Source organism: Gastrolobium bilobum, unplaced genomic scaffold (genome assembly GCF_033153095.1).
Source record: "Gastrolobium bilobum isolate Gb01-03AN ecotype WA unplaced genomic scaffold, APGP_CSIRO_Gbil_v1 utg8217, whole genome shotgun sequence".
In the NCBI taxonomy this organism is placed as follows: Eukaryota; Viridiplantae; Streptophyta; class Magnoliopsida; order Fabales; family Fabaceae; genus Gastrolobium; species Gastrolobium bilobum.
In genome coordinates this window covers 42090-114178 of record NW_026895814.1, presented here as the reverse complement: position 1 = coordinate 114178, position 72089 = coordinate 42090, and the positions used below count along the sequence as shown (strand labels likewise).

General features: G+C 34.9%; 4 protein-coding genes and 1 pseudogene across 4 annotated transcripts; 2 read left to right on the top strand and 3 right to left on the bottom strand.

Moving 5' to 3' along the window:
* Positions 1-700: 700 nt before the first annotated feature.
* On the bottom strand, positions 701-813 carry LOC133296161 (small nucleolar RNA R71; annotated as a pseudogene).
* Positions 814-14277: 13464 nt separating this feature from the next.
* On the bottom strand, positions 14278-16347 carry LOC133296159 (uncharacterized). The gene is made up of 4 exons (XM_061495108.1): positions 16243-16347; positions 15918-16130; positions 14743-14901; positions 14278-14590 (listed from the first exon to the last, which is right to left on the bottom strand). Exons 1-4 carry the CDS (start codon positions 16246-16248, stop codon positions 14537-14539), a joined length of 432 nt encoding a protein of 143 aa, XP_061351092.1. The 5' UTR covers positions 16249-16347; the 3' UTR covers positions 14278-14536.
* A 7690-nt stretch (positions 16348-24037) lies between these two features.
* LOC133296157 (gamma-tubulin complex component 2) lies at positions 24038-42944 on the bottom strand. The gene is made up of 19 exons (XM_061495105.1): positions 42755-42944; positions 42006-42140; positions 41432-41563; positions 39480-39563; positions 39301-39399; positions 39049-39140; positions 29868-29940; positions 29627-29779; positions 29369-29488; positions 29209-29262; positions 28635-28718; positions 28404-28478; positions 28189-28320; positions 27792-27917; positions 27603-27710; positions 27121-27183; positions 26935-27009; positions 24445-24629; positions 24038-24345 (listed from the first exon to the last, which is right to left on the bottom strand). The coding sequence occupies exons 1-19, from the start codon at positions 42812-42814 to the stop codon at positions 24210-24212; spliced, it is 1986 nt and encodes a 661-aa protein (XP_061351089.1). The 5' UTR covers positions 42815-42944; the 3' UTR covers positions 24038-24209.
* Positions 42945-57764: 14820 nt separating this feature from the next.
* LOC133296151 (G-type lectin S-receptor-like serine/threonine-protein kinase LECRK3) lies at positions 57765-60401 on the top strand. The gene has a single exon (XM_061495100.1). It carries the CDS (start codon positions 57765-57767, stop codon positions 60183-60185), a length of 2421 nt encoding a protein of 806 aa, XP_061351084.1. The 3' UTR covers positions 60186-60401.
* Positions 60402-66372: 5971 nt separating this feature from the next.
* On the top strand, positions 66373-69638 carry LOC133296154 (uncharacterized). Its single transcript, XM_061495103.1, has 2 exons — positions 66373-66829; positions 69271-69638. Exons 1-2 carry the CDS (start codon positions 66373-66375, stop codon positions 69636-69638), a joined length of 825 nt encoding a protein of 274 aa, XP_061351087.1.
* The last annotated feature ends 2451 nt before the right edge of the window (positions 69639-72089 follow it).

Sequence of the window (72089 nt, the reverse complement as noted above, 5' to 3'; positions counted from 1 at the left end):
TCGTGTTCATTAAGGGCAGATTCGGAAAGACGAGATGGGGATAAAAAAAAAACCTTTGTTGACAGAAAGAGGATACTTTTCGACGGCAGAAAGAAAGAAAAACAAGGATTGCAGAAGGAGGAGAGGAACTGAGGATTGTTCTTAGTCTTCTTCTTATAATTACACTATTTATCTTTATCTTATATAATTTTATGTCAGCCATGACCATGGTTGGCTAGTTTCTTTTTATTGTAGTTAGGGTCACAAACCCTATGTGAACACTTTTTACGCTGGATTGATTATTTTCGCTCGTTTATTTTAATATATTTTATTTTTACCCTGTGCGTATTGATATTATTTCTGTTAGACTTGATCAACCTAATAGGAGATAATAATTTGAGAATTAGGGCTCGCAATAGGAATATTAGGGTTTTTAATTCTGAAATGGGGTAAGATAACAATTTATGCATGCTCTAGGGATAGACTTGTGTGAGTTGCAGTCGTTTGATTTATCATAATTAATGCTTAATTTCATGCAGGGTTGCTAAGGGATTAGGATTCCAATTGAATTAAAGGGTTAAATTGCCAAGGGATTAAGATTTAACTAGTTATTTTAGATGATAATTTGTCTGAGTTATTAAATTGAATGAACGTTGTCAATCAATCCAAAGTTTAAAGTGGGGATCATATGGTGCGTGTACCTTAGCTGCAATGTTTTTTCATATTTCACAAAATCAATTTCTGTTTTATTTCTCATAAACACAAAGTCAAAACTATGTGTGCAGCATGGAACCGATTCAAGGATTTAATGAGGAGGTGCCCTCATTATAACTTGACAGCTGGTAATCAAGTGAGAATTTTCTTCAATGGTTGTAAGCCTGAAGTGCGGATGGTGTTGAGTGGTGCAGCAGGTGGCAGTATTAAATCCTTGAGAGAAAATGAGACTTTTGAGCTGATTGAAAGAATGGCTGCAAATGAGAATGAAGGTTTGTCATCCAAGCCTAAGAGAGGTATCCTTCAGCTAGAAGGTAATGATGTGGTGCTAGCTGAAAACAAATTATTATCTCAGCAAATAGCAAACTTGACTTCAAGGCTTGACAAGATGCAACTTTCTAGTGTTCAGACTAAAGCTGTTACGGTGGTATGTGAATATTGTAAGGACAATCATGAGTCTAATGAATGTCCTTCTTTGCTGACTTATGATCCTCCTCGACGGGTGCATGTGAATGGCATTTGGTATGATCAGAGACCTCGGCCGCAAAATGTTCAACGAGGTCAGAATTTTTCTGCTTGAGGTAGTAATTATCAACGGAGGATTCAAGGCACTGGTCTTGATTTCACATCAAACAACTATCTGCAGCCTCCACCAATCCAAACCAAGGAACCTTCTGATTTGGAGAGGTTAGTTGGACAAATGACTCAACACTCTAGTGCTTTCATGGAGGAAACCAGAGCAAATACGAAGAACACAAATGCTTCTATCAGAAATTTGGAGAATCAAATTGGCCAACTGGCTAAACAATTTGCTGAGAAAACTCCAGGTACCTTCCCTAGCAATACAGTTACTAATCTCAAGGAGGATTGTATAGCTATCACAACTAGAAGTGGTAAAGTGGTAGCAGCTCCAGAAAAGCCAAACACAAATATGGAAGCTGATGAGAAGATTAAGGAGGTTAAGGAGCCAGAAAAAGAAGTGGTAATTCCTTCTGATGTTGAGAAACCTGTTCAGAAAGGTGAAGAAGAAGAGCCACCTATTGTTGCTGAAAAGAAGAAATTTGAGTTGAATCCTGAATATGTGAGAGCCATGGCACCTTATCCAGAAAGATTCAAGAAGATTCTCAGAAGCAGCAATATGCAAGATTTCTTGATATCTTCAAGAAGTTGCATGTAAATATACCTTTTGCTGAAGCTTTGGCTAATATGCCCAATTATGCCAAGTTTATGAAGGACTTGTTATCAAGAAAACACAAGCTACATGAATGTCAGACGGTAACACTCACTGAGGAGTGTAGTGCGATAATACAAAAGAAGTTTCCTCCTAAGCATCATGATCCAAGGAGTTTTAATATTCCTATTTCCATTGGTAACACAAATGTTGGAAAGACTTTGTGTGACCTTGGGGCAAGTATAAATTTGATGTCCTTGTCTGTGTATAAATCTTTGGGGATATCTGAGCTCAAACCTACTATGGTTTCCTTGCAACTTGCTGACAAATCTTTAAGGAAACCTAGTGGTATAATTGAAGATGTCCTTGTGAAAGTGGACAAGTTCATTTTCCCAGCAGATTTTGTGGTATTGGACATGGAAGAGGGAACTGAGATGCCTCTTTTGCTGGGTAGACCTTTCTTGGCCACTGCTCGGGCCATGATTGATGTTCAAAATGGAAAGCTTGAGTTAAGGATGAATGATGAGACAATTACTATCAACGTCTTTGACTCTATGAAACAAACTTCTGACAAAGGTGATTGTTTTAAACTTGATGTTTTAGAGCAAGTGGGGAAAGAAGATGGTGCCCCAAAAATAGAGTTGAAGGAGCTTCCTGAAACTCCGCAATATACCTTCTTGGGTAATAAGGAGGCGATGATTAAAGTATTGAAGGAACGTGGGACTGACATAGGGTGGTCTATTTCTGATTTGAAAGATAAAGATCCCTCTTCCCGTACCCACAAAATTCTTAATAAGGATGATGACAAAAATGTGAGGAAACCTCAAGGGAGGCATCATCCTACAATGAAGAAGGTAATGAGAAAGGAAGTGGTGAAACTCTTTGATACTAGTTGGAAGATGCATGTGGATTACCGGAGGATGAAGGCTGCCAAAAGGAGAATCTGTGAGAAGAGGCATCGAGACTCTGTCTCTCAGAGAAAACAATACTTCAAAGAGTTCTACACATGGATTCACGATTGGAATCAAATCTGGGAATAGTGGTCTCATGCACTGATGCACCCGGAACCACCAGATCCTCCATTTGCTGAGTCATCCCACGCTGCTGAGGGGGATGACATGGAGGATTGATTAAATCTCCTTGTTGTCGGAGATTTATTGTGTATTAGTTTATTTTTCTTTAGTACTTTGCTGTTTTAAGTTGGTATATTTCCCAAACATTCTGATGCTTTATTGTGCGCATTATAGTTTATCCTATATGCCACAGTTTGTTCCATGGTGCAGGTTTATCATCCATCTTTGGTTTGATTATTGCTGGGGATAACAATTCTTTAAATCTGGGAATGGTAGGCTTTAGGAAAGCATTTTGGAACTGCAGTTCTTTTATCAGGGGAGATATTCTAAACTCTTTTAATTTTTCTTAATTATTTTAGTTAGTTATTTTGTGTTGCTCTTTAATATATATATATATATATATATATATATATATATATATATATATATATATTGATCTGTTTCTCAAGCAATTCTCAGGTTTAAATGTGCTTATCTAGTTAATGTGCTTGACTGAATTTCTGAAAATATGTTGTACGACATTCTGGCATGACATTGCATAGGTATAATTGGATTACATGATTGCTCGTTTGTCTGAACTGATGTTGTGAAATTCTGATAATGTTTGAGGTCAATTTTCTTGAGTCTATATTGATACCATAGTTGTGAGGTTTGAGCACAAACACTGAATTTTCTTGTTGAGAGACCTCACTGTTGTGACACTCTAGAACTTGATATGTTTCTCTGTTATGCATGCATTGGTTGATATGATAAAGGCATTTTGTTCTTGTTAGCTCATGGCCAAAAATAGCCCACCTGTATGAAATTTTTCCATTGCTAGCCCCTTGAACCTGAACTTAATTTGTTGATAAATGACATGTGGCCTGATTGATGGCTTGGCCTATATCCATGTGACTTACCTTGATTGAGATTGAATTACTGATGTGTTGAAAATAAAACAAAGAAATTGAGGTAAGCTCCACAAAGGTCAAGTAAGTAGGGGATGTAGATGTCATTTGTACCCTTATAAAAGTTGGAAAAAAAAGAAAAAGAATAATTGTGCATAAAAGGTGGCTAAAAGGAATTAATTCTCGAAATTCTGTGGGAATGTTAGTGGAGGAAAACCATTGAGTTGAATGTATTAAAATGAAATAATATCAGTTTTTTAATCTCATTGTTGTTTGAGCTACTATCCATATATTCATACCCTTTAACCTGACCAAGTTACAACCTGTAAAGTCCTTTTGATCAATTGCTGCATGTGTTTGATTCTCCATTTTTAAGAATTTTTTAGAATATGATCAAGCCTATGGTAGTGTTAAACTGTGATTGATTGAGTGATCATGATACCCTTAAACACTGAGTGTGAGTGGACATTATTTATCTGTGTGAGGGATAATCAATGTAGACTTGTATCTTTAAGAAACTGATGGCATTGTTGGGAGTTTATGATATTGGGTCAGTCATGCATGGCATATAGTGTCTGAGAGTGTCTATGAATTGTTATGTTGGATTAATTGAATGTTTCCTGGATTGAGTCTTGTACATTGCTCGGGACAGCAACGTTTAAATCTGGGAATGATTTGATGTGCCTCTGGCAGATGTAGTTTTCTAAGCTGAAATTGATATGGATTAAGTCATAAAAAAGCAATTTATATACATATTTGCTTACTATATTGACTTTTCCATGTCAATGATACTTCTCACCTTTTTGTTGTGTTTATATAGGTAGAAGAAGTGAAAACTACAAAATTGTAAAAAGCTACTTGATGCAACTCCACACGGGTGATCCTCAGTACAAATTCCAGCAAGTTGGCGCAGATCGGCGCCATATTGGCGCAAACCAGCGCCGGATTGGAAAGCACAGTACAATGGGCAGAGACTTGGCGTAAGTTGGCGCCACACCAGCGCCAACCCGCGCCGGTTTGCGAGGTTTGGAAGATGTATTTTATAAAAGTCACAAAATTGGCGCAGAGTGGCGGCACAATGGCGCCAACTCGCGCCGTTTTCTGAGTTACTCAGGTCCGTGTTTTGCAAGCATCCAGAAACTTGGCGGAAAGTGGCGCCTACTTGCGCTGTTTTGCGAGAAAAAAATACCGTGTTCATTAAGGGCAGTTTCAGAACGACGAGATGGGGATATAAAAACAACCTTTGTTGACAGAAATAGGATACTTTTCGACGGCAGAAGTAAAGAAAAACAAGGATTGCAAAAGGAGGAGAGGAACAAATGATTGTTCTTAGTCTTCTTCTTGTAATTACACTCTTTATCTTTATCTTATATAATTTTATGTCAGCCATGACCATGGTTGGCTAGTTTCTTTTTATTGTAGTTAGGGTCACAGACCCTATGTGAACCCTTTTTACGCTGGATTGATTATTTTCGCTCGTTTATTTTAATATATTTTATTTTTACCCTGTGCATATTGATATTATTTCTAGTAGACTTGATCAACCTAATAGGAGATAATAATTTGAGAATTAGGGCTCGCAATAGGAACATTGGGGTTTTTAATTCTGAAAGGGGGTAAGATAACAATTTATGCATACTCTAGGGATAGACTTATCTGAGTTGCATTCGTTTGATTTATCGTAATTAATGCTTAATTTCATGCGGGGTTGCTAAGGGATTATGATTCCAATTGAATTAAAGGGTTAAATTGTCAAGGGATTGGGATTTAACTAATTATTTTAGATGATAATTTGTTTGAGTTATTAAATTGATTGAACGTTGTCAATCAATCCAAAGTTTAAAGTGATGATCATATGGTGCGTGTACCTTAGCTGCAATGCTTTTTCATATTTCACAAAATCAATTTCTGTTTTATTTCTCATAAACACAAAGTCAAAAATAAGTCTTTACTTTTAGTTCTTATTTTTACTCAAATCAACAATATTTGCTACACCTATTCGAACTCTTTCCATCTTAAACGGACAATTATTTGATATTCGATTCTAATCCCTATGGAGACGATACTTTCTTATCACTGTATTACTTGTGCGATCAGTATACTTGCCGGTGAGCATCACGCGCTAAATTGGGGCTATTCACAAGTATGGGTGTAATTTTACTAAACTAACCCTTCAAGTCCCCAAAACTCACCACCAAAACACTCTGCTACGCTATGAGAGCCACCTCCTTCAACCTCGAACCCACAACATTACCGTCCAAATTCTCCATATCTTTCCCAATGCAAACCACACGTAATCCAAACAACTCCATAGGCAAAATCCCAACCTTCCGTTTCTCCATGGCTTCCATGAGCCTCCGCAAAGCATTGCTCGTGCATGAACCGAGAAGCAGGGATTGCCCCCCCTAACTCCGAACACGGATCTCCTTGATTCTCCTGAAGCTGTTGAATCCACCTCTTCTTCCTCCTCTTCCTCTTCCTTCTCGTCGAAGCCGGAGAAGAACAGGAAGCTGAAGCCCAGCGAGGCTGCTCCGGGAAGTTGCAAAGGAACAAGAGGAAAACAGGAAGCACAACTAGGGTTTTACAAGGGTATTTTAGACATGAAAATTTTGTAAAATTTTCTCATCAGATGGGAATCCAATAATACCATCCACTTGGTGGTATTCTTTGTTGGGATTTTGCTTCACAATTTTAAATCCTGGGAATCTGATTTTCTTAGGAAATTTTCATAATCCTTATACTAAACATGGGTAAGAATTCTCAATGTCAGGTTCTCAGAAATCTAAAATTTATCCTTTTACCAAATGTCCCTTAAGTAAAATTCTATTAATAGTTTTGTATCTTATATTATATTTCTCTAATAATTGTCTTATCATCATACTAGAAAGGCAAGCATCTCAAACTCAAACAATCCTGGCAGTTGATTCATATGCTTGATAGATATTAGATGGTTATGTTTGATTAATACCTTACATTATGTTCTTTCTAATCATTAATTGACTACTAATTAACATTTGCTTTTCTTTAATATCTTTGTTTATGTAATAGGTATTTAACTTAGTATATTTTTTTTTTTTGTATACATAACTTAGTATATTTTACTTGCAATTTTCTCTTTAATTACATATGTTCATGCTTTCCGTTTTTGTCATTTACATTCAACAATTGTTTAATCACTACTAATATTTGTATTATCTTCAATTAACTATTCAATTCCATTTTGATTTTTCAACACCTACCGTCGAATTTTCATTTATTTTGAAAATTCTATCTGGTTTCGCTCTTAGGTTGAAGTGTCAACGATGATAATTGCGTGATTACTGGACCGTGTTGAACTTGGGCTGGGTATCCAGAATATTAACATTTTAATCTTGCAACTCACTGAGAATATGATAATCTTAAAAGAGGATATTCTTTTTCTAGAATAATAATTCTAATCAATACCTTTGTTGAAAATAGTTGACCAAATTTTTCGTAAATAGAGCAGACCCAAGAATTTTTATGATTGGAGACGAAAATAAAATATATAAGTGCTATTAAAACTAATAAAAACCTAATTATTATAAATATTTCTTAGAAAAGGGTAATAATCAACACTCAAAATTTATTATTATTACAACAATATCATTTTTGGGGTTATCATATCTCCTGCCATAAGAGATAAAGTTATTTTTTATAATTCTAAAGCAATGTTATTTTAAGATTTGAGAAAAAAAAAATATAGGATATTTTAATAAAATATATGAGAGAAAAAAAAAGTAAAATTACTAATATATCATGTATTATTTTTTTCTAAATCTTAAAATAACATCATTTTGGAGATAATTTTATCTCCTGATATTAGAAAATTAAAATTTACGGAGGAATGATAGCTGTTGCCTATGAGTACATATATACTTGCATGAATTAGGGAATATCATTTTACACGTAGCTTCCTCCAGTACATGTCGATCTCAAAGTTTATTTTCCTATAAATTGATTTAGATAAAATATTTGTTGGAGAGTATTTTTTTTCTCATATACATACATTAATTTTCATATTGCTTTTTTTTATAAGTAAATAGATCTCACACATAATTATTTTTATAGCATGAAAGGACTTATCTTCTATTACATAAGATTAATAAATCCTATTGATTTATATCCAATTTGTTGGTAGAGATATAAATCTACATTAGAGTGTAAAACATACAAAAAATTGATGTGTCATTATTATCTAGAAAAAAGAGAGAGAGAGTAAAGCAAACATAACTGCTCTCTTGTCATTTTACATCCTTTCCACGGCACCAATTCAAATGTTAAGTGATCACTTTCCTAGGTTCAACATCAAACAACTTTCTTTTTCTACGTATTCAAAATAGGAGAGAAAGGCCAGGAGAAATAAAGTAAGGAATATACATTCTTAAAGAAATTCAAAAGTATTTTCTTAAAGAGAATACTTAAAAAGGAGGTGTTAAAAAGCCTAAATTCCTATTCCACCATAGGGTTCATTAATGTCTTGATATATCATATTCATGTACGGTAAATATTATTCCACGCATAGGTATAGGTCCTAGTATATTTCATGTCATTGGTCAATTCCAGTACCATGTAAAGTCTAAAGTTATAGTCCTATAATAGTTATAGGTAATTAGAATTAGGATTACGCGTGAGTTTATGTGATTAAGAATGAAATTTTTTTGAAGGCAATGATGGAACCTAATCAAGTCTCTTAACTTATTTTATTTTTTTTGGAATCAAGTCTCTTAACTTATTATAAATATGTAAAACATATGTATAAAATATACTTAAGTAATTATCATCATGATTTCTATGTCAAATTTTCTATGGAGACAATATCCATCAATTATCATCATAATTATTATCATCAATGTGTTGGGCTTCCTCCTTCAATGCTAAGTTCAAGCCCATTTGAAGGGTTTCCTAAAAACCCTAACCCTAATTTCCACCTCCTCTATATATACTCATTGTTGTGGGTGGAGGCAAGGTTAGATTTGAAAGGTCAGATTTGAGAGAACAAATTTGAGAGAATTATTTGATTGTTTGAGTAAAGCTTTATGCTTTGCATTTGAGAGATCTCTAGAGAGAGTTTGAGTGAAACATCTCTAGGGTAGTTTGATTATCACCATTGTTGGAGAGGTTGAGTTAACCACCACATTGGTGTATTTGATTATTTGTAACCATTATTTTCATAGTGGATTTTTGATCTGGACTAGGTCCCGTGGGTTTTTACTTCTTCATTCAAGAAGGTTTTCCCACGTTAAATCTGGTTGTATTCTTCTTCTCTATCCTATTTTTCGTTTTGGATTTTCCGCTGCGCTGCCTGACCTGGTGAAGTTCAGGCTGAGGTATTGCCGAGATCCGTGATCAGGATCTTGTTGATTGACTTCCGCACAAAGGCTGCTTAGCCGAGCTTGAGGGAACCGAGTTTTCCCAACAGTGGTATCAGAGCCCGAGTTCGACGGGTTCTGAGGGAGACGAGATGGAGACCAGTGGCATAACTCATGATGGAGATATGTTTAAGTTGACCGCAGACAACTTCACATATTGGAGACCGATGATGGAAGATCATCTCAACTGCAAAGATCTGCATGAGCCCATTATCCTTGATGAGAGACCGGCAGGCAAAACAGATAAGGAGTGGGAGATCCTGAGTCGGAAGGCGGTAGCCATGATCAGGAAATATATTGATAAAAGCCTCTTTGAGCACGTGTCCGAATTCACGAACGCGTATGAGTTGTGGACGAAATTAGAGTCCATGATTCAGAAGAAGACTCCCAGGAACAAAGCACACCTGGTTCGCCGACTTGTTAAGCTTGAATACAAGGACGGTATGAGCATGATTGAACACCTGAACACATACAAAGGTATTGTGAATCAGCTGTCAAAGGCTGATATGAAAATTGATGAAGAACTGCAGGCATTGCTGCTGTTGAGCTCGCTGCCAGAAAGCTGGGATACTCTGGTGGTGACCCTGAATAACTCGACTCCAGATGGAAAATTGAAGATGGATGTCGTGACAGACAGCCTTCTGGGCGAAGAATCCAGGAGAAGAGAACGAGGTACTTCGAGTACGTCTGAGGCCAACGTTGCTGAGAACAAAGGAAAATCCGACTCCCGCGGTAGAAGCAAAAGCCGAGGTAGAGGTCGTGACAGACGAGACAAGTCCAGAGGTCGGTCAAAGCCGAAATATGAGTTGAAGTGCTTTTACTGTGGAAAGACAGGCCATAAGAAGCCAGACTGCTGGACCCTACAGAATGATGAGAAGAACGGCTCTGTGAAGCCGGATCAGATTGTTCCCAAGAAGAGGGAAGACAAGAGCACCACTGCGGTGGCTGCAAACCCTGATGCCGATATATTCCTCCTTGGTGAGGATAATTATTTGAATGTTGCATATGATGACTGCACCTGGATTGTTGACTCTGGTGCCTCCTTCCACGTTACTCCACACAAAGGTTTTTTCTCCTCTTATCGAGGTGGTGATTTTGGAGTCGTGAAGATGGGAAATCAAGTGACCAGCAAGATTGTTGGTGTCGGTGATGTAACTCTGACCACAGATGTCGGATGTCGACTTGTGTTGAAAGATGTAAGGCATGTACCCGACATGCGTTTGAACCTAATCTCGGTAGGCAAACTTGATGATGTTGGGTTAGTGAACTACTTTGGTAGTGTTAGATGGAAGCTGGCCAAGGGAAACTTGGTCGTGGCCCGAGGTAAGAAAGAAGGCTCCTTGTACGTGATGCAAGGAAAGATCAATGGCGGAGAAGCCAATTCTGTTCGAGATGAATCTAGCTTGGAGCTATGGCACAAGCGTCTCGGCCACATGAGCGAGAAAGGGCTACAGATCCTGAACAAGAAAGGATTATTGACCGGGTTGAAAGGCCAAGCGTTGGAGAGTTGCACGCACTGCCTAGCTGGAAAGCAGCACCGGGTTTCTTTTGTGAGACCGGATCAACCTAGACGACGCAGGTATATTCTTGACCTCGTCCATACTGATGTCTGCTCCATGTCGAAAAGATCCCTTGGAGGAGCTCAGTACTTTGTTTCATTTATTGATGACCACTCCTGCAAAGTGTGGGTATATTTGTTGCAGTCTAAAGACCAGGTATTCCAATCCTTTAAAGAATTCCATGCTTTGGTTGAAAGGGAGACTGGAAAGAAATTGAAGGTGGTCCGATCTGATAATGGTGGTGAGTATTGCGGCCCTTTTGATGCATATTGCAGAGCGGCCGGGATTCGACTTGAGAAGACGCCCCCCAAGACACCTCAGCTGAATGGACTGGCTGAGCGGATGAACAGAACTATTGAAGAAAAGGTCCGAAGCATGTTATCCAATGCCGGATTGCCGAAATCATTCTGGGGAGAAGCCGTCAAAACTGCTGTTGACTTGATCAACCTCTCACCATCACGGCCACTTGAAGGAGAAATTCCAGAAGAAGTCTGGACAGGTCGGAAAGCGGCCTACAATCAACTGAAAGTGTTTGGATGCCGAGCTTTCGTGCATATCCCTAAAGATGAAAGGGCCAAACTTGATGCAAAGACTAAAGAATGCATTTATCTTGGTTCGCCGAGATGTGAGTTCGGGTTCCGACTTTGGGATCCAATCAATAAGAAGATCTTGAGAAGCCGAGATGTGATCTTTCATGAGCATGAGAACATTCATGACATCTCGAAGCCCAAAGCTCGGGTGACTGTGAGACGTGAAGAACCCATCCCTCCTGTCCAAGCTGAAGCAGGGGGAGAAAATCAAGAGAATGAAGAAATTGATGACCAGCAACAAGCTGAAGATGACCAAGACACTGAGGTCCGAGTTGAAGATGAGATCCGGGATGAAATTGATGAACCGGGTTCTCAATCTGAAGAACAGCCGAGATATCCAACTCGAGAAAGAAGACCCTCTACAAGGTACCCATCTAATGAATACACCGTTGTTGCTGAAGACGGTGAACCTCAGAGTTATGATGAGGCTGTGACGAGCTCAGAGAAAGAAGAATGGAAAAAGGCAATGCAGGACGAGATGAAGTCTCTGCACGAGAATCAGACTTATGAGCTGACCGAGTTGCCAAAAGGAAGAAGAGTTTTGAAAAATAAATGGGTTTACAAGATTAAGAATGAAGAGAACGGGCAAAAGCCGAGATATAAAGCCCGGATTGTAGTGAAAGGCTGCAATCAGAAGAAAGGAGTTGATTTTGAGGAGATTTTTTCTCCTGTGGTGAAAATGACCTCGGTCCGAACCGCGTTAGCCATGGCGGCTTCAATAGACCTCGAGGTAGAACAAATGGACGTGAAGACGGCATTTCTTCACGGTGACTTAGAAGAAGAAATATATATGGAGCAACCTGAAGGATTCCAAGCTCCAGACCAAGAAGACTTGGTATGTCGGTTGAAGAAGAGCCTCTATGGCTTGAAGCAAGCACCTCGACAGTGGTACAAGAAATTTGAATCATTTGTGACTGATCATAAGTTTGAGAAGACTGAAGCCGACCACTGTGTATTTATGAAGAGGTATGAGGCCGGAGATTTTCTGATTTTGTTGTTATATGTTGACGACATGCTTATTGTAGGGAAAGATAAATCGAGGATAGCCGCCCTGAAAAAGGCATTAAGCTCGTCCTTCGCAATGAAGGACCTCGGCCCTGCAAAGCAGATTCTCGGAATAAAGATTATCCGAGATAGACAGAAGAAGCTACTGTGGCTGAGTCAAGAGAAATATATTGAGAAGATTCTGAAGAGATTCAGCATGGACAAAGCCAAAACAGTGAGCACCCCCCTAGCCGGACACATAAAGTTGAACCAAAAGCAATGTCCGAGATCTGATGATGACAAAGATGAGATGATGAAGGTCCCTTACCAATCCGCCGTCGGAAGCTTGATGTATGCAATGGTTTGCACTAGACCCGACTTGGCGTATGCTGTTGGAATGGTAAGCCGGTATTTGTCAAACCCCGGCAAAGAGCACTGGGAAGTAGTGAAGTGGATCTTCAAGTACCTTCGAGGTACGACCGACTTATGTCTCCGATTTGGAGAAGGCAAAGCCGAGTTGCAAGGCTACTCGGATTCTGATTTAGGGGGAGACGCCGACTCGAGGAAGTCGACTACAGGATATTTGATGAGATTTGCCGGAGGAGCTGTCTCTTGGCAATCAAGACTTCAGAAATGTGTTGCACTATCTACAACTGAGGCTGAGTACATTGCCGCTACTGAGGCAAGCAAAGAGATGCTGTGGATGAAGAAGTTCCTCATGGAACTCGGCCATGATCAAGACAAGTACGAGCTGGGTTGTGACAATCAAAGCGCAATCCATCTTGCGAAGAATTCAACCTATCACTCCCGCACTAAGCATATTGATGTGAGGTATCACTGGATCCGGGATGTGGTGGAAGGTGGTGAGCTCGAACTCGTCAAGGTGCACACTGACCAAAATTGGTCCGAAATGATGACAAAGCCGGTTCCAGCAAGAAAATTTGAAGACTGCTGTGAAGGAGCCGGATTGATGCTGAGGCCGACGCATTGAAGTCGGAGGGGGAGATTTGTTGGGCTTCCTCCTTCAATGCTAAGTCCAAGCCCATTTGAAGGGTTTCCTAAAAACCCTAACCCTAATTTCCACCTCCTCTATATATACTCATTGTTGTGGGTGGAGACAAGGTTAGATTTGAAAGGTCAGATTTGAGAGAACAAATTTGAGAGAATTATTTGATTGTTTGAGCAAAGCTTTATGCTTTGCATTTGAGAGATCTCTAGAGAGAGTTTGAGTGAAACATCTCTAGGGTAGTTTGATTATCACCATTGTTGGAGAGGTTGAGTTAACCACCACATTGGTGTATTTGATTATTTGTAACCATTATTTTCATAGTGGATTTTTGATCTGGACTAGGTCCCGTGGGTTTTTACTTCTTCATTCAAGAAGGTTTTCCCATGTTAAATCTGGTTGTGTTCTTCTTCTCTCTCCAATTTTTCGTTTTTGATTTTCCGCTGCGCTGCCTGACCTGGTGAAGTTCAGGCTGAGGTATTGCCGAGATCCGAGATCAGGATCTTGTTGATTGACTTCCGCACAAAGGCTGCTTAGCCGAGCTTGAGGGAACCGAGTTTTCCCAACACAATGTAACTTAGAGCGTGTAAAATGATAGTGAGCCTTGTTTGTAAACATGGCATAAACCAAAGCATATTGAAAGGGGCGAGAGGTCTAGGGTACACATTAATACAAACATTGTATACTAAATAATATTTCATCAGTATAACCCGGGGCCAATTATAATACTAATAAGTGGGGAAATAATTTTCTTATATGACATAGAATTATTAAAAGATCTCAATGATTTAAGTATAAATCTACGATTAAAATTATTAGTATTTGAATGATTAAAATTTTCTCAAATAAGGATTATTGCATTTCCCTTGGGTCAGGACAAAGAACATAAAGAGCTTTAGTTGGAAGAATATTCGTATGAATTACCTGACAGGAACATAATTTCTTTAACTTCTGGTTACATAAAATCCTTGAAATGATTCACCCCATAGTACATCAAAGACTAAAATTTGAAGCACCCAAAATATAACTAAAAGGTAAAGTGACAGAATAAACAACAACAACCTTCCCATAATAATCATATGACTATAATAATATTCTTCTTGGTCCAGAAATATATTGCTTTTCAATTAGTATCTTTCTCTATTTCACTTATATGTACATTAGCTTCTCAAATTTCCATGTCTCAGGCAATGCAAGTTGGTAGCAAACAGCTTGGAAAGAAACATAACCCCTTCTTCTGCATTGAGTAAAATAACCAAAAAAGAAAAGAAAAGAAAACTCAAATTAGAAAACGAATTTTATCAAAACCTTTATCTAAAGATGCAAATAGAGTTTTCCAAAAAAATAAAATAAAAAGATGCAAATAGAAAATAAATGTGGGGGCTCTACCTTCCTAGTTCTGGCATAAAGAAGTTCAGGTGAGATCTTGTACAAGTCCTCATCCACAGGTTTTGGTGTTGGTCTTGGCACTGAAATTGGGCTTAGTGGCTCCTTTGTGACCCAATTATGCTTTTTTGCTTCTTTTTCATGCTGGCCATGCACCTTTTCCTACAATGTCAATAACCAATTAAGAATTCTATCAGTGCTTTATAAAAAGTGACCTTTGAAGTTATATGTCTAAGTGGAAGAGTATATGCATTATAATGGGATTTCAATTTTTCGATTACTTTAATACTTTGGTATGATACCTAAAGATCCCATTGTCTGTGTTTTTAGTGACCAAATGACATATGCACAATAAAGTCAAAAGTTGCCCCATTGCACAAAGTGCTTAACAATGGCAGTTTATTATTAAAAAATAATTAATTTAAATCATTATTATGAGCTAAACATCATCACAAACAAATGCTTGTGGGGTGAATCATGCATGTCATTTAATACAAGCCCCACTATAAAGTATGACCGACCATAGAGAAAGCAGTGATAAAGGCAAAGTTGCTTTATTTTTTCAACACTCACGGTCTAATAATAACCCTTTAACTAGGACTATGATGCATGGAACTTCATTTTCTCTCCATTTTATTTTCAAGTTCTTTTGAGGCTCTACTTGGTTTGACAAAATTAAAATGGAAAACAGAACACCCTTTATCTTGAATTGAACTCCAAGCACATGCAAAACAAGAAGATAGTAAAACAAGACTCATCAAAACTGAACAAAACTAAAGAACCTCCTCTTCTAGTCCGAGTATATTCTTTTCTCTTTTAGCTAATAAAAAAGCAAACTAAGCATAAACAATGCCAAATGCACAATAGTTGAGCTATAAATTGAATTTGAAAAGAGAAATTGCTTCTTCTCCCAATTATGATTATCAAAATAAACAATGATCAAGAACTACTAAACACCCTTTTACATGGTATTAATTAACTTTAAAATACAATTAAAACAAAAAATTACAAAAATGCCACTGAAATAAATAAATAAAAATATGCTTAAAAATACATCTAAACATGAACATGGTTCATTCCCAGTTCCAAAAACTAAGTATCAGTATCCCAAGTATTCAAATTCAACTCTATATGCATCACTAAACAGACAAGACTAAGAGTTTTTGTTGCATACATACCCTTCTACGAGGAACAACAATCATGGCAGGAGTAACAACATCATTCTCATACAAGTCACCAGTAACATAAAGATCTCGTTCTTCACTTTCAGAGTAACTGTAACGTAGCAAACCAGCTTGTCTTGCAGATTCAAAGCACTGTGTGAATGGAAGATCATCATTCCAATTCCAGCTCCCAAATGCTGGCACATGGTTCCTCTTATAGTAGCATTCCTATATGATCACACCCCAAGAATCAAAACACTATACCATTTAGTTTTCACATATATATATAAACCAAGCATAGCAAGAAGATGAAATTTAATAACAATACAAAAAGACTCACTTCCATTGCAGCTAAAGAAGTGTTTTAAGTGATATAGAATGTGGGTGAGGATTGACCAAGAGTTGCAAAGAATGGTTTGAAAAAATGGGCTTCCTTTGTTGTTTCTTTTGTTTGCTGTGACTCTTAAGAGTTGGTGAGTGAGTGCAACCAATTTAAAAAGAGAAGAGTGTGACCGTGTGTGAGGTAGAAAGAAAGAAAGTAGGAGAGAGTAAAGTAGGGGTGATAGAGCATGGAGATCTAAAGCAAAATAACCTCTGTTGGTAAAAAGAAAGTAACCCAGATCACGAAGTTTCACTGTGCTAGGCAGAGGGACAAAGAGGTAAGGTATGAGAAATATGAGTAGGGCAAAAAGACAGAGACTCAGGGCATTTGGTATTAAGAAAGAGAAAAAAAAAATTATCTGCAAATCACAATTTTTAAAAATATTAAATTAATTTTTTGATATTATGTTTGGTTGTATTAAAAAAAAATTTGTCATAGAAATCTTAAAATATCATCTCTGGGATAGTATTTTTAAAAAAAATTACAAAGAAAATAAAATCTCGGGAAATTCTGATTCATGAAAAAATTTTAAAAATCTCATACTAAATATGAATAAATAAAATTATCACCTTCAGTTTTGCAGGAATTCCAAAATAAATCTGGTACCAAACGGCCTATTAGAGGCATATAAAATCATATTGCATTAAAAATAAAAAATAGAGTAAATATTTTTTTTGTCCTTAACAAATTTTATGATACCCGCTTTAGTCCTTAGCAAATAAAAAAGCTCTTCGTGGTCCTTAAAAAATTCAAAATAGACTCATTTAGTTGAAATCGTGATCCCTCACAAATTCAAAAAAACTTACATTAGTCCTTCAAAAGGACTAAAATGGGTCCACTTTAAATTTATCAAGGACTGTGAATAGCCTTTTTATTTGCTATGGACGTATCGTAAAATTTGCTGATGACCGAAAATGATATTTATTCTAAAAAGTAAAGGAATAAATTAATTTATTCTCGTATTAAAATTAATGTTATTAAATTCGAACTTGTAATTGGAGGTATCGGATTATTGAATCTTAATGAGTAACATGTCACTATCTTTTTCTTAGTATATTGATTGGTTCTGGATTGAGTTATATGCATAGCCATTTAATTGTCTGAATTGGTCCAATCGGCCAAGTCGGTTTAATTTTTCTAACATCAATAAGTGTGACGATTTTTTAATTTTGACCACAAAAGTCATCTCCAAATTCAAAATCATGCTCTTTTGACAGTTTGTTTATCCGGGAATCACAAAAAATTTATTTGTATTTAATTGTTCGTGTAAATTTTTATCTCTATTAAATTATAATTATTAAATGCAAATAAAATAAATCGTATATAATGAAGGTAAGAGTTTTTATGCTTGCATTGGATCCGTCTGATAAATGTGATTAACTAAGTTAAACATGTTTAATGATAATAAAATTAAGATTGAAAATGTATTCCCTTTTATCAAGGAGGGGTTCGTTCTAGCTTTGCTTCAGCCTAGTTTGTCGCTGAGCAAGTGTGTTTTCCAATGCATGAGAAAAGAGCCAAAGGTGGTTGCTTCTTTCTTGGGGTACTCCAATTTCAATGCTCCTTTACCCTATTGCTCGTGATGGGTTTAGCTTTTTTTACCCCACACGCGTACCCAGAGAAAATCCTTGTGCTTTGTGCAATTGCATGTGACCATGTCTGTGTTTGTTGACATCGATCTGACACTGTGTCAGTGACCTAAACAAAATTGTCCAACAAACAAATTACACTTATGTTTTTTTTTTGGGGGGGGTTTTTACACTTATGTTTTTTAATAGTTATAATACTAAGAGTGAGTTGTTAAATATTATTAGGCTTTAATAGCTAATAGTTCTATTGTTGTTGCATATTAGAAAATTTGCAGCAACACTTACTTTCATCAGGATCTGATTCTGGATCTTGAAATTTTTTTTCTTTTTTTTAATTTCAGAATTCAACTCCGTATCTTATGTAAATATATTTGCTGCAAGTTTTCTTATCAGCAGTTACAACAGAAATGAAAAATCCATATTATTAACTAAGAAATATTTATCATAAAAAATAGTAACTTAACAAATATTTAAAATCTCTCCTGCAATACTTTAATGGGTACGACTCCCAATAATGAATTTAAAACTATGCAGGTCAGTTATGAGGTCAACAATGCACAGTATAAGGTATCAGAATTTGCAGATTTTTACTGTTTTAAACTAACAGTGAAAAGTGAAAACTACTGGCCATGTTTTGAAACTAAAAACGTGTATTATAATAATAAGAAAGGAATGAGGGTGCATGTAGGCTTGTAGCTTACTCACTCAAAAGGACAAAACATAAAGAAATAACTAACAACTTTAGTAGTAACTGACAAACCTAGCCAACCTACGTGAGGTTAAGGGTAACCTTAGCTATTAAACAAAATGTTGCTTAGTTGACCTGCAGATAAGGTTAGGTTAAGAATTTGTTTGCTCTAGAGGGGAGTTGATGACTAATCAACTAGCTATTTTACCGGTTTGGAATTTATCAACTAGCTCTTTTGATCAGTTTGGAATTTTTCTACAGTGACAGGACAAAAAAATTACCAGATTGCTACGCTAACAGTAAATTTTGTCAAAATGCCATACGGCATAATTCGCTACACAGTATAACGAATTATGCATGCAAGTAATTCGCTACACAGTGTAGTGAAATATGCCACGTCAGAACCAAAAATGCCACATATCAAATTTTGAGAAATTCGCTACCCTATGTAGCGAATTTCTCAAAATTTGATATGTGGCATTTTTGGTTCTGTGCATTCTGACGTGGCATATTTCGCTACACTGTGTAGCGAATTATGTCGCGTGGCATTTTGGAAAAATTTACTGTTGGCGTGGCAGTCTGGTAATTTTTTTGTCCAAGCGTGACACTTTGATCATTGTCCCTTTAAATGTACAAATATTGGTATTTGAATAAGAGATATTACTATTTGAGGTCTTTTAAGTGTCATGTGAGGACGCAGCGTATCTAAATGACGCCTACAGATTCCTGTGACACTCATGTAATTTTTTTTCCTCTCCTAACCCAGTGCTGCCCTTTATCCCCCCACGACACTCAATAAATAATTTTTTTTAATTTCAATAAGTGCCGCCCTACCCACCATACGACACTAATCTAATTTTTTTCCCTCTCATAACCCCCGCATATATCCCCCCACGACACTCGATAAATATTTTTTTTATTTAGATAAGTGCTGCCCCGCCCCCCATATGGCACTAATATAATTTCTTTTTTGAAAATATTCCAATCAGTTCATTGCTTCGCAAATAATCCGATTCGGGGCGGGTCCATGATTAAGACTTTAAACCCCTCCCAAAGGTGGTACTGGGGAGAATATAATTTTTTTAAACCCTCAATTTGTGAATCATCGTTTTGAACTTCTGCAAATAATAAAACAAATTTTTTATAAATGAGAATGAAAAAGGTATATCTCGTCGAGCTGGAGACAGAATGGGTCAGAGGCACGACCAAATCGGAGGACACCGTTCCGCCACCGTTCATCGGAGTCACCTTCGCTGTCAACCACCAGACCTTCTATCATGTTGGGTTGTTGGTTCCCTTCAATCCCCGTTTCGTTTCTCTGATTCTGATTCTTCTTTGAATCTATTTTTCTCTCTCTTTAGTCTTTACCAAACCCAACCCTCTTTCTCACTTTGCCTCTATTGATTTTTCTATTTGCTGGATGAGCTATTCCTAGGCTAATGTTAATTGACGGATCCACCTGAACCATGCCTGATAAAAAAAATGGTGGAATATAACCGTTAAGTACAAGTACATTATACCATCTTCATTTTTCTAAGATAAACACATATTTTTCGTAGTCATACCTAGAATACATGAACAAATGAAAGTCAGAATCGAGTTGTCTGTGATATTGCAAAAGATAAGGGTTCACACAAGTGTGTTTGCCTCCCCATCTAGTAACAATCCACCGATCTCGCCATCTCGGTAACATGGTTCGCACCCTCCAAGGATATCCTTAAGCATGATTATCACATTTCACGAGAAGCTTATTTTTTTTTTGCTTTCCTCCACTACAGCAGTGTGATAATTCTTCATACAATAACATTTGATTGACTTCTGTACCGATTCCTTTCTTTCAAATTCTTGATTAATATATAATTCATCCCTCATTTGCCAAGAACCATTATTCCCCCATCAACAACAGTTCTTGATCTGGGTGTTCCCAATTAATATAAGTATAGTGCGTAGGGGTGTAAATGGGCTGGGCTGGGCTGGGCTTTGGCCTTCCTGGCCCAAGCCTACGTCAAAAAAAATTCAGCCTATCTGGCCTACTGGCCTATTAAAGGCTTCATTTGTAGGCCAAGCCCGACCTATTTTTAAAAATAAGAAAGCCTGACATGGCCTACAGGCCTTGTAGGCCTACCACTGTAGATACTAAGCAAAGAAAATAATTGTATAGAGCAAAAAAATTTCATTCATGCATGCACTAGTACTTCTCATAAGAAAAAAATAACAAACAAGAAAGAGTCAACATAATACCCCAGCTCTAGAATGTATATCATAGAGGAATAGAGTCAAAGAAATGAGGAAAATAAGAAAAATACAATTATTAGGTGCTAAAATAAAGTCTACAAGAGAAATTACATAGGTACTGGTATTGGTACTTTTCCATGCCACATAAAATAAATATTATTTTATTATTTTATTTTTAATAAATTAAATAGGCCAGCCTACAAGGCTTCGGGCTAGGCTTGACAAAATTGGCCTACGGACTATTTGTTAAAAAGATTTCCTTAAAAGCCTAAGCCTACTCTACTTTTCTGAAAGGCAGAGCCAAGCAAGGCTTTATGTAGGCCGAGCTGTAAGCTGGGCCGGGCCAGCCTGACCCATTTACACCCCTAATAGTACGGACTCGCATTTCAGAATGAAGTATTAGTTTGACCCACACATACTAACACTCTATCACATTCAAGTAACACATGAATATAACATGTAAAATACAATAGTTAGAGGGTTAATTAACTAACCAGTCGGGGCGATATTTTCGACATTATTGGTGTCCACATCACAATCAGAGTCACTACCCTCAAGAGGAACTTCTTTATTTACATCTTCATCAGAGTCACTACTCTCAGGAGGAACTTCTTCATTTACCAAAAAAAAAAAAACTAGTGTATTCTAAATATTATGTCAAATATCTAAAATAAGTAAAAAAATAAATGATTTTAATTAATAAAGTGAAAATGATGTTAACTTACACCTTACAGCCTTTTTGCTTTGGAAGAGCTTCAGTGCACTTTGCTGCAACCAATGTATGCTCTGCAAACGGAAAAAAAACCAAACGAGCTGCAAATGGAAAAAAAGGGAGATAGAAGAATGTTCCCAGATATGGAATTTTGCCATAACAATGAAAGCAAGAACGCGAAAGTAAAAAATAGGATAATGTGGGGCTCGAACGGCTGGAATGTGCCACTTGGCATGCCGTCAGAGTTCCCCAGGGGGTGACAGTCAAAAAGTAAAAATAAAAAAAATACAATATGAGTGTCGTTGGGGGGATGGACGACACTTGTAATAAATAAAAAAAAAAGAATTAGTGCCGATGGGGGTTGAGGGCGGCACTTATTTAAATAAAAAATATTATTTATTGAGTGTCGACGGGGTGGGGGAGACACTGTGTCCGAAAAAAAAAACATCACATGAGTGTCGCGGGGGTATGGGGGCGTCATTTAGAGTCGTTGGGTCTCCCCGCGGCACTCAAAGACCCCAAACGATAACATTTCCAATCAGACACCAAATTCATAAATTTAAACAGGAAAAACTCCAAACTGGTCAAAGAACCCTAATTTTTTTTTTTTTAACTATTGCACGAGCGTATTTTTTTCGGTCTTAAGGGAATAGGTTATTATTTATTAAAATTAGAAAAAAAATGAAATTTAGGTGATATTAATCGTTAAGTAATATATATAACAAATATAATTAAATGGAGTTTTTTTATTAATTTTAAAAAATAATGCGATGAATTTTTAATATTTGAGAGTAATAAAAATATTTTTCCTATTATACATTAAAAAAAAGGTAAAGAAAGTGACAACTATATTAACTAGAGCATGTTTGAATCTGTCCACCTCATATTTTAATTGAAGTATTAATAAACATTTAGCACATGTTTGGTTAAATGAATTTATTATTTTAAAAGAAAATTCTTTTGAAGAACTGTAGAAAAAATTTCAAAATAAATTAATCCAAACAAATTAGATTAATATGAAATTATAATTTGAGCAAAATTTAACAAAAATTTACTTTTAAATTTTGAGATATTGATAAATTAACATAATTTTTTTAGATTAACATATTCAAACATAATTTTTTTCTGCAGTATACTTACTTATGATAGATAATGCAATGAGCTAAATAAAAAATTAAACTTGGAAGCTAATTTACAAAATATGGGATAAAATCTAATACAATATTAGCTTAACTAGCTAGATGAGGCGGGCGATGTTACAATTTACATCCTTAGGCGGAAGCCTTTACGGTGGACCATTGCTAAAAAGACCTCAATGGGGGTCCTTTCGTCTAACTCGCCAAGGGACCTTTGCCATACATAGCCCGTTTTGTAACTCATATTTTAGTCCTTTACCTTCTTTTTTTACATAACTTAGACCCCATTGGTTTTGTCTTTCAGAAAAAAAAAATTTATCTCTTTTTTATTTTAAAAATACTTTTTACAAAAATTAAAATTATTTATTATTTTATAAAAATATTTAATTTTTTTAAAAAAAATATTTGACTTTTGACTTTTACTTTTTTTAGAAGTTAAAATTTTTAGCTTTTAAAAAAAATAGATTTTTAACTTTTTTTATAACTTCTGCTTTTTTTAAAAGCAGACATCCAAACAAGCTTAAAATGATAAGTTTTTTTTTCTTAAAAAAAACAGCTTTTAAAGGGGGGAAAATCCATCTAAGCCCTTAATCTTTAAACTAATTTTGTGTCATTTATGTTTTCACTCTGAGCTTGTATTATTTGCATTTTAATTTATCTTCTGTTTTAAATCTCCTGAAGATTGTCAAACTACAGTCACCTACGTCACCACCACTTATATATATACATAAAGAGAGAAGTGTTTGTCATTTTAAATGACATAAAGTTATGTCATTTTAAGAAAGACATACACACACAAAAAAAAATTATTTAAATTTTAAATTAAAAAACCATCATTTTCTCTCTCCCATAATTTCTATTTTTCTGTGTCTATCTCTTCCTTAAAATGACATAACTTATGTCATTTAAAATGACAAACACTAAACCCATAAATAAACAATTAAAGTAACTCATAGGAAACCCCTATGCCCATACACCAGTATGACGGGTGATTTTGTAACAGATTAGGAAGTGGATATTCTATGTATTATATAATAAAAAAAAATGTGTATCATTCTAAAAGACATAAAACTGTGTTATTTTAAGTGAGAAAAAAAAGATAAATCATAAAAAAAATAATGAATAAAAAAAGTTTTAAAAATATGAGTCTCACTTTTTTGTGAGACCGAAAAAGATATAAGGGTATATAATATGATGAGGATCTTTATATTATTCATGTACAAATCAAAATTGATTATTTTGTCATTTTCTACCCCAATTTTTTTTTCTCTGATCTCTCGTCATCATTGACGTGCCTATAAATGGTTAGAATGATTTCACGTGATATGATGTTAAATAACACGTCATGATCCACTCTCAATAATCGATGCCTTTGAATGCCAAATCATGAATTGCAGAGACATTTTTAGGAAAAAGGTATAAAAAAACACCCAAGAAAACAAAACACTAATATCGAATATTGGTACAAAATAAACATAACCACAAGCCTTGGATACCCATACTCGAAAATTGCAGTACTAAATGCATGATAGCTTATGCATCACAGATAATCGAGTTGAAACACGTCACAAACCATTCTGTTCATTTTTAACCCCAAGAATCCATTGTGCAAGATGTGCCAGATATGGCTCTGCCTGGGAACTACTACTTAAGATTGATCCAAGATTCTGAAGCTCAGCATTAAATTCCTTCTCAAATTTGCTGCAATTATTTATTTTGGTCAGAATGTTTACATGACATTGGTCATCATTAGTATAAAATAAATAATACGGATGGAAACTGTATTGCTTTTGGACTTACAGAACAGAATCAGTGACTGCCCCACTTCTGGTGGTTGACTTCAGGACCTGACCTGATTTCCGTTGCTTGGCTTTATTCAAATCATCGATAGGTTCCTCTGGACTACATAATACGATAGAAGATGATATAAGCCACTGAGTTGCTGCTGCATATTGTAGGCACATGGTTTTGAGTCTCTCCACCTTCTGCAATAGAGAACTCAAAATAAAAATCAATCATCTTTGCCAATTAGTACATCAACTTTTCTACTCATTTTGACCATAAAATGAAGAGTCCCGTCATTTAAAAGAAATAATCAAGAAAATATGTTTCTGATTGAAATTATCAAAGATAAGTCCATTAGTCCAGTTAAATAAGTAAAAATAGTAAATTTATTTTATTGGTATGCATTATACGCTTGTCACCAGGTGTCTAGCAAGGACTGACATGGGTAGCCAAATAACAATTCAAAATGACGATCAAATAAAGTATCTGGGACAACAATAGGGTGCAATGCAACAAAAAAGGTCATGTTGAATACACATCCAATCATTTGCCGTCTCATTACCACACATGCTTGGAAGTGGATCAAATCTAAATATAGCTAGCATACATATAGCTCTAGATATAGCTTGTAAGATAGTAAGGACAAACCTCTTTTATTTAGTTTTTACTATGAATTAAAACTATGGGGCAAGTTATATTTACAAATTTTTTTGTTTACAAACTATTACAAATTACACTATATTCTTCCGGGAGAATACAAATTTTTACAAACTACACTATGTTCTCCCGGGAGAATACAGTGTAAATTGTAAAAAAATTCAAAAAAGTTTGTAAACGGATCCTGTCCTTAAAACTATTATTGCTTTCTCATAATCTTGGTTCTTGTGTAACTTGTGTTTAATTCATGAATCATGAGAATTCCGATCAAGACAATGAGCACAAAAAATTGTGGAGTCACTTATTGACTGGTTACATGGTTGAACCAGATGACAACATATTTTGCTTAAGCAATCATCCAACGTTTGTTTCTCCAATCTATGTTCCAACCAAGCATATAGTTTAATTTAAAAATACATGTTTATCGTATTACCTATTTCAAGATTGAAAAACAAATGTTGCATAATAGAGGGAGTTCAGGTTCATTTTGAATGTTTGAACATCCCCCTCTTTCCTTAAATTATGGCTTTTAGCCATCAAAATATGCTGGGTTATGCTGTTCTGTTTGCATGTTGTTGAACTGAACTCTAGTTGATCTAGCCCAAATTAAAAGGTCCATAATACTCAATTTTCCAGGTCATCTGGTTTTGACTAATCCTTGACTAGCCAAACCTGTTCTACCTTTGAAGCTCATTGATATGACTGGAACTGAAAAAATTGCTACGTGGCAGTTCAATCGGTTGAACCATCTGGTGGGTTTAGGTCTAAAATATTGTTTGGGACTGTGATAAGATTTAGAAATTGAAGGTCTTCTGCTGGCCAAAAAATTTATGTTGAACCTCTCTTAATATGTCATACTCTTTGCTTTGTTCTTATTTATATTTTCAACCAAATTAGGTTTTTCTACTTACGTAATTTGACTTATCCCCGATGCTTCATAAGCAGTATTCTAAGGAGTTTTGTATCCCTTTGCCCCAGCCATGGCATTGCCCATTTTCACTTCCTTATTACATCCTGTGATCATAGATGCTTCAAAGAAATATTTACCTTCCGAAGAAGACATTGATAGGAAAAGAAAGTAAAAAATTTGTGAAATCACAGTAGTCAAATCAAAAGAGGTTGACAAAGAAGTAAGGCAGAGACTTAGTTTTCATCTTAACTAATAAATCTTTCAGATTCCATTTAAGTTACTATTTAGATCCCAAAACTATCTAAACATTGTCTGAAATCCTTAGTTTTATTTTCATTTCTTGACAGTGCTCAAGTTATATACACTTTACAACCCCACTGATCTGATATCACCTTGATATTGGTTAAGGAGAGGAGATCCATACAACTGGTTTCTGTATTAAGTGTGATCTGATTCAATTTTGTCAAGAACCAATTCAATCCAAAAACTTAAGTTGTTGGGTGAGACTACATTAATAATTTTATATTTCTCTGACACGCCCCCTCACATGAGAGTCCACTGGGCTTGAAGGGTGGACGATGCATCAGGCCTAGCCAACCTGTACTAAGAAACTCCACAATATTTAATTATTTATTAATAGAATGTGGGCGGTGAGAATTGAACTCATGACCACTTAGTTATGTAAGCTCTGATACTATGTAAAGAACCAATTCGACCCAAAAGCTTAAGTTATTAGGTGAGAGTACATTAGTGGTTTTATATTTCTCTTACAAATTTCTAGTAGATGCCGTCTTGTTATGAAGATATTTCTTTCACTCCTAAATCGAAAATTGATACTTAAGGACCCAAAACAATAAATGCATACCCATTAAAGTAAAAAACAGAGCAAAAAATTTATCAAGAAAAAAAAACAACAACAAAGACATAGACAAACTAACCTTTAGCAGCTCAGGTAAAAGAAGTAAGCATTCTCTCAAACATTTATCAAGGAAAAAGTCATGATGTTGTATGACCTGTTTAAGACAGAGAATGTCAGATTTTCTCATGCATCCACCCACACAAGTATTGTGGAAGTAACATGTAGTATTCATCAGTTTTATAAATGTAAGACAACAATAACTTACCTCATCTATGCTATTTGCGGACTGAAGTCTGTTACACATAAGATGCCAATTAGGTTCAATAACCTAAAAAATAATATAAAGTCATCAACCAAGGACCGACCTAAATGCTCAGTTAAGGAACCAAAATTATGAAAAAGAAGCAAAAGTGAAACACTTCTATCCAATCCTATAAACTTTGAAAACCCTATTTAAAATTATCCTTTTGCAATTTAAAATAGTCATATAATATAGATTTGAAAACATACAAAAATTTAGACTCGATAATTTCAATTTAAAAGCAGGCAGACCGAAAGCAAAATCCCATTATATATATCATTATATATAAATAAATAAATAAATAAATATATATATATATATATATATATATATATATATATATATATATATATATATATATACATAGAACAAAAAAGGGTTAGTTCCTATCAAATTGAAAGTTCCTTAAAAGGGTAGCATAAAAGTTAAAGAAAAGTAAAACCTACCTCAAATGTCAGATAGTGTAAAAGGCTATTGATAAATTTAAGCATACTACGACAAAGAAGAGATGATCTAGAGATAGCAGTTCCACGTGTATTGAGAGCACGAACTCCCTGCAATATGGGGACCAAAAATGGAGGTGAAAGGATGCCAACACAACAGACAAAGTAAAGTAAAGGCACTCATAACCATACTTGATGTACTTGCCATGCTCCACACAGCTGACGGTCAACATGTTTACAGTGGAACAGAAATCGAAAAATTAACTGGTATTTTGCAAGGGCTTTACGTGATAACACTATAGACAGTGGCCAGTGCACCTGAAAAAAGAACCATCTAAATGATGCAACAACTAATGCAAGGCAGACTCTCTCAGAAACTTAAAAAAAAAAAAAAAAACCACTCCCCGTTAAACCCAACTAGCGAGTGTGGGGTGGAAGAAATCCTTGTACGCAGCCTTACCCTTGCATAATTGCAAAGAGGCTGTTTCCTGAATTCGAACTCATGACCTTTCAGTCATGAAGGAACAATTTTACCACTGCTCCGATTCGCCCCCTTAGACTCTCTCAGAAACTTAAGGAGAAAAAATACCTTATAACTTAGTGAAAACGTTTCAAGGCTAGTGATGCTAACAGGCTCCTCCAGATCATTGTTACCGGAATTTCTCAAGCTAACCTCAAGATCATTAAATGTGCCCAACCTTTTAAGCAAAGAAGATCTTTCCTGAAAGCATATAATTTGCATCATGTGAGCATAGAAATTTACATCTCCAAAGTAGTTTTTTACAAGCTGATTTAGTTACTTGCCACAACACAGGTCAAGCCTTCATGAAAAGGATCTGCTGCAGCTGCTGTAGTACGCAAAGCAAGGTCTAGAAGAGACTAAATCATACAGGAGAGGGGGAAAACAAAAGACAAATAAAAGCAAATAATTAGAATCTAGGTACATTTCAAAATTAAAATTGGAAGATGCTGATTTAAATTTACAAGGAGAAAAAAAAGTTGTATGATAGAGAGAAGAAAATTCCATTACTATACCTGCAGCTTTTCAACAGAGACTTCATTGGGCTTTTTGCCTAGCTCATCTCGAGCAATATCCATAAAATGTACTAGGAAATCACCCTGTGTAATCATGAATGTTATGACAATGTTAGTATAAATAGGAATTAGTGCTTAGTAGTTTGTTTCACATCATAACACATCCTTCACAACAATAGCAACATAATCTTATTATTCAGTATTCATTTTCCTCCTCCTAAAAATAAATCCCAATAATTTCAAAAATCATAGAGCAGAGAACATAGAATTCTACTACAATCAAATAAAATGTTCAGCTAGTCTAATTTGTTCAGCAAACTCGAAAACATGCAACAAACATTACATCTACATTTAAAACTCTGTTTATTATTTTGTTCTATTGAAAACCATCCTATGCCTTCAGACTACAAATGGGAAGATGTCATCTAACATCTTAAACTCGCCACAGGGAAGGCAGAAGAAAGGGAGTACTCCAGTTACACTTAAATTATGATCCATTATCCAGTTTTAGCTTTGCCAGAATAGATAGTCAGTGTCTCAAAAATTGGACAATGCAAGAAGATCATGGTCATACCTGATCAAGAAGAAGGTAGTGTTTTATTGACCTCAGCTTTCCCATCAGATCATACTAAACATACAAACATAACTCACCATCAGAACTTGGATTTTTGACAATAACTATTGCAGAAGAATTAAGCTAAGAATCTTATCAACCAATATATACTCAACCTCACCTTTTCCTTAATGAGATTCAAGAGTTCACCACTTGCAAAGTTATAAGCAGCCTTAATACATTCAAGATAATGATGGTTTGAGCCAAAACTCATTAGTTTTGAATTTTCTGATGGAGGGACCTAATGTAACAAGTAAATACTTTTAGTGAAACAACCACTTGTAAAACAATAGAATATTTTAGAAGCACCCTCCAATGTGAAGGGTTGAGAAGATAAATTTATTCTAAATACAGAACATAACAGCTACAGTAACAAAACCTGAACATTGTGCCCACATTCTCTCATGACATTCAGATATTTTCCCGTGGTCAAAATTGTCCCAGCAATATTTGTAAGGAAACTAGGAATTCCATCTTTGAGGCTGTAACGTTGTCGCCAATACTTAGCGTCATAATCTTGAGTGAGACTCTCCTATAGACATTTGAAACTGTGACCGCATGAAAAACAAATTTTGACATTAATTTTGGGCAGTTATAAGTGATAAAAGAATTTGACCTACCTTTTGAAGAGATTTGTTCTCTGCGATGAAAAATTCACCATAAGGATCATCTATTACTCCTTCATAGACCCATCTTCAGTATCGTTCAATTCCCAAAATGGACAGTAAAACAAAATGCTAATCAGAGTCACTAAATAATAAAAGCACACAAGACGCTAGCAAATTTTTGGCAAAAGTGCTACATATTTTATATTGCATCAAAGGCCTTCTTTAAAACATCCTTGCCAACTGATGTCCATTTATCAACAAATCTATAAAAAAGAAAGGTCTACATCAAACAAATACATTATTGTAATAAACTGATGGAACAAATAACTGAAAAATGCCCATGCAAAAACACAAACACAAAAGGGGAGATTTATGTTGTGGGAAAGCATAATCAAACGCATTGCTCACATTTTTTAGGATAACTCAGATTTCAGAAGTAACCAAGCTAGTTCTATGATTAGTAAAAACAAACAATAGATCATAAAATATTGTAAATAATAGAATTATTTTATTATTATTTTGTAATAGAATACTCTAACAGTGTATTTGGGCTTAGCCCATTAGGTTTTTTAATCTCTTTAAATAGAGAACTCTTGTACAAATATGTTACAATCCAATAATATACAAATCTTCTTTTCTAGTTGGTATCAGAGCTCTCGATTCTGAGGGCTCTGCTTCCGCAAATCACCGCTTTTAAAAAAACCAAACCCTATTTGCCTCTCGCCGCCAGAAAAAAATTTCGGGGACCTTTTGGACCGTGAGGACCCCTGTTTCACTCCATTTTCTCAGATCTATCATTCTACGGAGATTTCCTTTTCATCAGACGACCGGAACAGCTCAAAAAAAAAAAAAAAATACTGTTCACCTGTACTGTTCACGCGCACTGTTCAAAAAAAAATAAGAGAAAAAAAAATATTTTTTTATTTTTCTGATCAACTATGTTTCGTAAGATCACACACCCTACATCTCTTCTTACATCTTGCACTGATTTCAAAAATTCATGGATTATGGATTCTGGTGCAACTGATCATATGACCTGTCTAGCTGATTCTTTTCTTTCATATCACCCTACTAGTGGTATCCGTACTATAGCTATAGCTGATGGATCCCACAAATCAGTTATGGGTTCTGGTAACATTCAAATTCAACCTTCCTTATTTTTAAAGAATGCTCTTTATGTTCCTCAGCTCTCTACCAATCTTATCTCCACTTATAAGCTTACAACTGACATGAATTGTGTTGTCACTTTTTTTCCTACCCATTGTGTTATTCAAAATATCACCACGAGGAAGACGGTTGGAGTTGCTAAGGAGCAAGGTGGGTTGTACTATCTCATTCCAGAGCATGCTACAAGGGATACCGGGAATCAATTATTGATGAGTTATCACCCGTCTACTTCATTCTCACAGATTTGGCTTCATCACAAATGCCTGGGGCACCCGTCATTTGGCTTATTAAAGTCAATGTTTTCTTCTTTCTTTAAGGATCAGGCAATTGACTCCTTCCATTGTGATGTTTGTGAGCTTGCGAAACACCACCGCGTGCCCTTTCCTTCAAGTTCAATAAAGAGCATTGAACCTTTTACTCTTATCCATTCAGATGTTTGGGGCCCTTCTAAAGTACATAATATTTCAGGTGCTAGATGGTTTGTTTCTTTTATTGATGATTGCACTCGGGTGACATGGATATTCTTGATGAAAGATAAGTCAGAAGTACCAGAATTGTTTATTCGATTTTATCAAATGATTGAGACACAGTTTGGTAAAAGTATTAAGAAATTAAGATCTGACAATGGTACAGAGCATGTCAACCAACGTCTGTCACAATTCGTTTCAGATAAGGGTATGATTCATGAGCTCAACAGAATGGGGTTGCTGAAAGGAAAAATCGACATTTGGTTGAAGTCACCAGAGCATTATTATTTCAGACATCTGTACCCAACTCTTACTGGGGAGAAGCCTTATTAACTGCAGCCTATTTGATCAACCGCTTGCCTTCCAGAGTCCTTGGCCATGTAAGTCCTGTTGATCTCATGACCTCTTTTTTTCCTTCTATTCCAATTATGCAAAGTCTCCAGTCTCGTATCTTTGGATGTGTTGCCTTCGTCCATATCCATAAACAACATCGGAATAAATTAGAGCCTAGAGCCCTTAAGTTTTGTCTTCCTTGGTTATGCTCCCAACAAGAAAGGATACAAATGTTACCACCCTCCAAGTCGTAAATTCTTTGTCTCTATGGATGTTAGCTTCCATGAATCTGAGTCTTACTTTCTACACCCTCAGCTTCAGGGGGAGAATAGTGTAGAAGCTTCATCCATCTTCTTCGAGTCCGAGTCTCCCTTTCTGTTACCTACATCTTCTACTCCAGTAGTTACACTACATGACAATGAGAAGGAAGACTTAATTGCTGAGGTTGAAAATTCATCTGATTCCTCATGTGACATGCCTCCTATTGATAGACAGAAAGTACGCAAAGCTGGGACACCCAAACTATTGTACCAAAGGAAGAAACAACCCACACTGCCCCAACAGCAGCTGCAATCGCCCGAACCGCTGGTAAGTACTAAACACACTACTTTTTTATTCCTGAGCCTGATATTAATTCTGATGACTTACCCATTGCTGTAAGAAAAGGGAAAAGGTCTTGTACCCAACATCCTATTTCTCATTTTGTCTCCTCTAAGAATCTTTCTATGCAGCATAGAAGTTTTATTACAGCACTTGACTCCATTTCAATCCCGAAATCAGTACATGAAGCATTAAAGGATGATAATTGGGTTCAAGCCATGCATGAGGAGATGAATGCATTGGAGAAGAATAATATATGGAAAGTTGTTGACAGGCCAAATGGAAAAAGGACAGTAGGGTGCAGATGGGTGTATACTTCGAAGTATAATTCTGATGGGACTCTTGAAAGGTATAAAGCTCGATTGGTAGCCAAGGGATACACACAGACCTATGGCATTGATTACGAAGAAACATTTGCTCCAGTGGCTAAAATGAACACTGTAAGAGTTCTATTGTCCCTCGCTGCTCATTTTAGCTGGGATTTGAACCAATTTGATGTGAAAAATGCCTTTCTCAATGGTGAATTAGAAGAGGAGGTTTACATGGAGATTTCCCAGGATTTAACTCTACAAATGGAGATAATAAAGTTTGCAGGTTAAGAAGGCGTTGTATGGTTTGAAGCAATCCCCACGTGCTTGGTTTGGAAGATTTACCAAAGTCATGCTTTCATTGGGATACAAGCAAAGCCAAGGGGATCATACACTTTTCTTTAAACATTCTCTAGAAGGTAAGACCACTATCCTTCTAGTTTATGTTGATGACATTATTATAACAAGGGATGATATAGGTGAGAAATGTGCTCTGAAAAAAAGACTGACTGCTAAATTTGAAGTTAAAGATCTTGGAAAACTGAGATATTTTCTTGGGATAGAAGTTGCTCATTCGAAGCAAGGGATATTTATTTGTCAAAGGAAGTATGTTCTTGACCTCCTTAAAGAAGCAGGAAAACTTGGGTGTAAACCTTCCAGTACTCCGATTGAGCAGAATCACAGACTAGGAAGTGAAAATGAGAGCTCTCCAGTTGACAAAGGACAATATCAACGAATAGTGGGCAGATTGATATATCTAGCTCATACTAGACCTGATCTAGCTTATGCAGTTAGTGTTGTTAGCCAATTTATGCATGATCCGAGGGAGAAACACTTGCAAACTGTGGACAGGATTCTCCAATATCTGAAAGGCACACCAGGTAGAGGACTATTGTTCCAGAGAGGAGGAAACTTATCCTTAGAAGTTTATACAGACGTCGATTATGCTGGATCTGTGACTGACCGACGGTCTACTTCGGGATATTGTATGTTTCTCTGTGGAAATCTTATAACATGGAGAAGTAAAAAGCAAAATGTGGTTGCTAGATCAAGTGCAGAAGCAGAATTTCGAGCTATGGCTCAAGGTATCTGTGAGTTATTATGGTTGAAAATCATTTTAGATGATCTCAAGGTGAGATATGAAGGATCTATGAAGTTACTTTGTGATAACAAATCAGCTATTTGTATAGCCCACAATCCAGTTCAACACGATCGAACCAAACATATTGAGATTGATCGCCACTTCATTAAAGAGAAATTAGACAGTGGACTGATCACTACTCCATACATTCCTTCTGGTCGTCAATTGGCTGATGTCTTAACCAAGGGTCTTCCTAATGATAGATTTCAGGAACTTACTACCAAGCTGGGAATGATAAATATCCATTTCTCAGCTTGAGTGGGAGTATTGTAAATAATAGAATTATTTTATTATTATTTTGTAATAGAATACTCTATCAGTGTATTTGGGCTTAGCCCATTAGGTTTTTTAATCTCTTTAAATAGAAAACTCTTGTACAAATATGTTACAATCTAATAATATACAAATCTTCTTTTCTAGTTAAAACATTAGAGAAAAGGGAGCTTGGAACTTGAATATGTCCCTATAGTCACTATAAGCATGACTGAACCCAACAGGCAATGACAAGGCTTATAAATAGTAACAATGAGATTTCAAGAAAGTGATGGAAAATAGGAGAAAGTGAGAGAAAGAGAAAGAGTAAGGAGAGAGAGAGAGATCAGAATAGTTTCACGTATATTATGATTCTCAAACTGTTTAGTAGGAACGTGATGGGCCTTTGCAAAATGGATCCAAATTGATAACAGAGTTGAGGATTCAGTTAGAGGAGAGAGAAAATAATAAGTGTCTAGGACTGGGCTGTTATATAGTGGACCATGAGGTAAGGGGAGGCATGAATTGAGCATTTGGTGAGTGGAGAATTGGGATCATTTTGGGGCCTAGGGTTGTTGGTCTTGCAGAGTGAGCAATTGGGTCATCTTCCTTAGTGTTTAGCTTGTTATTTTCTGCATATTTCACTGTTAGTGTGTATTTTGTTGCCACACCCATCAGCTTAAACTTTTGGGTTGAATTGATTCTTTAAATGGTATCAGAACTCCGTGACCAAGTGGTCACAAATTCGATCCTCACCACCTCCCATTCAGTTAATAAATAATTAAGTATTGTGAAATTTTTTAGCACAAGTAGGTTGTGCCTGATGCATCATCCACCCTCCAAGCCCAATGGGCTCTCGTGTGAGGAGACGTGTTAAAGATATATAAAACCATTAATGTAACCTCACCCAACAGCTTAAGCTTTTAGGTTGAATTGGTTCTTTACATGGTATCGGAGTCTCATGTCACGGGTTCGACCCCCCCCCCCCCAATTTAATTAATAATTAATTTAATATTGTAGAGTTTCTTAGCCCAGGTAGGTGGGCCTGTGCATTGTCCACCCTTCAAATCCAATGGACTCTCGTGTGAAGGGGCATGTTAAAGTTATATAAAACAATTAATGTAACCTCACCTAATAGCTTAAGTTTTTGGGTTGAATTGGCTCTTTATAAGTAGAAATTTTATTTGATTTAACAATGTATTTGTTATGTTAATTGGGCTGCAAGTGACTCATTTTATAGGTGGAGTGGCCCAAAATGGTGAGAAATTGGACCATGATGGTGGCTGGCCTAGTAAATGGCAATGTAGTCAATTTTACTCGCAACTTGTCATTTTGTCATCGCCATCGAAGGAATTGAAACCACATGACCATTTTGCTGAAGTTACAAGTGAAGGACCGTTGGATGAAGATTTTAAATGGATGATGGACAGCAAGGAAGGAAGGACTTGGAGAAATGAATGTTAAATAGGATTTTTGGCTGAAGTCAGAGAGAGAGTTTTTAGTTGTCAGTTTACAATTTAGTTTTCAGTTAGAGACACCTGGAGTTCTTAGTTTTGAGTTTTACAAGCTTTTCATTTTCTAGTTTTCAAGTTTTAACGTGCTGTAAGAAGACACATGCAAGAATGAGATTCTTGGAGAAATCCAAGATCAAGTTGAATTCAAGCTTCGATTGTAATTCTGAGTAGATTTCTGATATCTGAACTTTGTAGCTCGATTATATGGTCTGACTCTTCAACTTTCATTTACTGTTTCCTGAACTTTGTGGAGCAATGATAATGGTTCTTTTGCATTGAGTCTCTTTTTTGCATTTTCTGAAAATACGAGTAGCTAAATTCTTTTATGGGATTCTGGATGGACTAAAGAGTACCCATTAATTGTAATTACCTATGTAGCATGTTCTTGATTTTCAATTAGCAATTTCTTCTTGTTTAAGGGCTATGGGAGTAGTTCTTGAACCCTTTCTTCATGAATCTTGATTGGGAAATTGAGGTACATGATTGTTGATAATTGATTGCTTCAAGATCGGGGTCATTTGAAGTGGAATTTGAGATTTTTAATTGAATAAATCAGATTTAAGCTTAGGGGACTGGTTTGAACTGATTTAATTCTGGGTTTGGGAAAATTCCAGAAAAGTTCTATAGCACTCAACTTTCATCATGAAAGTGCTATAACGGGTAAAATGCAGGGATCCGAAAATAAAAGGGGAAAGTCATGATATTCAGTATTCTAGTGCTCGATTTATGTTGTTAATTGTTGTATACATATTAAGTTACTTTTGATTAGTTAAACCTGAATTACACTTGTAGTAATTAAATTTTTAGTTGAAGAGTTGAATATTTTAGTTCAAGAAACTAAGATAGAAGTTGATAAAAGAGATTAAATTCACTGTTATTTGCGGACGATTCTTATCTTTGGATACATATACTACTGTTGTGATTGTTAGCAAAAGACCAAAGGCAATTTTAAAATTCTGGAAATTTGCGTTCTAACACTTGTGATTGTTAATAATATCACAAGTTTATTTCTTAGTTATGTTTGTAATTGTAAGAAGATAGTCTCTATTTTCAGTTTAATTCAATATCAAATACCGGAACCATTAGAACACAAGCTCTATTTATAGTGCAGTGAATAGCTGACTCAGCAATGAGTCAGTTCTAACAATATAAATAACTAGCTAACCAACTAATCAGAGAAAATAATCTGCGTGTGTAGTAGCATAGTAAGCTTACAAGGAACTCAGAGAAACATATGTAAAAGGCAAGCATAAGACACTATGCTGTGTACGCATACACTAATATGATTCATGCAAAAAATTCAAACAGAATAAAAATAGAATATTAATTTGATTTAGTGTATAGCTTTTCTACATATTAAAGATTAAAAGACCTGGTGAGGGATGGAGAAAAGACTCGATGAGTGAACATGGCTAAGGCTAAAGTGTGAGCATTAAGTGTATGCGCAGATGGAGGACATGGGAGGAGAAAGGAGGGGAAAGGAAGGTCAAACCTGTTAAAGACGTAATAAAAAACCATTCATGTGTCTTTACCAAACAGCTTGAACTTTTGGGATAGCAGGTTCATGACATGGTATTAGAGCCTCTATGACCAAGTGGTTTAGAGCTCAATGCCTACCATCCCCATTTTTTCTGATAAAAAATTGAATTTCAGCTCAAGATAGTTGGGCCTGTGCATTGTTCACGTTGCAAGCCCAAAGAGCTCTTACATGAAGGGACATGTTAAAGAAGTAATATAGAACCATTCATGTGTCTTTAGCTAATAGTTTAAGCTTTTAGGATAGTTGGTTGACTTGATTCATGACAAAACCTTCCCTTTTTTTGTGTTACAATAAGAAATATAATGTGTATAGATTTGTATAGATTGCTTTTTTATTTATAAATATTCTTTTCCTATTTAGGATTTGGATTAGGTCTGGGCTTCTCACTTAAGCCCATTAGGGTCTCTATATATTGTAACTCTTTGTATCAGTTTAATACACAACATATTATTTTATATTCAAGTTGGTATCAAAGCTCTTTTGCTCTAGGGACCCTCGCTTTCGCTTAAAACCTTGTGCTCGCTTTAAAACCTAAGCCCATTGCTTAGGTGCTCTCTTTTTCTTTGTCGTGTGTCCTTCCAGCAAGTCATCTAAGTTGTAACCCCCCTTCAGATTGATTCTCGTACCTGTCAGCACCTCCTCCGCCATCGGAACCGCTGTTCGTCACTGTTCGGTCACCGAAAAACTTTTCCGACAATGTTTTGAGCCGGAACACCTGCGATCAGCTCCTCCTCTCTCCGGCGACTTGTTCTATGGAAGATCCACCACCGTCGCAGCCTCTTGTCCCCTCCACACGCGACATGTTCACTAAAGCTCTTAGAGGTCCTCGGGTTGAATACATTTGTAACAAGCTTGGTGCTCACAATATATACGCAACAGCTTGAGGGAGAGTGTTAGAATAGGAAATATAATATGTATAGATTTGTATAGATTGCTTTCTTATTTGTAAATATTCTTTCCCATTTAGGATTTGGATTAGGTCTGGGCTTCTCACTTAAGCCCATTAGGGTCTCTATATATTGTAACTCTTTGTATCAATTTAATACACAACATATTATTTTATATTCAAGTGTTTGGGAGTTGTTACATGAAAGGAGGGAAAGAAAACGAAGGATTTTCAAATGATCCTCCAAAACCAACCAGTATTCCTTTTATGAACATTTTTAATATTCCTCCATGGCTCCAACAACGGAGGATTTTAAGCCAAACAAAAGGAAGGAAAATTATTATTTAACCCCCTCATTCTCTTCCATTTCATCCATTCCCTTGTCCTAACGTTCAAATACCCTAAGGGCCTGTTTGAAGCACCTGATAAAGATGATACGATAGGATAATTTATCATCTTACTTTTATCTATTGTTTGGTGAGTCAATAGGATATGATTAGCTTATCCTACTGTCTCATTTAGCTTATCCTATTGTCTCATTTTATCCTATCCAATACATGATTTCTTATCCTATGGGGGGAGCTGGATTAGGATTCAACAGGATAGGATACCAATATTGGATACCCAATATATCTCTACGCTACCCAATATATTCCCACGCTACCCAATATATTTGTATTTATTGCATTATATTTTGTTTTTTCTTTCTCCTTTCTCCTTCTACATAACCTTATCAGATTACTAATCAGGTGCTAATCAAAACAGGACATGATATAGGCTTATCAGCCTCATATCATACCTACCATTATCAGCCCCATATCATATCCTACCCTTATCCTATCCTATCCACCAAACGAGCCCTATCCTATCATATACGTAGAGTTTTAAATTCATAATTAGAATTAATAAATTTGTAATTAAAGGAAAGAACTTATAATTTGCTAGTCAAGGACGAACAGCATATTGAAGGGAGAAAAGGAGCCACCTTTCTAATATGCTCATGTAAGCACTGCTTGCACATTGTGTCATTTTCTCCAGCAACAGCCTGACAGCATTATCTCCAGCCATAGCCTTTGCCTAGATACAACAGAAGCCATAGTGGAGAGAATTAAGCGCTTAAGAAACTGATTCATGAAATAAAAGAATTTTTTTAACATATACAGAAAAGTGTAGCAATTGCAAGCGAGTTTCTGTTGGAATCATTGAAAAAGACTGGACACCTTAACATAAATTTTACCTGGCTCTGCAGTAAGTTAAGAACAGCAGAACCAGAAAAATTGTTCACTGAAGCCTTCTGTATCACAGTGGATAATGCCTGCATTGACCTCATCATGGGCTGAAAAACATCATTGAAAGTACCATCAGCAAGCATTTGAAAAATATTTATATTTAACTCAAGTCAAGACAAATCCATACCTGACAGTAGAACCACAATCCTTGAAGGGAAAGTCTCCCAAGCCGAAATTGGTGTTCGACCTGTGCCACCATGGCCTGGTAATCCTGGTAAAGATAATCCAAAGAATGGTTAAAGTAGGTTCTTATTCAAATTGTATATTTTAATCAAAATGATACAATCCATACAGAACTGCAATGGAGGCGAACATGAATTTTGTTACTTTATACTACTAGCTATTGTCAAGTTCGTACAATCAAACTTGCTTGCTCATCCTAGTCATCTGCGAGTAAGATCATCGCAAAGCTCCTGCATGAAGTTCCAACTCAAAAGGAACAAGAATGTACTGGACAGGATGGTATTCAACAGAATCTAGTATTTGCGATAAATATGATTACTGGAGTGAAGGTATCAATATGAATAATTCAATTCATTTACCAAATATTACGCTACACCATCGGTTGAGGGAAAAGAAGACCAGTGAAACAATTTGACAAGAAAGATTATGTATCTTTCTAGTATTACTCGTTTAGCTTTGTGCTGAACTTAATAAAACACAGACCAGCATATTGTTGTGATAAATGGATTCCTTTCCTATGCTAAATACCATATGTGGAAACTTCAATTTATTGAAGGAAATTTTATGATAATGTGTGCAATGTATGCTACCGTTTGGAGCATTTGGTTGAAGCAGAACGCATGTATTTTTATTTTTTAAGCAGGTTTCTTTGGTTCATAAGATTAGGTGACTCTGGCTTCTATTTGGTGTAAGGGCTATGTTCTTCCTACGGGGATAGGATATGTAGAGGAATTGGCAGCTGTGCTCCATTGAAGTATTCTCTTTTTCTTTGTTATTTTAATTTTCCTTTTTCGGGAGGATCCCTTATCTTCCAATTTCTCTTATCAAAATAATTAGAGAATAAAACACTACTGTCCAAACTAGAACACTTAACAAACATATCCAGGAGGAGAATTTTGTGAGGTCTGTATATCTACAGCATCACATATTTGTATTAATCTATTGAGTACTACTGTTTAAACAAAAGAGTTGTCCCTAAAATGAGTTTGAAAGTTCAAACAGGTAGAAGAAACAAATACTAAATACAATTTTAGTCTTGACACTACAGGAAAACTAAATCTACCAGTTTTCAATCTTAGAAATCTATGGTTCAGAACAAGGATAGAAACAAATACTAACTGCACATTTTTTGACTAAAGGCCAATTATCATTCTCTAGGAAAGAAAACTCTTAAAATAAAAAAGGGCATACTACAGTTCCTCCTTGGAGACTATGATGCATCCATCTCCCCCAATCCCAACAGAAGATTAAGGTAAATGACTGTAAGCTTCATTCAGAAAACAATTAGAAGGTACAAGTTGATGTTCACATAGCAGTGACTGGGATTAAAGATTATCACTTGTAATACCTTAAGCCAGACCAACTAGTCCTACCAGACAACAACAGTTTAACAATAGAAGTTTATGAGCACATTGGACAGATTCCAAACAAGAAAGTTTATGGTTGGCAATAACTGTCATCTGGTTGCTGGCCTACTCATCCCCCTCTTAATTTTGACTTTTGACTATAATCTCCTTGCTTTTAATCCCTTTTGCCTTCATATTTTTTCTTCTTTAACGGGAGATGGACAATCATTCTCAATATTTTGCTTTTTTCAAGTGTAACTCTGTCTTTTATTTTGGTTATTTGGGCTTCTCTTATACTGATAACATTCGACAATAAATGACTTGATGTAGCCTATCAACAACTTAATCAAAATGTCAGATTCAAATACTTAGACCTAGTAACATTAAAATCACCAAAATAGACAGTACATTGCAAGAAGCAATTAAAACACAGCCCAACATTGGCTGTTTCGAGCTAAATAAAAGCATATATATATATATATAAGCAGCAAACAACCATTTCACGTGAAATGTAAATTGACCAACTGACTCACTGTTCAGAAAAACCTACAAGAAGAAGTGCTCTCAGTGCAGCAGAAAAGGCATGATTAACTAGGCCATTCTGGAACCGAGACCTTGACTCCACAAACTGATCGATCAACAGATAGCTCCTACAAAGAGGGAATATCCGTTTTGCCAACTCCTGCAACATAAAAAAATGACTAATTACAATTACTGACACTGTAGTATTGTATGGCATTATATTGTCTTTAATTTAAAGTTACACAGTTATATCATAGGTCACTTTTACATTCCCCATCAACTTTCCACTTTGCATTTTCATTGCCGTTGTGGAGACCTCCAAAACCACAATTTGGGGGCACTATTACAGTTGCAGAGTGCACTTTAAAACAATGGCCAAAACTACAAAAACATAATTGCAAAAAACAATTTCCTTTATTTGAACTTCTGCCAAAAGCAGCTTGCAAATTTAAATAAAAAATATTTCGATTTCCGCTTTAGCTTGGTTTGCCACCTAAATCTGCTTTCATAACTATCCCAATAAAGTAAAATGTGGAAGTTTAAGACCTCTATATTAAAATTGCTGCACAAAACATAGTAGCAAAAAGTATATTAAATATCACCTGCAGTGCCAAATCCATTGATGGGTCAACAAGGAAAGTAATATCATCCTTATTTCCACGAACAGTTTTGATTAAGACGTAACGTCCTTCAATCCCAACCATGGCAGAGAGCACATCATCAATAACAATAAGCTCCTACATATCAGGACAAACAACTAATAACTGAAAATTTCAAAGCTCGAGACCCTAAGTTGATGAAGAATGCAGATATCAATAGTACTTCAAAACAAAAAAACTCATAACCGGTCATCATCAAATTATAATTTACACATGAATACATATATAAAAAGCAGCACTTAAAATCCAATCCAAGACCAGTATCAAGTCAAATAAGGTAGCAGCATATAGAGGATACAAGTAAAAATGTAAAATAACACAAAATTTGATAGCTACTACCTTAATTATATTTTTCCACACAAAATTAAGCGCGTATTTGGCTTTGCTTAATTTGAACACGAAAGTGGTTTTTCAGTCAAACGTTCAATCAGCATCATTTTGATTATAATCCTTTACGAACAAAAATAAGCTAACCTAAACACACATTAAACAAGGCACAAGTACACAACAAATCCTTTAAAAATATCACGAAGAATTGAACTAAACTAAAAGGAAATTCGCGAAGAACAACCAAAAAATGCTTCCGTCTTATATTATACAAGAAATTGAAGTCATTTATTAAGGAAAATCAAAACGAAGAACAAAATGAAAGTAATCGAACTGCAGAAAAAAGTAGAGAGAGAGAGAGATACTTGAACTGCAGCATTGTAATATCCAATTGGTTTTTCAAAAGCGACGGTGGTTAGGTTCATATTGAAACTGAACGCAGATCGGAAGAGAAAACGAGTGAAGAAGAAAAAGAAAGAGTGTGAGAATCGGTTAAAAGGAAGATAGAAGAGAGATCTTCGCGAAACGGAAGATAGCTTCTTCACTTTCACTATTGTTATTATATAATGGGGTTCTTTCTTCCCTCCGCTACTTTGAATTTCTATAGGTATATCAAATATGAAAATAATAATAACAATAATAATTTTATTTTAATTATTTCTAATAAATATCTAAAAAAAAAACAAAATGAACTCTCAAGATAAATTAGTTCAAACACGTATTTAACGTAGTATAGTTTTAAACTCACACCTAGCCTTAAACCTGAGTTAATTCGACAGTGCTTGGGCTAAACGAGAATAAAATCCGACTAATGAGTTATCATTAAAAAATAAGAAAACAAATTATTGAAAATCCCATTAATGTTTTCATAATTCAATTAAAAAGTAAGTATTACGATTATACAAAATTATATTAGATCATAAAAAAATTAATTTAATAATTTTACATTTATTTTTACACTTCTATGAAAGAAATATCTATAATAAAAAAAGTAATGTTATCAAAAAAAAAAAAAAAAAAGTAAAACGAGTATAGGAAAGATGATTGGAGTGGGTCATGAGTTATGGGGGGCTTTACTATCTGATTGTGCTTCGTTCTTCAGTGGCATGCTCTTTCACATAATCTCCACGACTTATCCACAGTCGCCTCGATCAACAAGCCTTTTAAAGTTGTAGAAGATGGTTCCTCTTTTATCCGATCTTTAGTCTTTAGATTGTGTGTCGTGTCAACAAGGGAAGCATACATGCTCCTCCTTTACCAGTCGAGTCAATAAACGTGCTGATGCTCTTTTCTCTCTTGTTCATTCAGATATTTGCAGTCCAAGTCGTACTTTCTCTGTTTTTAGGTTTTCAGTATTTCGTTACCTTTATTGATGATTAATCTCGTTGTACTTGGATTTATTTAATGAAAAATCGTTCTAAGTTATTTTCCATTTATAAAAAGTTTTCTACTGAGATTCATACTCAATTATAAGTTTTTATTCGTATTCTACGTAATGATAATGCTAAGGAATATGTCTCACTTGATTTTTCTAATTTCTTGGCTACACAAGGTACTTTACATCAAACCACTTGTCCTCACACTCCACAACAAAATGGGGTGGCTGAACATAAAAATAGACATCTCATTGAAACTTCTCGTACCCTTCTTATTCATATGTAGGTTCCCCTTCACTTTTGGGCAGATGCCGTACTCATCTCTTGTTTTCTCATCAATCGCATGCCTTCATCTGTGCTCAACAATGACATTCCTCATAATCTATTGTTTCTAGAAGCTACTCTTTATCCTTTAACTACTCATGACATTGGTCGTACTTGCTTTGTTCATGATCTTACTCCTGCTAATGACAAGTTAACATCCAAAGCCTTTAAGTGTATCTTTCTTGGTTGTTCTCGTATTCAAAAGGGTTATCGTTGTTATTCTCCTGATCTTAAGTGTTATATTATTTCCGCTGATGTCACTTTTCTTGATCAACAACCCTTTCATTTTATCCCATCTCAGTTGTTACAAGTTGACCAGATTCTTCCTGATCCTTTTCTTGACTTGACTTGACTTTACCAGTTGCAGATGACTCTCTCCCTGAGGAAAAACCTCTTTCCTCCATCCCTGCAGACCGTCATTTTCTCACCTATCAGCGTCATCAGAAAGTGCCTTATGCGGCTTGGCCCTGGGTGACTCATCACCTTCTCCAGTCATCTCTTCCCTTCTGGCTCCTTCACCAGAGGCTCTTAAAGAAAAGGCATATGTGCTACTCGTAACCCTTATCTTTTTTATACTTTTTTAAGTTATGACCTTCTTTGTACTTCTCATTAAACCTTTATTTCTAGTCTTTCTTCTGTTTCTATTCGTAAAACGACAAGTGAAGCACTTTCCCATCGAGGGTGGCGCCAACCGATGCTTGATGAGATGACTGCTCTTCATTCCAATGGCACTTGGGATCTTATTCTTGCTCCTCCAAATAAGTCTATTGTTGGTTGTCGGTGGATCTTTAATGTCAAGGTTGGACCTGATGACCACGTTGACCGTCTCAAGGCACGCTTAGTCGCTAAAAGTTTTACTCAGATCTTTGAACTTGACTATAGTGACACGTTCTCTCTTGTCGCTAAGATGACATCAGTCCGAATATTTCTTGCCCTTGTTGTTGTTCATCACTAGCCACTTCTTCAACTAGATATTAAAAACGCTTTTCTTCATGGTGATTTACAAGAAGAGGTTTACATAGAGCAACCACATGGGTTTGTTGCTCAGGAGGAGTCTGGGATGGTGTGCAGACTTCGTAAGTTTTTATATGGCGCAGTCTACGACTAATGTATATATTTTAAAAATGAAAAATAATAATAATTTTATTTTCTAAATTATTTCTAATAAATATCTTAAAAAATTGAACTCTCAAGATAAATTAGTCCAAACACGTATTTAATGGATTATATTGTTTTAAACTCAGACCTAGCCTTAAACCTAAGTTAATTCAATTGTGCTTGGGCGAAACGAGAATTAAGTCTAAGTTAATTCGATTGTGCTTGGGCTAAACGAGAATTAAGTCCGACTAACGAGTTATCATTAAAAAAAGTAAGTATTATGATTATACAAAATTATATCAGATAATAAAAAATTAATTTAATGATTTTACATTTACTTTTAAACTACTATAAAAGAAATATCTATAATAATAATAATAAAAGTAAAACGAGGAATAAGCCCCTCCCCTTCCAGTGTGACACGTGAAATCAGTATCATTAAAACCGACTCGACCCGAAAACCAACTTGCTTTGTCCTTACTCGCACATTTTCTGAGAAACTTCTCAGGAGGTCACCCATCTTGAAATTGCTCCAAGTCAAGCACACTTAATTATGCAGTTATTAAGTTATGGGCTACCAAAAAGTAGATGCATCTTGTTAGTATAGTAGTATATATTAATTCCTTTAAGCTATTCTCAACTGTATAGTCTCATACCTATACAGCCTATGGATCCCTCTTGTTCGAGTGTTGATTCAATCAATTCATCTACCCCTCCCGTTGGAAGCTTTTCAGGAGCCTTTTTTTATTGTCACAACCCCTCCCACCTTAGCAGTCTAGATCTAGACTCCATACATTGGGCTTTATCTAGACTGGTGCAATAGTCCAACCCATAGGTCAAAAGACTATCTACTCTCCACCCTCGTCAGCGCCTAGGATGCTTCAAATTATGTTTGAGATAAAAATACAAACTACTCGAAACAGAGTAAGCAATGAGGACATATGACATATTTGACTGAAGAATAGAGCAAGCAAACTAACAGTGAAAACCTGAGCACACAAAAATACATAGAACAAATAGAGAACTAAGCGAACGAGCAAACCAGAAGAAATATAATAGAAAATGAAATAGAATGAACGAAAGAGAATGAACTGAGCAAACCCGAAGTAAGGACAGGACAACGAGGAATCGTGATTTGCTCGCTTAAGCGAGCAACGTAGCGAGGAAGCAGGGAATAACCCTTGTTATTGACTTCATAATTAAATGATCGCTGACCCTACTCGCTTAAGCGAGGGTTCCAGCGTGCAAAGTAAAAGTTAAAATTGAATGTTTAAAGCCATGACAATGTATGGGAACTTTGTGGTAATATATTATGAGCAATGTATGATATGTTTAAGCAATGTTTTATTATTTCGCATAGAGAATGAGTTATATTACAATTTTGAATTGGTTTAAATACGAAAAGTGTTTTAATTAGAAAAACGTTAAACTACAGAAAGGAAAAAGTTAAGCCGTTTTTTAATTCAACTATTATGATTATAATTTTGCTTAATATCATACGTAATGATAACAAATCAGAGTACTACGGGGTGTTATATTTTATGGTATGAGAGCAGCTTCTTAGAGAATTTGGGTATGAGATATTTGATATATATGAAATGCTTTATAGTTGTTTTAGGTATTCATTATAATTATTGCATGTGTGATCACTAAGTGCGGGCTTGATCAACTTACGTCTTTGTGTAACATATGTAGTGTCATGGTGAGGCCCCGGAACAAACCTGAGGCACCCAGTGCTAATGCTTGACCAAATCCTATAGTTGTGGCTTTGGCTGGAATGCAACATGAGTTGGCTGCAAATAGGCAAGCTAATGAGGTCTTGATGAAGACCAAACAAGATGCCTTGGCTGTCAATAAGCAAGCTAATGAGGTCTTGATGAAGACTAACCAAGATGCCTTGGCTGCCAATAGGCAAGCCAATGAGGTCCTAATGAAGATAAATCAAGACTACAAATCAAGTGGCAATGAATGCAAATCAAGTTGTGATGAATGCCCTGATGACTGAATTGGGAGCTATGAGGGAAGGAAGAAATGACAATAGACCACCTAATTTCCTGCAGACACCCACACCCGAGGGCAATGCAAGTGGTGAAGTTGGTAACAATGAGGGTAAGGCTAGTCACCACACTGGCAAGGCTAGCCATCACACTAATGGAGTTAGCCATCCAGTTACCAATCTTCAGCCCCGTGTAAAGGCCGATGTTGAACAAAAGTTGTTTGAGAGAAGGTTGAATGCTTTCAGGAAGCATAAACCTGCATCTTTCGGTGGGTCATCTGATCTAGTGGTTGCAGCAAGATGGTTGCAATCTATGGAGAAGATCTTCCGATTGATGTAATGTAGAGATAAGCAGAAACTTCTATTTTTTGTTTATATGCTTGAAAGGGATGCAAATGAGCGGTGGGTTAATACCACCCAATCAATTGAGATGCAGGGCCAAGAAATCACATAGCCAATGTTCGATAGTTTATTTCTTCGGAAGTATTTTCTCCAAGATGCAAGGGAGAAGAAGCAAGGTGAATTTAAATGACTTGTTCAGGGTTCTTTGTCTATTGATGAGTACCTGACTAACTTCAATGAGCTTGCCAAATTCGCTAATTATAGAGGTGTCTTACCTAGCACTGAGTACTTAGCTGCAAAGTTTCAGAGAGGTTTGTCAGAGAAGATTGCAAAGAAAATTGCTAGCAGCGGTTCAAGAGACTTTGGTGTTCTTGTAAATCGATGTAAAGTGGTAGAAGAAGTTTGTGGGAGGTTCAAGAAGCCTTTTAGTGTGAAAGAGGTTGAGATTAAGAAGACGTGAAGTTCAGCTCCTGCTTGTATAGGAGAAGATGCAAAATACCTACATGTTGGACAGATATAGGAGAAAGACAACTGTTTGGGCTAGATATAGTCCAAGACACTACAGATTAGATAAGATTAATCAGAGAGAAATTGCAGAAAGCTCAGATCCTTCATAAGAGCTATTATGATCACAACATCATCCTCTTGAGTTTAGTGAGAGGGATCATGTCTCTAGAAGTGAGAAAATTGAGTCCTAGATTCATTGGACCCTATCAGATCATGAAAAGGGTGGGATCAGTGGCATATCAGTTAGCTTTGCCTCTTTATTTATCCATATTACATGATGTTTTCATGTATCTCAGCTCAGAAAGTATGTTTCAGATCTGTCATATGTAGTGCAGGCAAATGATATTCAAATACGGGAGGGGTTAAAGACTCATGTGATGTCTTTGCAGATTCTGGATAGACAAGAGAAATAGTTGAGAAAGAAGACAATTATGATGGTCAAATTTCAATGGGAAGGCAGAACGCCTGAAGAGTCCACTTGGAAGAGGGCGGATGAGCTCTTTCTACAATATACTCAGTTTACGGACAGGTAACTTCCCAGTTTATGGTAAAAATTCCTAAAATGTGGGGTGAATATAATAATCCAAACTTATATAATGAGAAAATGGGAATTTACCATAATTAATAGAAAGAAATGAGAAATGAAAGAAAATGAGAATAATTCATTTTTCAGTAAAAAATGTAATTACTATAAGTTTTGCATTAAAAATATTGTTATGTAAAATTACGTGGAACTTTGATATAATTAGTAATAAGCTAATTTATGAGATTTAGAAGTTAATCACACTTGTTAATACTAAGTCATGGCTATAGAAATAAATTATAAGAAGAAATGACCTAGAAAGGATTAAGAAGAAGAAATATTGACCAAAAGTCAATAAAGCATAAAGCATGTTTTTGATTAAGTGAATTAGAAATTTGGTTAAGTCTTAAACTAGCTCCATTTTTGGTCTTCTTCCTTAACATAATCGAGAAGCTCCATTGTTAAGGAGAAAGAGAGTCGAAAACCTAGCTTCTTCATTTGTCCATGAAACTTCATAAGGTTGGAAGGTAAAACACTTAGATTTCTCTTGTGAGCATAACCTACCAAACCATTTCACTTGAGGCTATGGTAAGAGAGATATCTCCTTTCAAAGTCATGGGGATTTTGTGTTTTAGTGAGTTTTGAGACCTTAGAAGCTTGAAAGGATCATCTCTCCTCATTCTATGATGATCCACGGTGAGTTTTCACATCTTAGAACATGTTATATCATGATTTCATAATTTTTGGATTTTCATAAATAGTGTCACTAAAATCAGAATTTGAGGGATGATTATGATGTGTTTCATTGTTGTTTAAATGTTATAGAGATGTATAATTATGTTTTTGTTATATATGAGCCATTAAACTTGTTGGTTGAGAAACCTAGCCTTTGACTCAAAAGAAAAAGAGGTAAGATTATGCTGAGATTAAAATGTTGATGTCTAGCCATGCAACTTAGTGATTTGTGTGATGATTGTGCTATTAATCCCCTTTGCATATTTACACTAGGTTGTAATTGTGTTGAAAGTGGTTATTGTTAGCATTTAAAGAGAAAGAAAGCAAAAAGAGAGGGAAAACAGAAAGCTACTATAAGGTAAACTTCTGGTCCTCGGGCATTAGTCCCTTGTATGTTCCATCATGCTCCCTACGGGTGTTCATCAATTAATCCAAACCGATTCAAACCGTGGTGATCAAACCGAAAAATCGAAAATCGAATTAACCGAAAATCGAAAAATCAAAAACCGAAAAAAAACCGCAAAATTTAATTAGATTGGATCGATTTTTGGGTGGGTTAGTGAAAATCCATCCATTCCAAATCGATCCAATGATTCTCCGACCTTACCATCTACCTACTTGGGCCTTTCTCCAATCATAGCCCAAAGACCATATATCAAAATTCTAAATCCAAGACCCATTAACCTATCATGTTGGAGAAAGTGGATTGTGCTGTATCTATGTTATGCTTTTTTTCTTGTATGATACATAATATATTTTTATTACATAGGTTATTGTTGTACAACAGCTCCTCTAAAGGATAAAAATTTGGATTACTTCCTATCTCAAGCAACCATATTATAAATTTTTTGTTGAAAGTAAAAGATGATAATTTAACTTCTTGTTGTACAATACTTCTAGATTACACAATAATCATCATACAAACTTTACAAAGTCGATACATACATATAAAAGATATGTTGTTTGCACAATAATCATCATACAAATATTAGGCTTTTCAAAAAACCGAAAACCGATCCGATCCAAACCAAATAAAATCGGATTGGATCGGATCGAATTTGAAAAAAAAATTCAAATCGAATGGATGATTACATGATTAAACCGAATGAGAATTTTGACCATTCATCTACATGAAAGTAAGTGAGAGTAGATATATCTTCTTAGTATTTTATGTAGATGACATTTTATTTGTGAGTAAGAGGTTAATTTATTGAATGAAACAAGAGCTTTTTATCTAAAAACTTTGATATGAAAGACCTTGGAGTAGCCTCTTTTCTGTATAGAACATGAGTGCTTTAGATTCCCTTAATTAGTAGGAGTTATAGAGGCTTACTTTTAAGTGTTTTAGATTCTTTTCCCTTGATCAGTGGGAGTTATATTCAAGTGAGAGTTATATTCAGTTTGCTTTTTTTTATTCACTGTTGTATACAAATTGATGATGATTTTGTGGCTTTTGTTTTAATTTTCATAATTGATGATCATCACTGTTGTTATTTCTAGAAATATATATATAGGGTATGATCTTTTTTCACCGGTATAAGAATAATAAATCTTACACTCAATCTTAACCGTTGATTTTCGATATCTGACGATTATAATTTACTAGAAATAAATAAATAATTAATACGAATAATCCAATCAATTACAATCATTTGGTGGACAGAAATCAAAGGTTAAGATTGAGTGTAAGATTTATTATTCTTACAATTATTTAAATTGACCTTGTCCCTATATATGTGTGTGTGTGTGTGTGTGTGTTTGTGTGTGTGAAATAATATCTTTAATCATGTTGTGAGCTTAAAGATGACTGAATGTCACAAATTTTGAGTTCGCATGTTGTATTGTGACATATTGGTTTATTTAACCTGAGCAATTTCATGTCATTTGGAAATTGTGTTAATTCAATTTCATATTGTTAAGAAATTGGATTGAAAGTAGCAATTTTATGTTGTTGAGAAATTACATTGACGATCGATAAGAATTAGTGCATTATATTATTGATCACATTTTGGCTTTAATTCATACTACGCTGCTAGGTCCATAATTCATGAAGACATAATGCTTATTGTATGTGAATATGGAAGGACATAATATATGTTATGTTATTTTCAACATGTTGATCGGCATGTTCATACAATAAGGTTATATTGGATTGAGATGTTGTAATTGGAATATTGTTTTCAAGATCGTGGCTATGTAAAATGTTTTTCCCTTGTTATTAACTCAATAGAGTCATTTCAAATAAATAAATTAATTAATTAATATAGCCCAAGTGGGAGAATGTTTGAAATTTTTATATATGGGCAATATTAATTAATGCTTTTGTATTTTCTAAATTAATTGGGTTAATAGATATTCCAATTTAATCTATTATTGTAAGCTTGTTGTGATCATGATAAGTTCGACTTTTGGTGTCTATTGGTATCAATCAGGCCTAGTTGGGCAGCATAATATAGACATTAGTGTCTGATTGGACTTCTATGACGAGTGGACCCATTAGACACATTGTTGATTAACATTTTGCTAGGTCCCCTCTCTAGCCTATATATGTTAAGGTTATACCCCGATAGTTGTCATGCTCCCATCGCACTGAGGCTGCCACTTTCAAAATAAGTCATGGAGAGGAAGATCCTAGTGCATCAAGTTACTTCCGCTTTGTGATGGTCCAAGGTACGCACATTTACACATTTCATTATATTATTGTTCGGTATTTTATACTCATATACATGATCCATGAATAATAAATCTTTCAGACACGAATCGCAATTTCACGTGTCGTGGGTTGACCCATGGCTAATGACACATTTTGCCACCCCTATTACCTACTATGCTTGCCCATAAACATATTAGCACCCTGGCATACTTTTCACCAAATTCAGTGGCACCTTGTCTTGGGATAAGGCCTCTAGTCCACTTTTTGCTACACTAGAAATCTGATCCAACGCGTCGTTAAGAAGGATATGCTCCAACGAAAAATCTCAAGGGTTCATCTCATAAAGATAATTGTTTTCTTTTACAACTTGCTTACTATGCTTGACGTCAACTTTCCTCCTTTACCTTGATTTGGAATAGGTTATTTTATATAATTTTCTTTAAAAATTATGAAAAAATTATTGACCCTCAAAATTTGTTGGGGTACATAAATAAGTTAATTTAAGCAAGTGCTTGATGAGTTACAATTTTAAACACAAACATTATTATGTTGATGATGATAGGGCTAGGATTGGGTCAAGTGAAGATTGGTCCAATCAATCATTATATAATAAGAGTAACAAAATTGAGAATTGTATAAGAAAAAAAAAATAGATCAAATAAATTCAGCAGTTCACATTCGATTTCACAGTTTAACTATAAAAGAAATGTCTATAATCAAAAAGTAAAACAAGGAATAAGCTTCCTCCTCCTTCTCCATCATGGCAAAGATGAAATTCAATGAAAAAATAATAATAATTAACAATCAAACTGAATTCTTCCAACTACGATGATCTTTGATGCAGTTCTAGTCAATATAAGCATGATGCAACATGACAAGGCATGATAAAATAGACAGGTCTTTGTGCCGAAGTAGCCAAACTTTAATTTCATGTTATCCATTATAGTTGTGAGCTACAATTTTTAGATTTGATGAGATGTGGATCCAATCCACTTGACATTAACAAGATTATGGATTTGATGTGTATAGCATAATCAACTAAAAACCAACCAATAATGTGTATTAGGGGTTGCACGGTTCTGTTTTTTATACCGATTTAGAAAAATTGAACCAATTTTAAAAAATGGTTTGATTCTTGAACCGATTCGAAGAAAATGGTTTGCTTCTTAAATTAAATTGAAAAAATATGGAGCAATTTAGTTCGCTTTGCTACTCGACTGAGTTTATTTAGTTTTTTCACACTCTTAAGAGTGAGTAGTTTGATTTTTAGCCCGAATCAATTTTGGAAGAAGGTTCGATTTTTGAACCAATTCAAAATAAAAAAATGGTTCAATCTTAAATTAGTTTGAACAATTATGATTCTTTTAGTGCGGTTTGGATTGTTTGTTTTAGTTTTTTTTCATACCCCTAATAAACATCAATCTCACAAGTTGAACGTTGTTCTATTTCGATCTTGAGAACTTCATACATATGGGTTGGCTTGTAAAGGCCCATTAAGGAGTCACACCTCTACTTCAATATATGGACCTCACGTGATCCTTCACTACCTACACATGTCACCCACTATGCACTTCCATAGTGGAGGTGCAATTCTTCACACTCAATAATGAGGTAATAGGCAAAACTGTTAGGTTTTCACTTTGTCTTATATCGTTAGGGAATATCTCCCACCAATATAAACTCATTTTATCTCATTGAAGAGTCATCTTGCATCTATCACTTTCATGAATGGTTACTCTACTAAATTCTAGAGTCACTAAGTGTGCCCTTACACATGCTCTCTTCTCTCAATCATACTTGATATGACACTCACGATGATTCTCTTAAAATTTTAGTTCATATCAATGCCTCATTAAACACCTATATAGCGAGATGAAGACCTAACTCTAACTCAAACGTATGGATGCGGTCTTGGGGTTTCTCTCTTTTTGGTAGTCTTTGCGGGTTTATTTTATGAGTTTTATAAAAGTTATGTTGTAGGAAAAGTAATTGTGTTATGTTATAGATATTCGTTTTCCGTGCTGTTTTTTTTTTTTTTTTTTTTGCTTAAAAAAATGCGAGCCCCATAAAATGTGTGTGTAGGAAACTTTTTGTAGTCATATTGCATGATGAATGCAGACCCTTATTTCATTGAATGAAAAACCGCAACTATAACATTAACAGCTAGGAGGGTGCTTTCTTTGTATTGAATAGTCTCCAAGGTGGCTCGAACCGTCAACCATGAGTAAATAATTTTCATTTGATCATTTGTTCACAATAATATTTTTTTAGAAAAAAAATATTTTCACACTTTTGGATTTTGGAGTGATTCTAAGTGTTTATTATAAACCATTAAATTTATCAGTTCATCTCTTACATAAATCATATGATCATGATAAATGTCTATTATGGATTTCCCTATGACTTTTAGTATTTTTCGATAATAAATGATAATTATACGATAAGTATTACACTTTATTATCTATATTAATTTTCATCCTAAATGTAATCCACATCAAATTAAAATTTTAGAATACTTAAATTTAAAATTTTATGAAATAAACAACTCCGACGAAACTTTTTTTTTTTTGAAAAAAGTTTTATGCAAAGAAAAATGTAATTGAATTACATAGTTAGAAAAATATAAAGGTTCAAATTCTAGAAATATCACCTGTAAAAAAAATCTAATTGTATTACTCCATTACTAAAATGGTTAGTGATCAGAACCAATTTTACCTGGCTGATTATGATGATTTTCCTTTATACAAATGATTTGATGTAACTTTAATTCATAGGTCTTAACTAGAATAAAGTTGGGGTGTACCTTCAAGATACTCCGACACTCAAGTCAAATTTTATGTGAGCAAGTTTATTCATGTAGAAAAAGATGTATACCTTGTATTCAACACACTTATATTTATAGTGAGGGAATGACATACTTGGGGGATGCACGTGCAATTAGTGAAGCAACAAGATATTTCAATTGATCCTTATGTGGGTAGCTGAAGTTCATTTAGCAAAGGAGTTGCATAAATAATATGGCTGAAGTATAATATAGTTTTTCTTGACTAAATTCCTTTATTGAAGATATCTTTCTTCCTGGTGAAAGCTTTAAATGTGGGCTTTATATTTCATTCCATATTAGTTATATTATAAGCTAAAAGTACAAAGATGTGATGGCCGAAGGAGGTTGATTGAGGATATTCTCTGATTATATAACCAAAAAAAGTACAAAAATGTCATGATAAAAAAATGTTATAATTGTATTAGCAATTTAAAAAATCAAAATGAAAAAAAAAATCTCTTTCGCTTTAACTGTCTTAAGTATTCTAAGGGCTCGTTTGAACGGACTTTCAAAAATAATATTTTTTTATAAAAGTTAAAGCTATTTAAATTTATTAAAAAATATTTAATTTTTAAAAAAAATATTTGACTTTAAAAAAAAAAAAACAAATTTTTAGCTTTTTTGTGACTTATGTTTTTTTTTAAAAAACTGGCATCCAATTTTTTGTTTTGAAAAAAAAATAACGTTTGAAAAGAAAAAAAAAAAACCCCTCCAAACATGCCGTAATCCTGTAGACTTTTAAATTGGACTATGTCTGCGGACCAGTCCCATTGGTGCCGTTCACGTTGCGCCATTTGAAAAGTATTCTACGAAGTGAACCCCTATATTTTACCTAATTAAAATATTTATTACTTAATATTTTATCTATTAATCGTTTCATTTTATATTTGTTAATTGATTACTTAATACTTCAGTGGAGCGATTTAATTCTTTAGACAAAAAAATTATTTATCTTTTTAGATTAGACAAAAAACTAGCTATGAGCACAATGACGAAGATCACACTCCCTGCATTTTCGAAGTTATCAAATGCCATGAATGACTTGCACAACACAAGTATCACAAATGCTACTATTGAAAAATAACAAAAAATAAAATACATTACTTATTTAACATGTTTCCACATTAGCTAAATTCAAGTTACTTATTTCTATTTTGTCTAGCAAGAACTCAAATTTTAATTCATAAATCATAACTATTCATTTAAGTAATATTATTAAGGGAAAAATAAATTTTATGCTGCACGAGATTTCTAATTTCATGTTATAGATATATTAAGTGTGAGAGTCACTTATTTAAAAAAATAAAAAATGAGTGTCACACTTTTTTATGATATATATATATATATAATTTATTTTCTTACGTAAGATAAGAAAAACAAATTTCTATTATTAATGGCTGTATTTTTGTGGAATTTTCATGTAGTCCACAGTTGATGATGCCGTGTCCAACGTTACAAAATTCAAAGAACCTACGCTCAAGACTAAGTACACGCGTGAAGTCATCAATAGAACATTTACGAGAAAAGTTTCTGTGTGTGCTGCAGGAGTACAAAAATACCATGGTCCCCTATTTTCACAAAAGAAAAAATTCACTTTATTTATTTTTTTATTTATATTTTCATCTATGTCTCCCATTTTTTAAAGTTGGACCACTGAATTTTTGTGCTATTGAAGCATAAACTTTTCTCAACATTTACAAGTCAGATCATTTTTATTTTTTTTGGTTTTCTATAATTATTTCTACCCATTTGAATGAGATTAATTCTCTCTGTGACATAGAATTGACCCCAAAGTATTTTACCTAGAAATTGGAAAAATGACTTTTCAATCATAATTGTATGCTCTTTGCAGCACATTCCGCTTATCATAGAATCCATCCCACAAATAAGATAGGTTGCAGAAGCCATCTGAAACCATCAATGGAATTGAATGACGTCATATTAAGACAACACAAGTAAGTCATGCTGTTACTATATAAAGAAGGCTCAAAACCAAAGTAATAAAGTATGATCATCTTCTCAATTTATTACTTAAGCTCATTTATCAAACACTAAATTGCACAAAGATCTAAAGCAACATTGCAACCATCTTGCGTTATATCACACCAGATCCCACTACAAACTTATTTCGAACTTTAATTGAATCAGACTTAATCGTGTGTGGTCAGACCTATTATTCTTTGGACGGATCATACAAGACTTAAAAATTCGATACAATTTTGTTTTATACTAGAAAAAAACTATTCTTATATTGTTGGAAAGTAATTTTCTTGCTTGTAGGCCCATCGATTTTCGTATTTTTTTTTTATTTTTTATAAATGAGTGGCCCCACCACATGATTATGATTATGTGTATGGTTGAAGAGAAAACATCCTATGCAACAATCTTTTTCATTCATGGGTTTTCTTGTATGCTTCTCGAAGAAGAATTTTCTTTGGTATGTCTATCATTGATGCATGTCATATTTTACTGATTATGTGACCCCTTATTTCCAGCAGATAATGCATAAAAGAAATTCTCTTCATTTCATAGACTAGAGTTTTGAAGAAAGTATTTTCCTGTGTTTGGAAACCACCTTTTATTGTAACAATATTCTTGTTCAAAGAAATGTCAAAAACAAATAATAAATTTTGATATAAAAGAATTATAAAACCAATAATTTTTATAAAGAAGATCAGTATGCATCGGTATAAATTAAGTCACTCTTATACCATTTTTTTTTACTGGATAATTTTATTTCAAAATTCAGCATTGGTTTGAAAGTTCCTATCACATATGTAGTAGTTATAAAATATTACAATAATCTAAACTTTTTTAGTATACATCAAATTTACATTTAATGCTTTACCAATCCAAATGCATCTCTGAGTTGACGAAGTCAAACACAAAAATTCAACGTAGACAAAGACTTCAGCATCATAAGGGAATCCAATAGTGTTTAATTTGATATATATCAACAACATCTTCCAAAACACAAGGACCAAGTTGATTCTAGCCATGGCTTCTTCTCTGCTACCCCTTTTGCTATGCTCACTGATTCTACTACCCTTTTGTGTTCTAGCCCAAACCAGAAGCCAGATAAACGTTGGGGATTCTCTTAAAGCAGAATCTAGCAACTCCACATGGGTAGTTTCACCTTCTGGTGACTTTGCCTTTGGCTTTCTACCACTCACAGACACTGATCTTTTCATTCTTTGCATTTGGTATGCAAAGATTCCAGACAAAACCATAATCTGGTATGCTAACACAGATAATCCTACACCAAAGGACTCAAAAGTTGAGCTTAATGCTAATGATGGGTTAGTGCTTACTGCTCCTGATGGTAACCAGTTATGGAAGACACAAGGCCTTAGTGTTGGGGTTGCTAATGGTGTCATCAATGACACTGGCAACTTTGTTCTTCGGGATGGTAACTCCAACAGTGTGTATGAGACTTTCAAGGATCGTAGAGACACCTTGTTGCCCTCTCAGATTCTTGAAAAGGGTGGAAAGCTTTCTTCTAGACTTATGGAGACAAATTTCAGTAAAGGAAGGTTTGAGCTTGTTTTTCAAAATGATGGTAATCTTGTGATGCATTCTATAAATTTACCATCTGGATATGCTAATGAAAACTATTATGAAAGCAAAACTGTTGAGTCCAATACATCAAGTCCTGGAACTCAATTGGTCTTTGATAGTTTTGGGAACATATATATTTTGAGAAAGAACAATGAAAAATACAATTTTTCAGAAGTGAGTGGAGTCTCTACCACTCAATTTTATCTTAGAGCAACTCTTAATTTTGATGGGGTGTTCACACTCTATCAACATCCAAAGAGTTCCTCCGGGAATCAAGGTTGGACCTCAATATGGTCTCAACCAGATAATATCTGTAGTTACAATGTTAATTCAGGTAGTGGAGTTTGTGGATACAATAGCTTTTGTACCTTGGGAGATGATAAGAGACCAACATGTCAGTGCCCAAAAAGGTACTCACTACTTGATCCTAATGATCCATATGGTAGCTGCAAACCAGATTTCATAATGGGATGTGCAGAAGATGAACTTAGCAACAGGCAAGATCTCTATGAGTTTGAGGTTTTGATCAATACTGATTGGCCTCTTGCAGACTATGTGCTTCAAAGTCCTTTCACTGAAGATGAATGCAGACAGTCTTGTATGGAAGATTGCATGTGTGCTGTTGCAATTTTCAGGTTAGGTGATCACTGCTGGAAGAAGAAGTTGCCACTTTCAAATGGGAAAGTTGATGCTACACTTAATGGTGCTAAGGCCTTTATTAAAGTGAGGAAAGATAATTCCTCCTTTGTTGTTCCTACAATCATTGTGAACAAGAATAGGAGCACTTTGATTATGGTTGGATCTTTCCTTTTGGGTAGCTCAGCTTTTCTCAATCTCATATTGATTGTTGCAATATGCTTGAGCACTTCCTTCATTTTTCAGTACAAGAAGAAGCTTAGAAGAGTTAGCAAAAGTGACACTGTTGCTGAAACCAATTTGCGTTGCTTCACTTATGAGGAGCTTGAAGAAGCTACCAATGGATTTGACAAGGAGCTAGGAAGGGGTGCTTTTGGTATTGTTTATGAAGGAGTAATAAACATAGGTTCCACAACTCGTGTGGCAGTTAAAAAGTTGAACACTTTTCTCTTGGATGAGGTTCAGAAGGAATTCAAGAATGAACTGAATGTCATTGGTCTCACACATCATAAGAACTTGGTTCGTTTGCTTGGATTTTGTGAGGCTGAAGAAGAACGGTTACTAGTTTATGAGTACATGAGCAATGGCACTTTAGCAAGTTTTCTTTTCAATGGGGAAAAACCAAGTTGGAAACTTAGATTACAAATTGCATTTGGTATTGCTAGAGGACTTAGATATTTACATGAAGAGTGCAACACCCAAATCATCCATTGTGACATAAAGCCTCAAAACATTCTCCTTGATGATTACTTTAATGCAAGGATTTCTGACTTTGGATTGGCTAAGCTTTTGAAAATGAACCAAAGCAGAACCAATACTGGCATAAGGGGAACAAAAGGGTATGTTGCAATTGAATGGTTTAGAAACATGCCTATCACAGCTAAAGTGGATGTGTATAGCTATGGGGTATTGCTACTTGAGATAATAGCATGCAGAAAAAATGTAGAAATGGAGATAGAAAATGAAGGGAAAGCAATCCTAACTGATTGGGCTTGTGACTGCTATGCAGATGGTAATTTGGCTGCCTTGGTTGAGAATGACAAGGAAGCATTGGATGATAAGAAGAACTTGGAGAGGTTGGTAATGATTGCCATTTGGTGTGTTCAAGAGGATCCATGTCTTAGACCCACCATGGGAAATGTGACACAAATGCTTGAAGGTGTTGTTGAAGTGCAAGTTCCACCATGCCCCGCACCTATTAGTATTCAATATTCTCTAGATTAATCAGTTGGTGCTAGTCCTTGGTATGTTATCTTATGTCTGTGTATTCAGTTTTAGCTTTATGTTTGTTCCTTCAGCATTAGCACTATAAGTTTATAAATAGTGAGAGCAATTATGAATCTGTTTATGATGCTCATAAAACTTTGATACATGTACCTCAATTTATGTTAATATACTCTATGTAAACTACATCTGAGAGATATAATATAAAATTATTAAAGGTTCATTGCTTATAAACTTGAACTGTTGGGTGTGATGATTGCTTTATCATGATATCAGAATTTCTGTAATTACGGGGTCATGAGTTTAATCATTATAACCCTCCACTTTCTAGTGGAATTAAGTTAACACCCTGATGTATTGTTCACTCTTTAAGTCCAAATAACTCTTGCGTGATAGAGTGTGTTAGAGAGATATAATATAAAAATTACTGATGAACTTTCACGGAATAAGTTTGAACTCTTGGGTGAGATAGTTGCTTGTGTATAATAATGTCAAGTGCACAACAAAATCTCAAAAGCATGGTATTCGAGTACAATGCTTGTTTAACCAAAACAGATTCAAGAAACAGGGCATATAATCCTCCTAATTAAACAATCATGTTATAAATTCAAGTGAGCTAATGCATAATGTTTTGATTGATTTATAATTAATAATTCAAATTAAACGTATATATTGTTATTATCAAATTAAAATACAAATTTTTCCTTAATGGAAATTATCTTTGACAGCAGTTTTCTTCATCCTTCTCAATTTATTCAGAATTATTATCCCCTAATTTTTTTTTATCAATTATCTTATTATTATTTTTTTAATCCAAATCTATGGGCTAACCTAAATTATTAGGGACTCAAATGAAATACAGAAATTAAGCTCCCCTAATAAACATTCCTTTTTTTAGTTCTGTTTCTGGAGAAAAATTATATTTATATTTTATTTTTATGCTTAAGAAGAATTTTTGAAAAAAAAATGTTTCATAACATAATTTATTTATATTTTAACTAAGAGATAATATATATTTAATAAATGATTAAAAAAGTAATTTGTTTTTAAATTTCTTCACCGATTCATTGATTAATCAACTAATCCGATAAAGAGGGTAGAACGACAAGTGCAGGAAAACTCTTTATATCAAATTTTTAACACAATTATTTTTTATTTATATCATTTAATGTTTCTGAACTACCGGTTTGTTCCTAGAATATAAAAATAAACTAATTTTATTAAACACTATTTTAACTATTTAAAATAAGAGTTTAATGTTTCTACAGTCAATAAAAATAAATTTATCTTCAGTGAACTTAAAATAATATCATTTTGAGATTGAAATATTAAAAAAAATTATAATAATAAAGACTAATACAACACTAAAATAAATTAGAATTATAAAAATATATTTTTTCAACTCTAACTCATTGGAGATAACTTATTTTTATTTACGGGACAAACATTAAACCTTTAAATTAATTATATTGTACAACTATCTGACTCTATTAAACACTTTGTTAAAGTAGGAAGTGGATTCTCACACATGTTATTTAACGCAATAATGTCACTAATAGGATGTAACTATTTATTCATAAATTAGTGTTATAGAAATAAGATGGACCCGGAAACCAATGAATCGTTTATATAATTGACCCGATTTCGGCTATAAAATAGAACGGTGTGACTCTGCCGGCTTTAATAAAAATTGATGAACCGGTGACCCAGCTTAGTTTATAAAAAATAATAATAATTTATTTTTATCAATTGATTTTTATTTTGAAGTATTTAAGTAATTTGTTGTTTATGTATCTATAACATTAATATTATCTTGATTATATAATATGTAGAAAATTTTGATTTAATTTATAATTAAAAATATCATCTACTAAACTTGAACCACCAGTATTACTAATATTATATGTTTGATTGATGTTTTGTTAAACAATTATATGTAATTGATTATTTTTCATATTAAAATATTAAACATAACGTAACTTAAATGTAGAGATTTAAATTTGAGGAAGGATCCGTTTACCAAATTTTTTTTAAATTTTTTTACAAATTATACTATGTTCTCTCGGGAGAACATAGTATAATGAGTGTTCTCCCGGGAGAAGATAGTGTAGTTTGTAAGAATTTGTAAACAAAAAAGTTTGTAAATATAATTTACCTCTTTAAATTTTTTTAATGAATTTTATTTTTAATTTCTAACTTGTGAGAACCAATAAGAAAAAAGGGTACAATTACATAAACTTAACATATAAATAAACACAAACGCAGTTTATAAATGACTAAGTTTAAGGGAAATAATAATCTATTTGTTGAATGAGATTATTATGTTATATCAAATTGAATGTGGACCATTTTAAATTTTTTCGTTTAAAATTAGTGTCTATATTTCAGGCAAAAAAATTTATTTAATGTTTTTTAATAAATTAATTACGCATTTATTATAATTTTAAAAATAATTACACATTTATTGTACGACGCCCATTTTGGACGTCACCAATGACGTCTAAATTGGGCGTCACTCAAGAGGCTATCACGCCTAAATTTGGGCGTCACTTATCAGGTGTTGACACGTGTCATATTTTTTTTTTCCAAAAAAAACAATAATTTAATCATAAAACTTCTGAAGGCCATAACTTTTGACTCAGGTATCCAAATCAGGTAATTCTTTTTTTGATTCCACATAACTTTTCGAGATCTACGCAATGACATCTCATTTGATATATTTTATTTCTCACAAACATAATTTAAATTTGCAAGAATGATATTATAAGAGCGGTTAAATCCAGAAGCCTCTGAGTTCTGGGTTTGTGATTTAATATAAAAAAATAAATAAAGATTTGATTTGTGATCTAAATTAAAAAAATAAATAAAGATTTGATTTCTGATTTGATTCGTAGTCTGAAATTAATGATGACTTATAAATATTTTTCAAAAATAAAATCTTTCTTCCTTAGAGATTTAGAATATTTATTTTATTATTTTATTTATTAATACATATTTTTCAAATTGATTTTTGAGTTTAAATCACAAATCAAATCTTTATTTTGTTTTTCTTATTAATAATAATTTCTATTTTTAATTTAAATCACAAACCAAATTTTTTTTAATAAAAATAAAAAAATTTATTTTTTTAATTTAAATCACACATCAAATCTTGATTTATTTTTGATATTAAATCACAAACTCAGAACTCAGAGGCTTCTGAGTTTAAAAATGTGACACGTGCCAACACGTGTCAACACCTGACACGTCACCAATCACGTCTAAATTGAGTTTCAATCAAGAGGCAATCACGCCTAATTTAGGTAATTTTATTTTTGAAATACATTCATGAGCCATCATTAATTTCAGACCACGAATAATAACCCAGAAGCTTATAACATTAATTGTTAATTTAAAAAATAATATACTTCTTCCTTAGAGATTTAGAATATTTATTTAAGTATTTCCTTTATTTCTACAGATTTTGCAAATTGATTTTTTAGTTTAAATCACAAATTAAATCTTTATTTTGTTTTCCTTATTAATAATAATTTTTATTTTTATTTTTATTTAAATCACAAACCAAATTTTTGTTATAATAAAAAAAATTATTATAAAAAAAATTTAAATCACAAATCAAAATTTTATTTATTTTTTTATATTAAATCACAAACCCAGAACTCAGAGGTTTCTGGGTTTAACCGCTCTTATAATACCATTTTTGCAAATATAAATTGTGTTTGTGAGAAATAAAATATGTCAAATGAGATGTAATTGCGTAGATCTCGAAAAGTTATGTGGAATCAAAAAAAGAATTATCTGATTTGGATACCCAAGTCAAAAGTTATGGCCTTAAGAAGTTTTATGATTAAATTATTATTTTTTTGGAAAAAAAAATATGACACGTGTCAACACCTGATGAGTGACGCCCAAATTTAAGCGTGATTGCCTATTGAATGACGCCCAATTTAGGCGTCATTGGTGACGCCCAAAATGGGCGTCTTATTGTGCAATAAATATGTAATTATTTTTAAAACTATAATAAATGCGTAATTAATTTATTGAAAAACATTAAATAAATTTTTTTGCCCTATATTTCATTTGAGCTCACAACTATATTTCATAAATCACAGAAAAACAGAGTAAAAGCTCAGTGCATTTTGTGAGCACGTTCTAAAAGTTTAATCGTTCGCTCGAAGCAAGAGGCAACTTAGTGAAGGTTTTGTTCGGAAACCCTAATTCTTGAGCATGTTTTGATTTCTTGTTATGTTATTACTTCAATTTCTGCAGTTATTTCTTCACTTTCTTGTTTTATTTTGGATTTGGATTTTTACTTTTTGTTGATTGTCGTTTAGGGTGCCAATATTATTGTCCACATGGGTGTGTTATGTTTTTTTTTTTGCCTATTTAACGCTGCGTAAAGAGAGAGAGAGAGAGAATGCATTGAACATTAGAAAATTCTTTTGGCCTCCAAGGATTAGGGTAGCAAAGAATTTTTATGGACACAGGAAAAAAAGATGTTGTGGAAATCACATTTCAAAACTAACAACTTCAAATAATAATAATAATAATAATTAATTTCTTATTTTGCTAAATACAATTCTATGTATTTCTTTGTTAGTAGAGTTCATTGAATGTACACATATAGCTCTAATAGAGTTTATGTTATTGTATTAACAGCTATTCTTGTATGAGCTTTTGGATTTTTTATTTTATTTTTAATTAGAAGCTACTTATAAGTTAAAACTAAAAAAAAAAATTAAAAGTTATTTGGTGATTACATGAAATTTTTAGTTTAAAAGTTACTTAAAAACACATATTTTAAAAAAACTCCCCCTCTCTATTTCTATAACTTTTTATTTCAAAAAACACACAATTCAAGAAAAGTAGCTTAAAAAAAAAAACTTCTCCTAAGAGTTTTTGGCTTTTAGCTTTTTTCTTCAGAATAAAAAAAAAACTTTTCATTGTAAGAGTTTTTTTCAAAACATATTTAACCTAACTTTTGCTTATAAATAATCTCTAACTTAAATAAAGAGAAAATTCAAACTCGCTTTGAAAATGATCACTTTTAAATTTCAAGAAGCTTATAACTATTAACTAGTCATGATTTAAGTTTTCCCCTTTTAGCAAGATAGGGCAAGGCAGTGATAATTTTTTTTTCTCAATAGTAGATAATAAAATACCCAAACCCCCCATTGTCTTCCATTTGAAACTCTCTTTTAAGGAGGGGCAAATTGATCATTTTACTCAAATTATTCACAAACAAAAAGACCACACCACTAGGGTGCTAAACGAACCAGGAGTCTTTGCCTCGGCTCGCGAAGGCATGAACTTACATGTCTAAAATTGGTTGTTGGCAGCAGACTTGAACATGTATAAAAGTTCGTTTAATAAAAAGGTCTGAGGCTCCAATTCAAAAGCTCGGCCTTAGAGTCTCTCATGCTGACCTAGTATATTATTATTATTATTATTATTATTATTATTATTATTTTATGTTTTTTATACTACTTGTAATAACTCTCTCTTTCTCTTCAATCCATTTCACCCCATTTTATTGGTTAAACAGACTTTTTGAATGATTTTGTTCTATATTATGTTGTTTGGATATACATTGAATTTATAAATATTTATGGAATTACTAGTGTTGTTAATTCTATATTTTGTTTGGATGAATTTTTGTTATTATTTTTTTAAACAGGATAAATCAGGCTTTTATTTTTTGTAAATAAGCCACATGGCGATAATTATATTTATAACAGGTCTGTCTGACACATTTTGACACAGGCTTAGCCTCTTAAGACCAAAGTTCGGCTCGGCTCGCCCGTTAACACCCCTACACACCACCTTACAAGTGATGAATCTTCTTCCTTCTCCATAAACCGTCGGCCACCATATCTTATTCTTCATACTTCTTCGCAAACACTCGATTTCTCCCAAAGCCACCTTCATCTTTTCACCACTAATGTGTCTTTTTGACATTGATAGCATATATGTGTATACCCCAAGAGTCGACGCAGGTAGTTACACTCGATGGTATCATAGCTATTTCCCAACGGGAAACCTATGGTGATCTGATCTTTTGTATTGTATTATATATGTGTTTGCATAGGGAATAGTCCAATATGGAACATTATTTTGCATGGTTGAGTATTATGTTGTGAGGTGTGAACTTGATCAACTCACTGCAGTGTATGATGTGTGCAGGATCATGGTAAACAGTAGACGTACACCGACAACTCCAGATGAGGGGGTTGACCCTATGAAGGCTGCTCTTATTGGCATGCCCCAGGCTATACGAGATCTAGTCCAAGAGCTAAGAGCAGGTAAAGTTGATAGGGTTCAGGACTTCAATCAGCAAGGGGCAAGACCAGCAGTTGGTGTTGACCAACATTGGTTGATAGAGTTCAGGAAGCATCAGCCTCCATCATTTTTGGGAGAGTATGACCCGGATGCGGCCGCTAAATGGCTGCGCGACTTGACCAAGATCTTTAGAGTGATGGAGTGTTCTGACTCGCAGAGGGTAAATTTTGCTACTTACATGTTGCAAGGAAATGCTGATTGGTGGTGGGATGGTGTCAAAGCCCAATTAGAGCAACAGGGGACCGAGATTACGTGGCAGGTATTTGAGGAGGCTTTTCTTAACAAGTATTTTTCCCGGGATGTCTGTAACACCCCGTATATATCCGGTAATGTTATCATACTATCGTATTAAGCAGCGCTTAATTAAAAATGCGGAATATCTTTTTCTTTTCAATTATGATGACATTATCGTTACCAACTTGCTTATTAAACATTTAATAAAACATCGCCTGTATGTAATTGCAATAAAATAGCTATCCGAAATACCTCATAATATAGATAATAAAAGTGTGGCTCTAGTCACGGAACTACAACAACATAGACCGGACCATCTAATAGTTTATACAACTCCAAACCAAAAGCACTAACATAAAGTGTCATCGACAATCCTCATGCTCAATCAAATAAGGCAACAGGCCCAACATCAGTCTCAACAACAACATAATCATAAATAATGGAAAACATAAACAGCATCCATATCCAGTCATGGCAGCAAACAACATAATATCATCAACTAAGCTCTGGCCTCCTGCCGCCAGAAGCATCAGTCACCAAACTATCGGAACCTGAAATAAGCATTCCCCAAACGTGGGGTGAGATCTCTAAACAAGAAATCTCAGTAAGATAAAGGGTCCTCAAGGATCTTCCACCCCAAGCTCACTTACATGTGCAATATAAGTTCAAAAGCAGTTATCATCATCAGTTCTAAAATAGTGCAATGCAGCTGATAATCATGTCATGTGTGTCAATTCTATTCTACTGGCCAGAGAAATACAGGATTTACATACGCAAAATACCCACACTAGTGCAAGACGCTACTTGTATTTACCCTGGATCACCATATTGTATGACACCACATACTCAGGCTCACCGTCAAGATGAAACAACACATGCATATTAAAAGTCCTTACACATAAAGCTCAACAGCATTTCAAATATTCAAAGCATGTAACACATCATGCATACAACCACACCCCCATGGGACATGGTGGAACCACAACGTGGCTAAACCGAGGACACGAAAGCTTACCTTGCAAGCTAACTCCAACAGCCAAGAGTCCACAGCTCAAAGTCCAAACACAGCAGATTCACAATCTGTTATGGACCAATACTATATCAATAATAATGCAACACAAACATATAAATTAAAGACAACGTCTTTCCTTACGTTTTACGTCTTAAGGCTCCATACCAAGCCATAAGTCCTTAATTACAACGATTCTGACTTAGTTCATTAATTACAGAAGTTCAACTTCATCAATCTAAGGTCCACCAACCCCCAATAGCCTACTGTACACACAACACAGCTACTGTTCTACGAAATCCCAGAATATCTGGATATCCCTCGGGACCATATCCGGATATGCAATATCCGGATATCCAGAATCCCATATCCGGATGTCCAAATCCCATATCCGGATATCACATATCCGGATATTGTTCGGGCACATATCCGGATATTTCACAACAGAATGCAGAAACTGCATTTCGTGAAGATATCCTTCCAAGGTTGGGTTTTTACCGATTTTAAACACCTAAACATGCATTTCTAGGTGTGTTTGACCAACCCCAACATTAAGTTATCATCTTTTAACCTTTACATGCATCAAGGTTCCATTTTTAAGCTTAAAGACTCAAGATCAAAGGTGATAAAGCTTACCAAAGCTCAAACTCAGAAAAAGGGTGCTCTTGGAGCTCACACAACAGCTCCAAGGTTCTGACTTCAAGGGTGCACGAAAATGCCTTCACAAAGGTTGGTTCTTTCTCACCAAAGGTCACCACTTGGACCTCAAAATGCCATGACTATGGCTTTCAACACCCAAACCACCCAAAACCAGCACCCTCACCCACACACAGAGGATGGAAACTCAGAATACACCCTCACACTTCCTCACCATGCATGTTCTTAAGTGTATACAAGCTCAAAGAGGGAAGAAATCAAGTAAAGGTGACAACTTGAGTTCAAAAATGGTGAAAGGAGGCAATGGAACAGTAAACCACCATCAGCCCACCAAGTGCTTCACGTAGGAATTCTGGTATGCCTAGGATTATGTGCTAAAATACATATACATAGTCACTTAGCCAATTAACACACAGTATTAACTTTAATTGCTACGCTTAGCATTTTAATCCCAAACTTTGGAATCTGAAACTACACATTTTTTCAAGAATTATCATATTTTTCTTATAATTTTCTGAGCACCTTTCCGGTACGCGCTTTTACAAGCCAGTACCGGTTTCTAGCACCAGTTCTCATTTTTTGAACTTGAAACTTGTTTTACAAGTCCTACATATTATTCTAGTAATTATCATGCACTTACATTAATTTTTCGGGATACTTTTTCGGTACGCACTTATACCGACTAGCAGAATCGGTATCTGCACTTTTCTTCCGAAAAGCGACTTTCAGCATTATTACTCACTTACTATAATTATTAAAGCCTCATAATAATTATTAGGGTCAATTATGGAATCATTTCCTAATTTTGCATAATTTATTAATTAAATTCCTTAATTAACGGTGCAGGTTCTTACAATGTCCGCGAACAGAAGGAGATGGACTTTGGTGCACTGAAGCAAGGAAGCATGACTATTGACGAGTACACAACAAAGTTTGAAGATTTGGCCCAATACACCAACGAGGGAAGAAGCAGGAGCGATGAGCAATGGTTGGTTTCAATGTATAAGAGGAACTTGAGGCCAGAGCTGCAATTTAAGCTAGTTGGCTTTCTAATTAAAGACTTGACCACTCTAATCAATACCTGCATAGTCCTAGAGCAATGGGAGGAGACAAAGAAGGCTAGGGTCAGTGGCCCCGATAGAGATGAGCAACATAAGGGGGTAGGTCAGGTCAAGGGCAAAGCCCTCCAACTACAGGTTCAGGGAAACAATTAAGTTTAAGAGGGATGGAGGCCTTTGGAGCCAGAGACCGGGAGCTACGAGATATCCCCGTTGCAGCACCTGCCGGAAGGACCACCTGGGCGAGTGCAACTTTGGCCAGAACGTATGCTATACGTGCGGCAAGCCAGGACACTTGTCTAAGGAGTGTACCCAGGGAGCGGATCCTTAGCCTACCTAAAGACCACAGATTGGAGGAAGAGTCTTCACTCTCAGTTACTCAGGGTTTGTGTTATTTAATCACTATTGTGCATGTTACAAATTGTTGAACTAATGCATGTTTGCACAGAGTTGAAGTTTAAATATTATTATAATTGTGTATTAATCTGATACAAAGAGGTCTCTATTTATAGAGACTAAAAAACCTAATTCTTGACCTAATGGGCTTGGCCCAATACAACAAATACTAATAATAATAAAAGACCTAATATTTACAACACTCCCCCTCAAGCTGAGGAATAGATATTTATCATTCCTAGCTTGCTAGTAAGTTCTTGAAATATGTCTGAAGGAAGTCCATTTGTCAATAGATCAGCAATATGAGATTCAGGACTTACCAGTGGTTCAGACGATTGAGGTTGCTGCTGAGGCAATGTGGGTTGTTTCCTTCTTTGATATACCAACTCAGGTGTCATAATCTTTCGTATCTCTGGTGAACTTGATGTATCAGTCACAGGAGGATCACTAAAAGGAGGATCAGACACAGAAGGAACAGGAATAATAGGGACAAAAGGAGGATACACTGACACAGGTAAAGGAGTAGACACTGAAGACTCAAAGAAGGGAAGTGATGAGCTTTCTGGTGAAGGATTCTCCCCCTGAAGATGAGGACATTGGAAAAAGGACTCAGATTCCTGAAATATAACATCCATAGAAACAAAAAGTTTCCTACTACCAGGGTGACAGCACTTGTAGCCCTTCTTATCGGGAACATAACCAAGAAAAACACATTTAATAGCCCTAGGGTCCAACTTACTGCGATGATGTTTATGAACATGAACAAAAGCAACACACCTAAACACTCGTGGAGGAAGACTCATAGTTGGAATAGAAGGGAAAAAAGAAGTTATAGAGTGAATATGACTTACATGGTCAAGTACCCGAGTGGGTAAACGGTTGATCAACAATGCTGTAGTAAGAATAGCATCTCCCCAATAGTATTTGGGTACATGTGTCTGAAACATTAATGCACGAGCCACTTCAAGAAGGTGACGATTTTTTCTTTCAGCAACCCCATTCTGTTGAGGGGTGTCAACACAAGTAAGTTCATGAATCATACCGTTATTTCGTATAAATTGAGAAAAATTGTGATTAACATATTCAATACCATTATCTGTTTTTAGTGTCTTGATTTTTTTACCAAATTGGGTCTCAACCATTTTATAAAATTGAAAGAACAGATGTGGTACCTCAGACTTTTCACGCATTAAGTAAACCCAAGCTACACGAGTGCAATCATCAATAAAAGAAACAAACCATCTATTTCCAGAAGCATGAGGGACTTTAGAAGGACCCCAAACATCAGAATGAATAAGATCAAAAGGTTCAACACTCTTAGTACTACTAGAAGGAAAAGACACACCATGATGCTTAGCAAACTTACAAACATCACAATGAAAAGACTCAACAGACTTAGACAAAAACAATGATGGAAATAAAGACTTGAGTAAACTAAAAGGAGGATGTCCTAAACGCTTATGATGAAACCAAATCAAAGAATCAGCAGTTGATTGACCATGAGACATGAAGATGTGATCTGTTACTTTATTTGTGGGAGATTGTGACACCAGATAGTACAGCCCACCTTGCTCTTTAGCACTACCAATCGTCTTCCCCATGGTGAGATCCTGAAAAACACAATGGGTAGGGAAGAAGGTTACAGTACAATTCAAATCTTTTGTAATTTTATGAATAGAAAGAAGATTCGTGGAGAGTTTAGGAACATGAAGAGCATCTTTAAGATGTAAGGACTGTTGTAAGTTTATGTCACCAGAACCCGCAACTGATGTATGTGAGCCATCAGCTATGGCTATTGTATGGGTTCCAATGGTAGGATGATAAGAAGTAAAAGAGTCAGCACAACAAGCCATATGATCAGTAGCACTAGAGTCAACAACCCAAGAATGTTTAAAATCATTACATGAAGAAAGGAAAGAATGAGTTTTGGAGCTCATACCGGTCATAGCCAAAGCACTAGTATCAGATGGCTTACTCAGATAATCAAGGATGGTTCGGAACCGTTCCAATTCATTTGGACGAAATACATGTTGGGTCTCATTAGGTGCAAGAGTTATTTCAGAGGAAGGAAAATGTGCTTGACCACGCATCCTTGCCATTTTTTCTAAGACAGTTTTCTTTCCATGGAGGCGAAAGCATAAATCCTTGATATGACCTGTTCTTTTACAATAAGAACACCATCGATCATCTCTCTTAGGTCTAGAAGATGCA

What these genes read in the sequence shown, in the direction of transcription:
- LOC133296159 (XM_061495108.1), bottom strand. An exon ending in TTGTTGTTCCTCGTAGAAGG is followed by an intron (nt 14,902 to 15,917) that starts GTATGTATGCAA and finishes TTGACATTGTAG; the next exon opens with GAAAAGGTGCATGGCCAGCA. An exon ending in TTTATGCCAGAACTAGGAAG is followed by an intron (nt 14,591 to 14,742) that starts GTAGAGCCCCCA and finishes TACTCAATGCAG; the next exon opens with AAGAAGGGGTTATGTTTCTT.
- LOC133296157 (XM_061495105.1), bottom strand. Translation starts at nt 42,814, where the DNA reads ATGAACCTAACCACCGTCGCTTTTGAAAAACCAATTGGATATTACAAT. An exon ending in TACATGAGCATATTAGAAAG is followed by an intron (nt 29,941 to 39,048) that starts GTGGCTCCTTTT and finishes ACGATACTGAAG; the next exon opens with ATGGGTCTATGAAGGAGTAA. An exon ending in TCTCTGTTGAAAAGCTGCAG is followed by an intron (nt 28,479 to 28,634) that starts GTATAGTAATGG and finishes TGTATGATTTAG; the next exon opens with TCTCTTCTAGACCTTGCTTT.
- LOC133296151 (XM_061495100.1), top strand. Translation starts at nt 57,765, where the DNA reads ATGGCTTCTTCTCTGCTACCCCTTTTGCTATGCTCACTGATTCTACTA.
- LOC133296154 (XM_061495103.1), top strand. Translation starts at nt 66,373, where the DNA reads ATGGTAAACAGTAGACGTACACCGACAACTCCAGATGAGGGGGTTGAC. An exon ending in GTATTTTTCCCGGGATGTCT is followed by an intron (nt 66,830 to 69,270) that starts GTAACACCCCGT and finishes TTAACGGTGCAG; the next exon opens with GTTCTTACAATGTCCGCGAA.